The 72,089-nt window shown below is 36.7% G+C and overlaps 1 protein-coding gene and 1 pseudogene across 2 annotated transcripts; both read left to right on the forward strand.

Annotated features, from left to right (window-relative positions):
• The first annotated feature begins 5,014 nt into the window (after positions 1–5,014).
• Positions 5,015–8,048, forward strand: LOC144997171 (protein SUPPRESSOR OF GENE SILENCING 3-like). 2 transcript variants are annotated; one of them, XM_078957006.1, is made up of 6 exons: positions 5,015–5,233; positions 5,628–6,602; positions 6,679–7,009; positions 7,108–7,352; positions 7,435–7,580; positions 7,693–8,048. In XM_078957006.1, the coding sequence occupies exons 2-6, from the start codon at positions 5,628–5,630 to the stop codon at positions 7,880–7,882; spliced, it is 1,887 nt and encodes a 628-aa protein (XP_078813132.1). In that variant the 5' UTR covers positions 5,015–5,233; the 3' UTR covers positions 7,883–8,048. The 2 variants fall into 2 exon arrangements, with proteins under 2 accessions (XP_078813132.1, XP_078813133.1); XM_078957007.1 differs by having other exon boundaries at positions 5,017–5,233; positions 6,706–7,009.
• A 2,375-nt stretch (positions 8,049–10,423) lies between these two features.
• Positions 10,424–14,161, forward strand: LOC145045919 (protein SUPPRESSOR OF GENE SILENCING 3-like; annotated as a pseudogene).
• Positions 14,162–72,089: the final 57,928 nt, after the last annotated feature.

Below are 72,089 nucleotides of genomic sequence, written 5' to 3' on the forward strand. Positions count from 1 at the left end.
GATTATATTTGATAATTTAGGATAAAGAGTAGACCTAAATTAAATATGAGGAATATTGGGTAGTATATTCTTACGAGTACAAGTGAGTTAAACTCAGAGAATAGAAGTTAGTATATGTCACTTATCCGGGAGTATGGATTAGACATAGTCATTGTCTCTAGTCCGAGAATATGGATTAGGCATAATCATTCGTCGTTAATCCGAGAGTATAGATTAGCTATTGTCCATAGTCCGAGAGTATGGATTAGGCATAATCATTCATCTTTAATCCGAGAGTATGGATTAGTCATTCGTCCCTAGTCCGAGAGTATGGATTTGGTAAATTCGTTCATTTCTGATCCGAGAGTATGGAGTAGGTAAAACGACTAATCTTAGGTCCGAGAGTATGGATAGCCTCGTTGCGAGGATCGACGGGGTGGGATAAGAGTTGTTTATATATATGTATGGTGAAATTGTATATTTTGTGAATTTTAAACTATATATATGGTATAACATTGTGGGATTGAAATCCCTATGTGCTCACCAGGTTTCCCAACCTGACCCACTCAGTTTATTTATATCACATGTGTTGATATGAAGTGACATTACACTGAGAGATTTAAAGAGATGTAGACCACTAGTGTGAATAATTGTAAGTTCTGTTTATGCTTATGTTCCTGTATTAACGATGACATCCCAAACGTTTTAAAATGAAATAAATACGTTTCTTCGAAAATGTTTTAATAACGTATTTACCATGTTTTTCTGGGAACAAATTCCGCAACCTTTTTATAAAATGAAGTACTCTGATTTTTATAAAGCATAAACAAAATCGGTCTTTTCTGGCCGTGATTTTGGGGATGTCACAAAGATGAAATTGAAGAGCTCCATATCTCACTTATATAGGAATTAATGAAAGGTAAAAATGTGATTTGACCCTTTCCAACGGCTAGAAATCTAGCCGTTGAAATTCAAATTACCCATCTGTTACATATTTTTACTTCAATTTCTACTTAAAAATTATACCTTTAAATATTTAAAACACTAACGGTTATATTTCGTAGTTATAATTTGGGGGCAATTTGTTAGGGGTAGGATCCTTGAATTGTATTCAGGATCCTCAAATACTTCAGAAGCCTCAGGATCCTTAAACATATCCTAGGGTCCTGATTATTACCACTAATATTTTTAACACTTTTAATGACTATATTTTCTTTGTTTTTCTCACATGTGTAGAACGAGTCAACACAAGACCCATTCTCAATGGAGAGTCATCTCAACCAAGCACAAGACCCGGAATACCAAGTCAAATAACGTTCATATGCTGATTCTAGAGGATCCCGAAATTATCAGACTTCTTGTTATTAGCATTAGACTATAAATAACACACTAGATACACTGAGCTCATCCACGATACTTGTACTTACATTTATACATTCATCTCTATAAATCAACATTTGATATCAATAAAATCATCAAGGCAAGTGATCGTTACCACCTCCCAAAGTTTTATGCCTAAGATCCTTGTAACTCACTTGTGTCACTTTGATTAACATTCCTTACTTGATTAAACACGAACATCATAACCTCTCATACAATTTCGTTAGATTCTACTTATTTGATTTTTGACCAAAACACTAGGTAATGATAATTAAACACAAGATTAAACCAACTTCATAAAATCCATGAAAAGTAAGAAAGTAACACATACTATTAGGGTTCATCCACACTAAACGAAAGCCTAATGATTTAGCTACTCATGACAGAAAATAAACACTAACATTCATAAGAATTAAACACGATTGATTTAATGCAAACCGAATGTAATGTGTAATCTTCAAATTCTTAATCTCCAATCGGTCTCTTCTTCCAAATGATGATTTTCTCAGGTCCTTGACTTATGAAATCGACTATCACTTCCAGGATATCATTTCAATCTCTCCATGTCGAATATGTCAAGGAGTATTTATAGTTTCCATAAAACAAATCTCATGTCGTGAGAATTAGGGTCTCACGTTGTGAGATCAATATGAATTTGCGCCTAACAAAGAAACTTGCATTACGCGTAATTATCTTATGGAACTTCCCTCATCACGACATGCGATTATAGTGCTCATGTCGTGAGCTTCGTCATTATGCGTATGATTGAGATTCTTCTAAGAGTCACATCGTGATATTCTCTAGCCATATCGTGGGGAGTGTTTTTGCTTGATTTTTCTTCATTTTAAGTTCCATTAAACTCCCAACTCATCTCCAATCCTTCCAGGTTTTAACTTTTGTCAGTTTTGGTCATTTTCCTTCAAGAATATCATTTTTGGCTTTAAAATGTAATTTAACTCAAGCAAGTACCAAATATCTTTGCTTTTAACCAAATTATTGCTTAAAATATATTAAAATAATGCCTAAAAGTATGCATACATATGACAATATGAATAAGGATGTTATCGATATGAGATACTTCCCGCTTCGATCTACTCCACCTCTAATGCATCAACATCAACAGGTTGCTATTGAAACTGAACACATAAATAATAACCATCATTTTAGAGTGCTATTAAGAGAAGAATACCTTATGCCTCCTATTTTTATTTTACAATGGAATAATTAAAGAAGACAGTGTGTTGTGGCATGGATTACCTCATACATACATCACATAAATCTATATGCACAATATTTAACTTCTAAGCGTAATTTTTATAGGTCTAAAGATGTAATATATGTTTGATATATGTAATCAAATTGTCGTTCAATACTTGTTGTGCTCAATAATATTAGTATTACAATATCTAAATATATTAAATAATATTTATATAATATACATATTTATAATGAAAAATCATAATAATATTAATATGTATTAAATAATATTTTAAAATAAAAGAAAAAGTAATTAAGAAAAGTAGATTAAATTCAAATTAAAAAACGCATGTCATTATGTTTCTCTTATATTTTCATTGTTATAAAATCTATAAATATTTATATTTTATTAATACAAATATTAAAAGAAAAGGGAGAAATTTGCTAAGCTAGCCAAAATCGGTAATGACTTTGTAAAAATTAGCAAAAAGAAAAAAAAAAGAAAAACAAAAAACAAAATTACACAAAATAGGTAACTAAGGTCCATTTGTGATTTTATTAGTCCATATGATATTTATTTTTATTGCATCTGCTATTTGCTCCACAATATATATATATATATATATATATATATATATATATATATATATATATATATATATATATATATATATATATATATATATATATATATACTAGCAGTGTACCCGCGCAAAGCGGCGGGGCGTGTAAATTCTTTCGGTGATATGTTTCCTTTACAAAAATGTTATTTTACAAAAGAAAGTACATGTCGAAGACAAAAATGTTATATATATATATACTAGCAGTGTACCCGCGCAAGTCATTTTTTGTTTCTGGACGGTGGACTTTATAGCAGAGGAGGGAACAAAGAGGTATATGCGATTGGAGGGATATTTGAATCAACATGCTAAATTTAAGGATATCTAAAAGGGTTCAAAATTTGAATGAATCCGGGATTTGAGGGAACCATATCAAATTGTTGAGAAATATAAGGTGATTTGATGATAAATATTTGAATTCAAAATGTGGTTAAAATTTAATATTATTTTATTAATGGTTACTTGTACTATCAGCTTCATCATTTGGACGTCTTAAAAAAATAATATTATTATAATCAATCTATTTTTAGAAATAGTTAAATTTCTTTTATAAGATAGTAAAGATATATATATATATATATATATATATATATATATATATATATATATATATATATATATATATATATATATATACACACACACACACACACCAAATTGTAGATGGTTTTAGGGATGAACATTTGGATCGGGGAACTGTCCGGAACCGGATAAAACTGATCGGGCCGGGTCCGAGACGATATTCTTGTGGATTTTTGGAATCGGTTGGAACCAGAACTGGTAGAACCGGAACCGATGGAACCGACAAAAACTGGTAGAATAGGCAAAAACTGGAACCGTATGTTGCTATTTCTCGAGGACCGGTTCCAACATTGAATACACGACAAAAACCGGTAGGAACTGGTAGAACCGGCGATCCGGTTCGGTTCTAATTTCGGCTGACTTCGGTTCCGGGCCGGTTCCGTTTCGGGCCGAGTCAGTTCATTTACTCATCTCTAGATGGTGTGATCAATCTGCGAATGCTCTACGTTCCATCTATGATTTGCTGTTTTTTTCTTCTAAATAGTTAAGTTTAACTACGAATTTGTTAAGGAACTGTTAAATCTGATAGTGTTAACTATGAATTCATATAATTACTAGATTTTATCATGTTTTCGGGAAAATACATAACTTTGTCCATCTTTCTTGGTAAATGTTACATTCAAAGAGTTTTTTCAGATATAAACTTAGAGCATACGGTGTGGGTCGTGTTGCTTCTTGTTGTGGTGCTTCTTGTCTCCATGACAAAAAGAAATGTGATCACCTATTGGCTGCCAAATTATCTCTTTCTATCTCTTTCCTCTTAACATGGTGTTATAATACCATGAACACCACCCCCTAATCTTGTTGCTTCTTGTTATAACACCATTTCAAGTTGTCCATACCATATGCTCTTATAAAGTAGAAAAATGAGTGTTTCTTTTTCTTTTTTAATAGACTTTTATACTTCAAATATGAAAATTATAGACGGGCTTCTCTGAAATGGCAATAAGATTTCCTTCTCAAATGTACAAGCTGTTGATGTATATCCGTGCATTGAAGGGTTGTACTTTCGCAAATGAACTAAAGACATCGCAGATGATCCTAAATCACTAGCAATTTCAATGGTTAATTGGTTAGTTTGTGTAATTTGTTAATTTTTGGCTATTTTTTACAAATAAATTCGGCTGTTTTAATAAATTTCTAAGAAAAAAAAAATTGGCATAAACGATCAAAACATAGAGACATAAAGAGTTAAGAAAGAAAAGTATAGGAAAAGTTTCATTTTTGACTTGATTCACGGTGACCACTCCGTCGTACCCTACCGTCAAAAAACTGAGATGTCAATATACTAAATATGACACCGCTCCTTGTTGCCTTACCCTTACACGGCAGAATTCGCTTTTGGTAATTTCTTGCAGGACTGTTTCTTACCCTCTTATTACGGTGGTGCGTCTCCGTTAAACGCCATTCTTACTCCTCCGATTTTACTTCGTTCCACCGCCATTTCCTACCGTGATACACTGTATCTCCACCAGGTAGTTTTTATCTGCTCAGATCGTCGTTTGTTACTTGTTTTTCAAATAATTTGCTGATACCGCAAGCATATCACTGTTTTTTTTGGGTTGTCATCTTTTCGAAGCTTCTACTTCATGAAAACTCATCTTCGTTTGATCTTTACGTTTTTTACGTCAAATTTATCTCTAACAGAAATATTGATCTTGGTGTTTGAGAATTGCTCGCATTCAAAACCCCTGATTAGGGTTTTTAAGTGTTTGAGAAGTACATCAACAGAAGTTAGAGGTCCTATAACATACTAACATTGTCATTTCTCATCCGATCATTGATTCTTTCGAAAATCATTCATCAACTGATGGTCAGTAAATAAACGCACAGATGCGATGCTATTTCTAACTGTCTTTTGAGTTGCAGATGAGTTCCAAAAGAGGAGGTGGTCAGCCTAACAGAGGCGATGGCAACAAGCCTTCATCCAAGGGTAAAAACATAGCCGGTGGTTCTAGCTATGATGTCGATCAGTTGAATCAGGCAGTTCTAGATGTGAATCTGGATCCAAACCAAGGTGGCAGTTGGGAGGTCATCTCCAAAAAGAATAAGAACAAAACCGGAAATGGTGGTCCTTCCAAACAGCAGGCTGCCCGGATTCCCAACCCACCAGATACCCAAAGAACCAGTGGCCGGGGCAATGGTCAGGTCAGGGCTTCAAACAACACATGGGCAGCAGCTCAAACAGGCGGAAGAGGTGGAGGTGGTAGCAACTACAACTACAATGTTGCTTCAAATACAATTCCTCCACCTCTTCAGAGTGGATGGAATTGGAATGCTAGGCCAGCCAATGCATGGCGATTAGGAAATGATGCTGGGAGGAGGGAGAATGCTCCAGAAGTTGTTATCCAGGAAGATGTTGAAGATCAACATGACATTGGTGAGATCAATGAATCTGATGATGATGATGATGATGAAATTTTGAGTGATGGGTATGATTTAGATGAAACCCCAAAACCCCATGAGTCCCGAAAGAAGAACCAATGGTATTCCGACTTTTTCGAAACTTTGGACAGTCTAACTGTGGAGCAAATCAACGAGCCAACCAGACAATGGCATTGCCCTGCATGTCAAAATGGTCCAGGTGCCATTGACTGGTATCGCAGCCTCCCTTCTCTCGTGACACATGCAAAAACAAAAGGGTCAAAAAGAGTCAAAATTCATCGCGAACTTGCTGAAGTTTTGGAGGAAGAGTTGCGTAGAAGGGGAGCTACAGTGGTAGCAGCTGGTGAGTCATATGGTCAATGGAAAGGTCTCAATGAAGTTGTGAAAGATAAGGAAATCGTGTGGCCACCAATGGTTGTCATCATGAATACACAGCTCGAACAAGATGAGAATGAAAAGGTATGTTATATGTTACAATATGAATATCTTCACTTTCTTTAAAGTTTAATCAGTTTATGTAAAACACTGACACTAGAATTATGAAACAACTATTGTGGATCAGTGGCTAGGAATGGGGAATCAAGAGCTTTTGGACTACTTTAAGGATTATGAAAAGGCTGTGAAGGCGCGCCATTCTTATGGTCCAAAAGGACATAGAGGAATGAGTGTTCTGATATTTGAATCCTCCGCGGTGGGGTACACGGAAGCTGAGCGACTCAGCAAGCATTTTGAAAATGAAGGTACGGACCGAGATGCGTGGGATCAATCCCACCGCCGCATTCTGTTTTACCCTGGTGGTCAGCGACAGCTGTACGGGTACATGGCAACAAAACGAGATTTGGATTTCTTCAATCAACATTGTCAAGGTCCTTTTGTTACTTTTCCAATTCCATTCGTTTGTCAATTCCATTCCATGGTTCTTACTTCTGAACATGAACATGCATGCGGTTTGTGATTTGTGTAGGGAAATCGAAGCTGAAATTTGAGTTGGTTTCTTACCAAGAGAGGGTTGTGAATGAGTTGAAGCAAATGAGTGAGGACAACCAACAGCTGATTTGGTACAAGAACAGGATTGCTAAAGAACAAATGCATTCGAAAGCACTTGAAGAGTCGTTTACTTTGGTGTCTCAGAGGCTGAGGAAAACCGAAGAAGAGAACCGAATTGTGAGGGAGAGAACACAACGTTACCATGAAGAAAACAAGGAAGCGGTAACTAGTTAGATACTAATAAGTTAGATAAAATGATATTACATGTTTGAAGAAACCAATTTTTTCATCTCTTCTGTTTCAGATGGATTCTCAAGAACAGTTCTTTAAAGACCAGCTGAAGATAATCCAAGATGCTCGGAATGCAAAAGAAGGCAATTTTGATAAGCTGCAGAGGGAAGAGCGCATCAGGGTTGAGCAATCTTATTCAGTGGTAGATCCTCAGAAGAGGTATTGAGTATTGACATTGTTTGTTGGGTGATATATCTTTGTTCTGAAATTACAATGTTGTATCGAATCTGATGTAATTAATGTTATAATATGAATGAACACAAACACACAGGGATGAGAAGCTTGAGGCAATGAAGGAATTTGAGGAAGAGAGGGAGAAGCTGATGAAAAGGCTTGAGGAGAAGAGGACTGAAATGAAGAGAAGGCACTGGAAGGAGGAGATCGACTTGGAGGAAGGTTTTAATGCTGAGTTGACTCGGTTGATGGAGAAGTACACTCCTAAAGATAAAATGGAAGGCTGAGAGGTAAGAATTAAGATCAAGAGTTGAGATGAATATCTGAGCATTTTACTGAAAGACTTTTAATTGAACGTTGAGGCATTTTATATTATAAGTGTAATTGAAGTTTACACATTAATTAAAGTTGTTGAATTGTTGTCTTGAAAATAAAATATAATATTACTTATTACTTGGTTGGGTGGTGATTGGTGAATGTTGTTTTGGTGGTCTTTGTTTTATTATGCAAGTAAAAACCACAAATTGAGGGTTCTTTTCCTTAGCGTAACAGCATAAAGTAAAATTTCAGAAAGGGACTTTGCTAACAATAAAAACGGTATAAAGTTTATTTATTCATAATTTTTCTGATCATATTAAAAAAAAAATTATTTTTTAGTTTGGTTTTATGGGTTTTGAATTTGGTATTGATTGTGCAACTTCGGCTGGAAAAAGAATATTGATGATAGATCTGTAGCGAATAATTATTTTAAGAGATGATATACATATTACATGGATCCTGGAACCATCAAATGTTTGTAAATCAGTTTTTACATCATGAAGAAAAGAAAATAAACAAACATAGTAAATACGTTAGGTTTAAGAATAACAAATGTTGCAGCGAATCACTTAATAACAGAAAGGTAAAAAAGTATTGGTCCAAAAATCAAAATAAAGCAAGTTATTGATAGGAATATTAGTTACAACCACATAGAATGAAATTAACATAGATAAAAGAATCGGTAACCACATAGAATGAAATTAACATAGATAAAAGAATCGGTAACCACATAGAATGAAATTAACATAGATAAAAGAATCGGTACACAACGTTATAAGATATGGACTGTGGAAAGAGTAGATATTATAAAAGTATAAGCTTTACAAAGATATGTTTCCATAAGGAATAATAAAGAAGTTATCAAATAAAACATCATTGTTATTGTTATAAAATAAACTAGGCTCTCTATTAATGTAGGAAAGTGTAATAGAATAACCAGATGAACACTACGAGATAAAGTGGAAAACCCTAAAACCGAGAAAAACCACTATGAAATGACACTCTTAATAAAATGTTTCATTGTTGCTAAATCTCTAAGGAATAAAGGATAGAAAAAAATGTTGGAATGAATAAATAAGATATCTAATGACTTTATATAATAGCCTTACAAAGAGTGGTATACAAACCCTAAAACCCTTATAAATAAGAAACATTCCTAAATGAATATAAGATGTTATAATCCAAGAATAACTCCTACATATAATATAAAACAAATAATAAAAGGGTTTCAGAATATATTTAACAATTATGATCTACATCTATCATAATTTCGCATTTCTTTGACCTTGTCTGAATTTCCTAACTTGTAGCAAGGCACAGATGAAAATAAAGTGGACTTTTCCTTCATCCTTTCGATGCTAAACAATACAAAGACCTCTTGTTTGTTTTTTGTTATAGTATCATCTTATGTGATAGAAAACCGCAATTTGTTAATTTAAAATGAAGGATATCAACCTCAAGAAACTAGAAATGAGATCAAGAGAAGAAAGAGGGAAATGACAGGTCGGGGTCGGGGGAGAGAAACCCAACCACATGTTAATGGTTGCATATTAGTGGCAGGTGGCGACACGATGAATCAAGTAGTGGCCAAATTGGTCTCTTCTTGGTTTGGACATGATTTGGATTGAATTTGATGAACTTTCAAGCTTTGTCATGTCAACAAAACTCTTGATAGGTACGGTATGTATTCCCCAATTTTGTGGGAATTTTGCTATGGATATCTATCGTTTCACTGAAAGAAAGTCAAATGTTTATTGAAAGAGAAATCATGTCACAAGCAGAAAGGAACATAACATAATGATTGATATAAGGATATGAGCAACATAACAAGTTATCTGTTTTCAGAACCGGAACGGCCACCGGTTCCGGAATAGGATTCGCTGCAAGCGGGTTTTGATTCATGTTCCTAAATATTGGAACCAATCAAAACTGGTTCGGTTTCGGTTCTTACCTTTTTGGAACTTGTGTATTCGGTTCTGGAACCGGAATAACCAAAAACCGAAAGAGATAAATCCTAGTTACGAAGATCAGATTAAGGAAATTGGTTCCGGTTCGGTTTTGGGGCATGTTATATAGGTTTTGGAACATGTTACGACTGAAATTACTTGGCTCATCGTGATGGAAATGGAAATAACCGAAAAATTGGGATTTAAAAAAAAGAAGCAACCGATCAAAATGACTTAAAATGACAATCAATAATAGAAAATTTGTTCTTTATGTCACTAAGTTTTTAATTGGATCCAATAACGAAACAAACTTTTTATTTTGGTTTTAAAATACCAACAATTACGATTTTTATTGATTGAATGACAACGAACATCGTTATTGCCCTTACCACATCTAACTGAAAGGCTCTTGTAATATTTTTTTTCAAACTACAATCGATAATCATTAACAAAGCCATATTATTTTGTGACATTGTCATTTTAATCGGTAAAAATCTATGTAGTTGAAGTTATAGTTTGAGAAAATGGACTATAATAAGCTATTATTTAGACATGACAAAAGCAATGACGATGTTTGTTGTCAGTTTAATCGATAAAAATCGTAATTGTTAGACATTTTAAAACCATAATAAAAAGTTGTTTTGTTTATTGGATACAATTAAAAGTTTAGTGACCTAAAGAGCAAATTTCAGGTTATTGATTGTCATTTTAAATCATTTCCCCAATATAAAAAAAGCGCTAGCAAAGAACTAGAACAAAAAACCAACTACAAAGAGTTTAGATGAAATTCTAACCAATTAACCCAACTTAAAATTTTTTCACTATTTTTATTAGAATATCAAATAAACGAGAACTCACTAATAAAATAAAAAATGCAACTTTTCTTCATCCAACCTGTTCCAAACAACAAATCATTTTTAAATCTCCAAATGTACCCTATCAAAGTACACACAATAGCATCAATAGTATTCGTCTTCTTCGAATTCATGGCCAATTTATCAATAAAATAAAACAACCCTTGCACCCAATCAACCTCTATTGGTGAATATCTATCCACTTGAACACTCTATCCAAACTTTACATTTAACAAAAAGGTGACCTAATTGTTCCCCTTATAAACAAATAAGACACAAAATATATCAATTCCTCTATAATCAATCTTGTGTCCAGTAGGTATTTGTTTTTTCTAAAAGAACACACCATATCATAATATTAACTTTTTTTAGGAACAAAAGATTTCCACCTCGTTAACCTTCCCAATCTTGGAAGAATAACATCATCAATCCATCTTCTATCACCAACCGTGAAGCACTATTCTCAATAATCTCCCACCATCATCTATCCTAGGATAAGATAAAGACACATCTCCATGACTATTCATCAAAATCGTGAACTACGTAAGTTATTCCCCGCCACGAATATAATGATGTCATCTCTAATTCCATCTACCATCCACCATTCCATCAACAACATAAAAATCTTTATTTAACTCTAGATCATATAGTCTAGGTAAAGTATTCAATAGTTTTTGCTTACCAAACCAAATATCCTTCCAAAACTTAGTATCCATACCATTTCCAGTTTTCTTCCGTTAGACCGACTCCATCAACACCCGTTGATTGCAAATTTGAGAGGTATAAGCCACAATCTGAGACCACGACCTGCTCCCAAATTCTGATTCCCACCTTGTTGTAACCTACCTTCGACCCTATGTAAATCCTTGAACATCTTGACACAAAGCATGTCATCATTGTTCAAAAATCCACCTCCATTTTTGAAGTAAAGCAACATTAAGAGACACCAAACTACCAATGTCTAAACTTCCATGACTTTTAGAAGCAATAACCGACTCCCACTTAGTCCATGTCATTTTTTAGTTTTCCTCATCACCACCCCAAAAAAATGAAACACAAAGATTCTAATTTCTTTTCCATTGTAATCGACATAAAAAAGAAAGACATGAAATATATCCCTACAGAACCCAACACTTATTTTAAAAACGTAGTGTAATACCCAGTTTTAGGTAAGTACTTCGGTTGAGTTATCAGTTAAAATTTAAGGATATAACCTTGTTCATGACGTGAGCATTTGTGTGTTGCGATGTGACCGTGCCCAATTAACATGCATCTCATTTGGGTTGTCATGACGTGACCACATGTGGGCCACGACGTGATAGCCTAGCGATCCAAAACCCTAATTTTTGGGGTTATCCCCCTATTTAAGGGAAGTGAGGGCTAGTGTTTTCTCACCCTTAGCCTCCATCACCTCTATTCACCTTCCAAGAACCCTAATCTCCGTTTTGATCCTTAAGATCCATTTTTGGGTGATGTCTAGCCAACAAGAAGAATGATACTGTTATCAACTACAACTACAATCCGACCATAAATGCAATTCATCCACCTCTTCAGAGGGGATGGAATTGGAATGTTAGGCCAACCAATGCATGACGATTAGGAAATGATGTTAGGAGGAGGGAGAATGCTCCAGAAGTTGTGCATAAAGATGTTGTTGAAGATCAACATGACATTGGTGAGATCAGTGAATCTGTTGATGAAGAAGATGATGATGATGAAATTTTGAGTGATGGGTATGATTCAGATGAAACCCCAAAACCCCATGAGGCCAGAAAGAAGAACAAATGGTATTCTGACTTTTTTGAAACTTTAGACAGTTTGACTGTGGAGCAAATCAACGAGCCAACCAGACAAGGACATTGTCCCACATGTCAAAATGGTCCAGGTTCCATTGCCTGGTATCGCAGCCTACCTTCTCTTGTGGCACATGTAAAAACAAAAGGGTCCAAAAGAGTCAAAATTCATGGCGGTCTTGCTGAAGTTTTGGAGGAAGAGTTGCGTAGAAAAGGAGCTACAGTGGTAGCAGTTGGCGAGTCATATGGACAGTGGAAATGATTGAATGAAGTTGTGAAAGACAAGGAAATCGTGTGGCCACTAATGGTTGTCATTATGAATACACAACTCTAACAAGATGAGAATGAAAAGGTATATATATGTTTTCACTTTCTTTAAAGTTTAATAAGTTTATGTAAAACGTTGACACTAGAATTATGCATCAACTATTGTCGATCAGTGGCTAGGAATGGGGAATCAAGAGCTTTTGGACTACTTTAAGGATTATGAAAAGGTTGTGAAGGTGTGCCATTCTTATGGGCCAAAAGGACATAAAAGAATGAGTGTTTTGATATTTGAATCCTCCGCGGTGGGGTACACGGAAGCAGAGAGACTCAACAAGCATTTTTAAAATGAGGGTTCGAACCAAGATGCGACGGATCAATCCCACCGCCGCATTCAGTTTTACCCTGGTGGTCAGCGAAAACTGTACGGGTACATGGCAACAAAACGAGATTTGGATTTCTTCAATCAAAATTGTCAAGGTCCCGTTGTTACTTTTCCAATTCCATTCGTTGTTAATTGCATTTCATGGTTCTGAACATGAACATGCATGCGGTTTTTGATTTGTTTTGGGAAATCGAAGCTGAAATTTGAGTTGGTTTCTTACCTAGAGAGGGTTGTGAACGAGTTGAAGCAAATGAATGAGGACAACCAACAACTGATTTGGTATAAGAACAGGATTGCTAAAGAACAAATGCATTCGAAAGCACTTTAAGAGTCGTTTACTTTTGTGTCTCAGAGACTGAGGAAAGAATAAGAGAATTGGATTATGAGAGAGAGAGTCACAATGCTAACATGAAGAACACATGGAAGCGGTAACTATTTATATTCTAATAAGTTATCTGTTATCGTCTGTCCGGATAAAATGACACTACATGTTTGAAGAATCCATTTTTTCATCTCTTCGTTTCAGATGGATTCTCAAGAACAGTTCTTCAAGGGCCAGGTGAAGATAATCCAAGATGCTCGAAATGCAAAAGAAGGCAATTTTGATAAGCTGCAGAGGGAAGAGCGCATCAGGGTTGAGAAATCTTATTCCATGGTAGATCCTCAGAAGAGGTATTGACATTGTTTGTTGGGTAATCTTTGTTCTGAAATTACAATGTTGTAATGAACAGAATGATTAAGTCATCTATTTAATTGAGAAAAAGAAAGTGTATCAAATCTGATGTAATTAATGTTATAATATGCATGCACACACAAGGATGAGAAGCTTGAAGAGATGAACGAATTTGAGGAAGAGAGGGAGAAGCTGATGAAAAGGCTTGAGGAGAATCGAACTGAAATAAAGAGAAGGAACTGGAAGGAGGAGATCGACTTGGAGGAAGGTTTTAATGCTGAGTTGACTCATTTAATGGAGAAGTACACTCCTAAAGATAAAATGGAAGGCTGAGAGGTAAAAGATTAAGGTGCTTTTTGTTTTTTCGAAACGAAAATGTATGAATTCTGCGGACCACCTCTGCAACCCTCTGTAGCAGAATATGGACAAAACTAATGCAACATGTAATAAAAGTTTTTTTTATATATATATATATATATATATATATATATATATATATATATATATATATATATATATATATATATATATATATATATATATATATATTTATTATTTTTTTAGCGTCTACAGACTGCTGCAATAAGTTAAATGTAAGGTGTGGAAATATTTGAAGCAGATGGTCTAGTACGACGCCATGCAACACACGCACAACAGTTTTTAAGTTAGAAGTCTTCAGAAAAACAAACATGTGCAAATGGCCAAGTGTTGCGTTTGTGCTGTGCAGCTCAACAATAAATGGTCAAAAGTGGTTTTTTAGAAAAAAACAAACAACAACTAAGAGTTGAGATTAATATGTGATCATTACTGAAAGACTTTTAATAGAACGTATGAGGCATTTTATATTATAAGTGTAATTGAACTTTAGACATTAATTAAAGTAGTTGAATGGTTGTCTTGCCAGTAAAATATAATATTACTTATTACCTGGTTGGGTGGTGATTGGTGAATGTTGTTTTGTTGGTCTTTATTTTATTATGCAAGTAAAAATCGCAAATTGACGTTTCTTTTCCTTTGTGTAATAGCACATGTAAATTTTCAGAAAGAGACTTTGCTAACAAACAGTATAAAGTTTATTTATTCATATTTTTTTTGATCATATTAAAAAAATTATTTTTTATTTTGGTTTAATGTTTTGAATTTGGTATTGATTGTGCAACTTTGGCTGGAAATAGAATACTGATGATAAGTCTGTAGCGAATGATTATTTTAAGAGACGATATACATATTACTTAAGTCCTTGAACCGTCAAATATTTGTAAATCAGTTTTTACATCATGAAGAAAAGAAAATAAACAAACATAATAAATACGTCAGGTTTGAGAATAACAAATGCTACAACAAATCACTTAATGAGAGAAAGGTAAAAAAGTATTGGTCCAAAAATCAAAATAAAGCAAGTTATTGATATGATTAATAATCACAACCACATAGAATGAAATTAACATAGATAAAAGAATCGATACACAACGTTACAAGATATGGACTACGGAAAGAGTAGATAATATAAAAGCTTTACAAAGATATGTTTCCATAAGGAATAATAAAGAAGTTATCAAATAAAACCTCATGGTTATTGTTATAAAATAAAGGATTTTCTAACAACACCACATATAAGAAACATTAATTATGAGAAATATTGTCATTATTAAATATATAATCAATATTAATTATAAATAATATCATTATAATGTATTTTACATTTAATTATATGATAATATTACATATAAATAATGTTTAACACATTTAATTATAGTAATATTTCTTAATGTAAGAAAATGTAATAGAACAACCAGACGAACGCCACGATATAAATTGAAAAACCCTAAAACCGAAAAAACCACTATGAAATGATACTCTTAATAAAAGGTTTCATTGTTGCTAAATCTCTAAGGAATAAAGGAAAGAAAGAAAATGTTGGAATGAATAAATAAGATATCTCATGACTTTATATAAAGTCTTACAAAGAGTGGAATACAAGCTCTAAAACCCAAACATTCCTAAATAGATATAAGATGTTATAATCCAATAATAACTCCTACATATAATATAAACCAAATAATAAAAGGGTTTTGGAATATATTTAACGGTTATGATCTACATCTACCATAATTTCACATTTTTTTTGACCTTGACTCAATTTACTAACTTTTAGCATGACACAAATGAAAATAAAATGGACGTTTCCTTCATCTTTTCGATGCTAAACAATACATTAGAAGTCTTGTTTGTTTTTTGTTATAATATCATCTTATGTGATAGCAAACCACAATTTGTTAATTCAAAATGAAGGACACCAACCTCAAAAATTAGAAATGAGATCAAGAGAAGAAAGAGGGAAATGATAGGTCGGGACCGAGGGAGAGAAACCCAACCACATGTTAATGGTTGAATATTAGTGGCAGGTGGCGACACAATAAATCACGTAGTAGCCAACTTGGTCTCTTCTTGGTTTGGACTGAATTTGATGAACTTTCAAGCTTTGTCATGTCAACAAAACTCTTGATAGGTACGGTATATATTCCTCAAATTTGTGGGAATTTTGATATGGATATCTATCGTCTCATTGAAAGAAAGTCAAATATTTATTGATAGAGAAAGCATGTCACAAGCAGAAAGGAACAAAACATAATGATTGATATAAGGATATGAGCAATAGAACAAGGTATCTGTTTTCAGAACTGGAACCGGCCCCTGGTTCCGGAATAGGAATTGCTACAAGCAGATTCTGATTCCTGTTCCTAAATATTGGAACCAATCAAAATTGGTTTGGTTTGGGTTCTTACTTTTTTGGAACTTGTGTATCCGGTTCTGGAACTAGAATAACCAATAACCAATAACATACCGGAAATAACCGAAAAATTGTGATTTAAAAAAAAGAAACAACTAGCCAAAATGACTTAAAATGACAATCGATAACAGAAAATTTGTTCTTTATGTCACTAAGTTTTTAATTGGATCCAATAACGAAACAAACTTTTTATTTTGGTTTTAAAATACCAGCAATTACGATTTTTATTGATTGAAATGACAACGAACATCTTTACTGCCCTTACCACATCTCACTAAAAGGCTCTTGTAATATATTTTTTTTTCAAACTACAATCGATAATCATTAACAAAGCCATATTATTTTGTGATATTGTCATTTTAATCGGTAAAAATCTATGTAGTTGAAGTTATAGTTTGAGAAAAATGACTATCATAAGCTATTATTTCGACAGGACAAAAGCTGTTACATCCCAAAATTCTAAACCAAAAATTTCATTTTTGATATAACAATTCATAAAACAATTTATAGAAAATATCATCTAGTTATTTGATTTCATAAAAACCATAGATGATTTGTCTCAAAGTATGTCATAAAATAGTGTCACACCCCCAAACCAAGGATGGCGGAAACGTCCGGGGGTGGAGGACTTCATGTATAGTATCATAACCACAATTTCAATAGTAATTTAAGCAACACAACCAACATATATATAATTGAAAAAGTTACATCACTTGTATGAATTACATGTTTCAAAATCAATTACAATATGTTGACAAAATATGAAAAGTTTGACGCCTTAACGTCCCATCCTCAAAAGCACTTGATAATCTGATTAGTGTTTTCCTGAGAATACAAGTTGTTTGAAAAGTGTCAACACAAAGGTTGGTGAGTTCATAAGCTTTTATTAATAAACTTAGTAGAAGTCTTTCACATGTAAATGTCGCGTTTGTTTCAGCAAAATCCGATATTTTCCTTGAAATCCGAAAAAAATGTAGCCTCATAACCAAAGACTAAAATGTATGAGAAATCATCATTTCTTAGTAGAAATGTCGTGAGTTTAAAATGATATGGAAAGTAAATTTCTTTTATCAACCTAAAAACCTACTTCGGTTTATGAGACCCCGTAAACTTTATGAATTGTTATCTCCCTATGTGAGTCGCTATAATCATACTGTGACTATGTGAACCTGCCACAACGTTTCTCAGGCGTCGCGAATATGAAATGACATTTGTCACCCGTAGACCTGCAGGTCCCACTGTAGCTAGCAGCAAGGTGTGGGGTGTCAAACCTAATATAGATCTATATACAAGTATCACGTTCTCCCTCAAGGAGATTTTGATTATAACTACCAGGAATTATATCCCGCACTCGGACGTACGGGGAGAGAGAGAGTCTCACAACATAGGTTAACAAGTTTACGTGAAATGTGTGTGTGAATATAAATCTTTCTTGTATGAATGTACCCTTTTTGTACGAGTGCGTTGAGTGATGTATCATAAACTATACCTATTATAGTTTATCTAAAATGTATGTAATGTGTATGAATTCTTTTATGGAAATGTATTAGTGTTGTGAATTTATCAAACTATACTTTTTATAGTTAAATAATACGTGTTCTAAATGAATGAATAATATTTAATATGAATGACTTAGTTTCAGTTCATAATGGTAAACTAACAAGGAAACACATTCAAATATTAGAACTTATGATTATACACTTTGCTCAACATAATACAAAGTGTTATGATATTTACATGCTGTTGGCTAACTTTAGCCATTCTGCCCTGTTTTTGGAAAAATCATACGAAGTCGAAAACTAGATCCGTAAATTCTGAGAGTTCGCAAAATGTGTCTAGTTTACTCATAATTTTTATCACGATTTTTAATGACTTCCAACTTGAGTGAATAAGTCCAAAATTACAGACTGGTCCGGATTGTTGTTTGAAATGATAGGCAGTTTTGTAAAAATTACCATAAATTGTAGAAAAATCGTATGGAGATGTTCAAGTAGCCATTTTAAAGCTAAGAACTTGAACTATTTGCACCTTGTACAGTTTTGAAAACAAAAATGTTTAAGATGCCCAAAACAATCCGTGAATGGAGTTGAACTTTTCTGATGAAGGCTGTTAGAGAAATTTAGTTATGTTCTTAGTGTTTTAACTTGTATTCCCCCCTTAAAAACTTGAGAAAACATGAAAATGTAGGGGTATGAACTCACCTTAAGTGATTTCAGTAGATGATTGTTGAAGAATGGAAGTGTTTAATTCAAGAACACTTGGAGATGCCTTGAAGGTTTTCGAGAATCTAACATTATAGTTAGGGAGTTTGTGTAAGCAATCAAAGACTTGAGTAGAATGAAGTGAAATAATAATAGGGAGGATAAATTTTTACTTACTAAGTGTGGAAGAACACTTGAAATCAGCCTTGGATCTCGAAAATTTGTGTAGAAGAGTTTGAGAGAAAAGTGGTGTTTGTTACTTAGTGGAATGAGAGAAATGAGAGAAAATGAGGAGTGTGGTTGTTTGTTCCAGCTCAAAAACGTGGGAGTGAGTGAAATTTGAGTGTAAGGGAACATTGAAGTGACATAGGTAAGGTGGGGAGGTATGGCTGGTCATAGAGTGGGTGTGGGGTGGTTGCTTGTGTCATAAGTTAAGGCAAAGTCAACACTCCACCTTAAATAAATCCCCCATTAGATTTTTATTATTTAGATAATGATTTTCATAAAAATATGTTTAAATTATGAATATTTAGGGTTTATTATGTTAAAATAAAATTTCTGGAGAAAATCCCGCTTTAAAATCACGAAAAACGGGCTTAAAATGTTAAAAATATCAAAAATGGGCTAAAAGTGACAAATCTGCGAATTCTGGCCGAGGCTCGGCCTTCTTATGCTGAACCGAGAGAGAGAGGGAGGCAGAACCGAGAGGAGAGAAGAGAAAGGAAGGAACCGAGAGCACGAAGAGACAGAGAGGAGAGAAAGGAACAGAGGGCGACAGAGACCGAGCGAGAGATAAGGAACAGAGGGCAACAGAGCGGCGGAGTAGCGAACAGAGACCGAGAGGAGCAGAGCGTGAAGCGACAGAGGCAGAGGCTCGGTCTCTGGTCTCTTAGCCACCAGAGGCTCGGTCTCTGGTCTCTTAGCCACCAGAGGCTCGGTCTCTGGTCCTAAGAGGCCTCTCACTCCGGTTTTGGTTCCTAAAGCCTATTTTTCTCGTTTTCGCCCCGTTTTAAGCCGTTTTTGACCCGGTTAAGGGCCGGAATGACCCGAGTGATTCTAAAAAGTTACGGGAACTATTTGAGGGAGATTTGGGAGAGATTTCTCATACTTGGAGAGATTTGGGAGAGATTTGACATTCTTGGAGAGATTTCTCATACAGAGAGATATTTGAGAGAGATTTCACATACTTGGAGAGATTTGGGAGAGATTTGACCTTCTTGGAGAGATTTCTCATACAAAGAGATATTTGAGAGAGATTTCATGCGGGACAGTTGTGATTGTCCGGCATCGCTACGCATGGTTCGTAAACCCTGTTAAGCCTTGTTTAAGGATCTTACACACTCCTGATGAGTATGCATCATTGTTTTTATCAGTTTAGTTCATTGATTAGCATTAGGGCTTAGGAAATTTTCAACACAATACTTTTCTCAAGTGATGTTTTCCCATTAATATAGCAAGTTATACAGTATGAACATAACACAAACCCTAATACACAAGGTTTAATAGAGTTGACCGGCTTGACTTGATGACTTGGCTTGACTCAAGATTGACGATTGTCACAAATAGTAACAATGTCAGAGTAAAAATCCCAAGAATCTTATGTGCAGAAAATCGTGTGTTTGATGCGCTGGTATAGTGCCGACTCCTTTCCCTTCGAGGAAGAAATACCTGAAACCAAAACTGAAAACTGTAAGCACAAAACTTAGTGAGTTCCCCTATCATACTACATACCATCCATAACACATACTGTCTAACATATCCGGGTACTAGCTACCCCTTCGGTCTCTTTCAACCGGTAAGTTGCCTAGCATATTAGGGTGCTGGCCTACCCCTTCGGTATTGTCGACCGGTACCTTGCATAGCATATCAAGGTGCTGCCCTACCCCTTTGGTCCTTTCGACGGTACTGGGTAGTAGTTCACCTCCTACTTCTACCACATAACATCCTAGTGCATAAACATATAAATCATATACTGCCTAGCTTATTTGGGTGCTGGCATACCCCTTCGGCCTTATCGATTGGTACTGGGGTCTATCCTACCCCTACCACTATCACATAACATCATAGCATACTAGCATATAAGCATAACAGATAGTGACATACCATATAATTATCACAAAGACAATCATCTCTACTATAACTCTTACTAGTGGGCTTGCATTGGTGCCTTTGACCCACTTCTTATGGAAGGTAACTCACCTCAATGTCGCATAGTAACTGAACTATCCTCGGCTCTGGGATTAACTCCTCTTAATCTCCGACACATAACAATCTTCTTTAATTAATCTTTCATACTAATAACCCCTTTAAGGGTCAACTTTGGTCAATGGTCAAAGTTAAAGTCAACATCCTGGTTGACTCAACTCATCGAGTTGGTCTATCAACTCGTCGAGTTCCATAATCCATAAAACCCTGAAATCTCGATCCTACTCGTCGAGTTCTTCCATGAACTCGTCGACTTCCATGATTCATAAAACTCTGGAAACCTCGATCCTACTTGTTGAGTTCTTTCATGAACTCGTCGACTTCCATGATTCATAAAACTCTGGAAACCTTGATCCTACTTGTCGAGTTCTTTCATGAACTCGTTGACTTCTTCCTTATAACATAGTCAGGACCTTTTACTCACAACTCGTCAAGTTACTCCTTGAACTCATTGACTTCTCCTTCATATAGAAGCGAGACATTTTGCTCAAAACTCGCCGAGTTTCTCCTTGAACTCGTCGAGTTCTTCAATCTTCAAGCCCAAAACATGTCCAACTCGCTGAGTCATCTCCTAGACTCAACGAGTTTACTCAGTAACAGAAAAGGTTGGGGGACCACTACCCAACTTGCCAAGTTGTATGACCAACTTATCGAGTCCCCCATAGTCGAAATCCCACTTAGTCCACATCATTTTTTAGTTTTCCTTAGCACCACCCTAAAAAAATTGGAACACAAAACTTCTAATTTTTTTGCCACTATAATCAACATAGAAAAGACAAACATGAAATATATCCCTAAAGAACCCAACACTTATTTTAAAAACGTAGTGTAACACCCAGTTTTAGGTAAGCACTTCTGTTGAGTTATCAGTTAAATTTTAAGGATTTAGACTTGGTCATAACGTGATCACTTGTGTGTTGTGACGTGAACATGCATCTCATTTGGATCGTCATGATGTGACCACATGTGGGCCACGACGCAATAGCATAACGAGCCAAAACCCTAATTTTGGAGGTTATCCCCCTATTTAAAGGAAGCGAGGGCTAGGGTTTGCTCACCCTTAGCCTCCATCACCTCCCTTCACCTTCCAAGGACCCTAATCTCCATTGAGCTCCATTTTTGGGTGATTTCTAGCCAACAAGAAAAAGAAATAGCGTCTTGGTGCATCATCCTTGCTTGAAAGTCTCACAATCATTTTCTCACACACACACTCTGGACATTTGTGAGTATTCAAGCTCCATTATTTATGATCCCATGTGCGTAGATCTAGGTTCTTATGTGCTTTTCTTCATGTTTAGGCTATTTGTAGTGTTTGGGTTCCATAAAGTTTTCAACTTTATGGATCCCTAGAGTCCTTTTGTAGATATAAGTGTTGGATCTAAAGTTTGATAGAGTTTTGAACTCTTGCATGTGATATTGACCCCATTTTTACATTATTTTTTCCTAGCTTGTGTTAGGGACGTTCATTGGACATTCATGTCCAAAAAGCTATGATTTGTATGGTATACTATGATAAATAAGGCCTTCTGGAAGGTTTGGTTACGTGGCTTAAATGATTAAGAGCTTAAGGCTTTTGTCTATCTAGAGCGCTTATTACGAAGTGACACTTTAGATTGTCACCACGTGATGAGGGGCTGATCCACAGTTATTTTGTCTCCATGATGCCACGAAGTGACCAATGGGTGGTCACGACGTGGCAACTGGCTGAATGACTTTTTGAATGTTGACTTTGATTGGATCGTTGACTATTTAACTAAGTTTGATTTTAGGTCAAACTTAGGGTGTTGGATTGTAGTTTGAGGATTAGTCCTTATTTGCTGTATAGGTGACCTATAGAGCTGGTTATCAGATCTATGGTTATTACTATTATCTTATGGATTGCAAGGTGAGTTTTCTCACAATACTTTGTATTGCATTATGTATCCTTGTGTGTAGGATGTTGGTATATTGTAGTGACTTGTTGGATTGGTTGATCTATATAATTACCTGTATTGTTGGTCATTGTTTATCTGGTTGCATATGTCAACATAGTATGGTGGGGTGTGGTGGTACTGCTTTGTGTTGTAAGCCAACAAACCCAGGAGCAATCCAGCCATAATCTGAGGGGCAGGACGGACAATCTAGTCTTATGATATGGGCTTGGGAGCAAGCCAATCATGAGCTCTAGGCTGGGAGTGGGCAATCTAGTCTCATGTTATGGGCTCAGGGTCAATCTAGTATGATATTGTGGCCCCGGTGTGCATGCATTGTATATGTATTGTTGTGTGAGGTATTTTTGGGGAAGTCACAAAACTATGACTTACAATTGTTGATTTCAGAAGGCAAAGGCTTGATCGTACACATCCTCCTATTATTTTATGTTTTGATAGATTATGTTGATATTTTGATTTTCATCGATATGATTTGGAAGCAATGATTGTTTATTTATTGTTTTCTTAATGGTAATGTTTTATAAAAATGGAATTTTTATCATGGTTTTTGGGATGTTACACGTTGACCTTCCCCCAATCGAGAGAGAGGTCACCTACCATTTAAGAAGTTTCTTTTGGATCCTTTCCAAAACCAAATTCCATCCCACCACCCTAGTCATATTTTGGATCATAAGTAGACCAAGATAAGAGAAAGGAAATTTATACGACTTACAACCCACTACCTTAGCAAACTCGTTAACCCCTAGCACCATAAATATTTGACTTATGGAGATTAATTTTCAGACCCAACACAAGATAAAAGCAATTCAAAATACACACAATATTAAGGATATTTCTTCTAGACCAATCTCCAAGAGTAATCACATCATCAACATAAAATAAATGTGATTATTAAAGGTTAGACGTTCCGATCTTCACACTAGAAAAAACGATTTGTAGCAAGGGCATCTTCAATATCAATATGTAACCTTCCATGACCCAAATAAATAAAAATGGAGATAAAGGATCTCATTGTATTAAACCTCATTGTAATTAAAACTCAAGCGAAAGACTACCATTAATAAGGAAAAAAGCTCTAGCAGAAACTAAACAAACATGAATCCAAGAATTCCATTTAGACCTAAAATGCATAAACTTACATCATACGATCAAGAAACTCCTAACTAACTAATGGCGTGTTTGACATGAAGCTTTTGGAAGCGTTTGAGAGCTTCTAGCTTTTAGCTTTTGACAAAACCTTATAATTTAAACAAAAAGCTTCGTTTGGCAGTACGAACGTTTAACTTTTAGTTTAAACAAAACGCTCCAAATCTAAAAGATACTTCATGTAGCGTTTAACAAAACGCTACTAAGCTTTTGAAATCAATTTCCATAATTACCCTTACAATTATATTTATATATTTATTTATTTTTAACCAATTGTTCTTTTATATAATTTTATATATTTCAAAAGCTTCTAGTTATTTTTTTTCCAAACACTCATATAACAAATAAAAACTACAGGTTCCCGCTACCAGCTACCCGCTAACCGCTTCAGTTAAAAACTACTTTTGCGAAACACAACCTAAATCATACATCTCTTCAAAATCAATATTCAATACCATCATTTATTTTGTCTCTTCATATACCATTCTACCACTTCATTCAGGACCATCTTTAATAAAAGCTATTTGTTCACAACTAACTACAAAATTAATCACATTTGCAATACGAAGAGCTAAGACGTTGGAAAAATATTATATTGGACCCCAATAAAGCTAATAAGGGGAAAATCATTAACCACCACTAGATTTCTATGCTTTCGGATTAATGTAATGATGGAAGAATTACACTTAGAAGGAATTCTAGCTTTGTTTAAAAAGCCATTAACAAAATCGATAATATCAAGCTTTAAGATCTCCCATAATTTCTTGATGAAAGAGAAAGTAAATCCATCAGGATCTGGAGTTTTTTCGCTGCCACAAGACCACACTGCAACCTTAATCTCCTCCGAAGTACCCATCTGCACCAAATCGATGCCCTGAACATCCAAAAACACTCTATGCCGAGATCTCCTAACCTCCACATAAGCAACATAATTTTTTTTTGAGTTTATCTCTGAAAAAGTGCATTTTTAACATGATCGTGACCTAATCACCCTCCACATTAACAACACTGATCCCCATGTGTCTTCTTTCATTTTAAAATAATACCATGGTAATACTTGGAGTTTTCGTTATTCATCAAATCAACTTTACGTTCCAATATATTTTTTTTCTTTGTGCAGTTCTACAAAATCTTGAGGTCTTAACTTTATTTTTGAAGAGAATGCTGGAAGATGTGTAAAGGGAGCTTTCATGTCTTGCGCAGAGGAATTATCTATCATAATTTAGGTACCTGTAAATCAGTCGATATATAACCAAATAATGTGTTTCAAGAGTCCAAATTAAGCCAAAAAATGACTACATTCAGAAAAAAAAATATGAGGTCAACTGGAGTTATAAAGTAGTTATGACAATTTAAAATAGACAAAAGTTATGCATAATGTAGAAACAACAACAAATCAGTTTTGATACCCCTATTTAGGGCCATGTAAATTAGTAAATATTTAACCAAATAAAGAGTTTTTAGAGTCTAATATTAAGCCAAAGTATCGAACTACATTATGGGAAGAAAACTAGGTTAACCGGTATAAAGAAGCAATTATGGCAGTTTAAAGTTGAACAAAAAAACCTCCGGCTTCGGTTCCAAGAACCGGATTACTCCGTACACGATGGACCCATAAAGGGTATAATCGAAAATCGAAAATGCATGAATTAGGGAACCGATAAACAGACCGAGTACACCTGTTCGGTTCCAACCGGTTCTGGTTTGGTTTTTCGGTTAAAAAGCTCACCCCTTGTCTTTTCTTTGCTTTTGAACACTCAATCAGCAACCAACCGACACTTTATTCACAACCCATACTCCATGGAATTCGAACTCTATTTCTCGTATCCTAGGCATCACCGATGACACCATCACTGTTCACCTTATTACGTCACTTTCATCGCTGGCACCTTGCGCTGCTCACCTCTTCTGTTCAGACCTTCACCATTGCCAATTTTCCATCACTACTTTCCGACCGATGTTCAATCCCTCTACTTACCTTCCACCAACGGCTTTGTAAGGTAAGCTCATTTTTTTTTTTTTTTCCAGTTTCTGTCTTCTGTTTTAAGTGAAATGTATGTTTAAAATTAACTTTTTGAAGCTTGATTAAGTAAATGTAAGTTTAAGATTAATTGTTTTATCGCTTCTGCTATTTGTTTTATGGTTAAATCTTGATTAAATGAATGAATGGATGATAGAGAGCTCCAAAGTCGATTTTTGAATCCTGTAGACTTACTAATCGACTTGAAGATGTTGATGTAGACTTGCTGATTAATTTTCCATTTCTATATTCTTCCTTTTGCTTTAAAATTAATTAGATGTCAGATTTGATTAAATGAATGTGTTCTTAAGATTCTTTTTAACTTAGACCAAATTGCAAGAATGGTCTCTGTGGTATGTCAAAACTTGCATCCAAAAAAGTTTGGATTAACACCACTGATCCAAAAGTTTCATTTTCTTGTTAGTTTGATTCAATTTGGTTTGAATTTTTTTTGTAAAGATGACTTTACCCTATATTATTTAATTTTTTATTTTTATTTTATCATCATCAATTAAAAAACAATTAAAAAATATTCTCTCTCTCTCTCTCTCTCTCTCTCTCTCTCTCTCTATCTCTCTCTTGTGTTTATCCTATCTTTAAATCAAAAGTCCAAACTTCATTCGGGTTTGCCACCACCACACTTCATCTAAAGTCCAAACAGACAAAAAAAAAAAAAAAATCATATTCCGGTAAACCCCTTCATCTCCGACATATATCAGCGCATCATCCATCAGGTCTCGCCATCTTCCCGGCCTCACGATTTATGGGGCTACCACCATCGTCATCATCGCCTAAAAAACTAGTGGATGGCATGGAAATCGAGCCCTATAAGTGATGCTTATTTTACATTTAGACCCAAATCTCCTACTTACCTCATCAAAGTATGGATCACCACTTTAGCAATGAAAGAATTAGCCTTTCCAAATCAAGGTTCTTGATCTGCGCATAAAGATCGATCCATATAGAAGGGTAATGAAAACATTAGGAATTTCTAGAAAGATTTAAATAACTAATCTAGTAACTGGAAACCAAAAATATTGAAATGGGAAACAATGGGAGGAAAATTATTTGTTTGGGTTGAAGGGTTATGCTGATTTTGGTAAAGTTCAAAAGGTGAATCGGTGTTGTCCATGGACGAAACCCTATCAATTTCACCAAATTTATTGAAGGGAAACTAGATGGTTGCTTCGGTGTTTGAAGTTCTTGACCGAAGAACACAAGTCGTTGACTGATGAAGGAAAAGAAAGGGAAGATTTGAGGATTCAGGCACATAAATCACTCAAGTATGATATCTTTCACACCTAAGTCTCATATATAGGCTTCTTATTACTTTGGATTTGAATCTGTAACACTAGCTTTCCAAGATTGATTGATCTAGGGTGTTAAGGAGTCAACAATTTGATTTTTGTAGAAGATCGAGTGTCACCACGTGAAGATTGCTGTCCAATCATGAATGGATGAAATCGATCGCAACAAGTTGCAACTGTGTGAAGTTCGCTATGAAAATTGGCCCTAGATGCGAATGGGAGTGATTGCGTACGAGTGGGAGCGATTGGATGCCAATGGGAGTGATTGGATGCAAATAGGAGCAATTAAACACGAATGAGAGTTATTGGATGTGAATGGGAGTGATTGGATATGAATGGGAGTTATTGGATATGAAAGAGAGTATCACGATGCGATTGGGAGTGTTTGGATGCAAAATAGGGTGTCCAGATGCGATGTGAGTGGTTGGATGCAAAAGAGGGTATTTTGATGAGAACGGGAGTGTTCAGATGCGATGGGAGTATCCGGATTCGAATGAGGGTTCACATATGAACAAGGGTACTCGTTGTGATGGGTGTTTCAATGTGAATACATGGTGGCTATTCTGAAAATATAGACTACATCGGGAGTAAGATATTCCTACGCTTGGAATAGCATGAGATTAGAACGCGGGTATTTAGTGATCTACGTTGGGCGTACCTGGAGTACACAACACGTAGAGACGTAGTGTTCAAACCCCTAATTTTTATGGTTTAGACCTATTTAAAGGGCCTTAAGTCCTTAAGGCCTTCCTATTCTTCAGCCTCTACACCCCAAAGCAGTCATTTCGAAACCCTAGTCTAATTTGTGAGGGTTTAAGGACTTAGTGTAAAACCCGGTTCTTGGTATGTATTTAAAATTATAATTTATGCACTTTTATAGAGGAACTTGACGAGCCCCAAACTCGTCGAGTAGGAATTATTTGGGACGCGGTTTAAGAAACCTACTTGACGAGTTGAGAACCTCAACTCGACGAGTAGGCTGGCAGAAATGAAACCCTAATTTTCAGGGTTTTTCACCCTATTTAAAGGACTTAATGCTTCATTATGGCCTCCATCATCGCCCCAGTCCAGAGCAAACCCTAATTGTGCCTCTTTCCCCATTTTGAGTGTGAGTGAGCCTTAAGAGTGTTCTTTGGTGCTTTTCTTGAAGGAGTGTGAAGTTGTGGTGCAAGGTCGAAAGTAGGATCTTAGATCCGAGATCCTCAATGTTTTGGCAACCATTTGGAGGTATAAAGTCGATACCTTGACTATTTATTTGTTAGATCTCTTCATTGTCACTTTTGTGGGGTTTTTGGTCGAAGTAGCATGGTCCTTGGGAAATGGACGTCCCAAGTGAGTATACTGTTGGATTAGTGTCTAAGTCCATAACTATTTTGGTATGTACTTGACCCGATGGTGCATGGTCCTTTTGGGTTTCCTTCACCAAAGCAACTTGATAGGATGAATTATAGAGAGAAATGATTAAATATGATTTATTAATATATTATGGGAATAATATATTAAAGGAGAAATCATATTGTTTAATTAATATTAGTCAATAATTAATTGGTAATTAGTTTTGTGACTAAAAGAGATTAATTAAACTTAAGGGACTGGAATTGTAATTATAAGATAATTATAATTTGGGCCATGGATTGCCTTGTATCAAGGGTTGGACGAATTCTATGGGGAAGCCCATAAGGAAATCGTCCAAGGGCTTGATTAAAAGGAGTCTATGGGTTGCTTAGGGCTTAAGCATCCAAATTAGGGTTTCCTTGTTAGATAACCCTAATAGCCCAACTATATAAAGACCCCTTAAGGCTTAAAAACGTGGCTAAGCTTTGTGTTAGGGTTACACACGGTTTTTGGCAGCCTCCAACCTCTCTCCTCTTCATCCTCTTGCTTATGGTGTTTGTGAACCATTAGAGGAGTGACACTTGTGACTCTAAGCCTTCCAAAGTCAATTCAAGGTGGGATTGGGATTGTTATTGCTACATAACAATCTAGGTAACATCTTAAACCTAATTATATGTTAATATCGATTTCCATATGCTAGAATTAGGGTTTATAGTCTTGGATTCAAAGCATGTACAATAGAGAAACCTAGATCCAAGCATTAGGGTTTGTATGAGCACATAGGATGTCTTATGACCAAAACCCATCAGTGGTATCAGAGCCTTGATTGGTTTCTATTGTATTGATGCATATTTGATCGAAATAAGCACTGAAAATCGATTTTTTGAGCTTCTGAGTGTTTAACTCGCCGAGTCACTTGGTGAACTCGCCGAGTCAGCTGTACTCGACGAGTCCAGGTCCAGACTTGATGACTCAAAGGGTCTGACAACTCAGATTCACGATTTTCTTCCTGTTTTGGCTTTGGATAATTACCATAAACATGTTTTTGTGATAAAATCCGAATTTTTCCAATATTAGGTGATTATCCTTACCTAAATAGAAGATAATTGTTAAAATTTAGATAATCACTTGTTTTATTAGATAAAGTTTGATTATTTGTAATTTAGATTTGAATTATCTTGTGAAAAAGTTTTAATTTTTCCCCTTTAGGTTTTATAGTTTAAATTTGAACCCAAAAGTTTTGTTGTTTTGAAATTTAAATAGTTAAAACCCTAATGTTTTGAAAAAGGTTTCAAAACTTGCCCTCAAGTTTTGGAATTTAAATTTTGATTAAAAAGTTTAATTTTGATGTATATTTAAATTCTAGCCCTAATGTTTTGAAATGTTTTAAAACTTGCCCTCAAGTTTTGGAATTTAAAAGTTGATTAAGAGTTTAATTAGGAATGTTAAATTCTAAAACCCTAGTAATGTTTTGAAAAGTTCAATTTACACCTTATGGTTTTATTAATTAATTAAGGTGTATAATTAAAGGAGGTTTAATAAATCCATAAAAGTTTAGGTTTACAATTTAATTGAATTAAAAGTATAATTGTTGAATTAGACCACCTAGTATTTTAAAAGTGTAAAATACACCCTATACTATATATATAACATTAAAGGTCTAACATTATATATATATGTATGAGTAAAAGTCAGTCTTACGTTAGTAGGCCTCATTCACGAAGATGGTCTATAAGGGGTGTTTAAGGAAATTACCTATAATATGGCGATTGAATGGGTATCCACTCTTACCCACCGCACTCTTGACTAATGGAGGGTCGTTAGCCGAACGGGTAGGATAGGACGAAACCTTCCATTATAAGTATAATGAAATACAAAGTAACTAAATGTTTTTCAAATTCCCAATCTTAGTTACTTAGGCAAAAGTGAATTGATGCAATTCCATGAAATTACACTTTGTGCCCTTGCGAAGACGTTAGTGGAGCATGTGTGGTTTACCGGCACACTAAATGGTTCTAAGCAAAGGTTGCAAAGGGTGACTCAATGTTTGTCATTGTTCGGTGGAGCGTGTGTGGTTTACCGGCACATCGAATAGGTGACTGTAACATGTGAGGGCACCATGTAACTTTTCATGGTTATTCACACCCGCTTTGTGATCCTCGGCATCCCAGTCACAAACAAGAGGGGCATATCGAGATTTAAACATGCCATTGAAATGTTCAATGAATCTCAAAGGTTCTAGGAGTTTTCATAGATTTAAAACTTAAATTTATTTTTCCGTTTTTCATGGTGGAAATTAGTGAATTGTCATTCACTTACCTTCAAATATTCTGCAACTAGATTACGGCATCCCTTTTCTAGGTTGTAGCGTATTGTGTTGGGTCCTAGTCTTAGTATCTCATTTGGGTGATTTACTAAGGACTCAATCAATCAATCAACTCACTTGAATTTGTTTCTCCTGTTTTGTAGATGTCAAAGTTTGACAACTATGGTCTTCCCAAATCCCGTGGAACAAGCATTCCACATGAAGATGATATTCCACGATTCGATCGAGGAACAAGAAATAATGCTTCACTTCCTCCTCCTCCTCCAATTATTCTCCCTAAACCACAAGATCGTAAAATTGAAAGGTTCAATATCACTCAATCCCTTTTGGCAAGTAAACATAAAGAAGGAAAGTCGGTGTGTGCACACGTCTTAGGGATGAAGTCACACATTGATAAGTTAAGAATGATGGGATCCGTTGTCGGTGAAGAGAAGGCTGTTGATTGGGTTCTTCAGTCACTTCCTAACTCGTATAGTGAGTTCGTAAGAGAGTACTATATGATGAACCACGACGTGACCCTTATTGATCTCACATATATGCTTATTGCTGCTGAATCAGCAATGGTTTGGCGCAATAGAAAAGCAAAGTTGATTGGTGAATCTGCCTTCAAGACCTCTATGGATATAGACAATATCAATGAAAGACATGCAATGATCGAAAAGTTTGATCATAAGAGAAAGGCGATGTCTGAAGTAGTTCCATGTGTTGTTCCAAAAGAGTCAATTTGCTTTTATTTCCAAGAGAAAGGGGCATTGGAGACGAAGTTGCCCTATTTACCTAAGAGTTCTAAGAGATGGGAGAGTCAAAAGTATGACTACGCTTCAGGTAAAATCCACTATCTAACTTTGTTAAGTTCCTATTCATTGATTCAAAATACATGATGTGATAAGATTGCATTTGAATGTTTTTGTAGGATCGATGAAAAGAAAGGAAGCTTGATAAGAGAGCAAGATGAATCTAATCACAAGAGATGGATCTCGATCGCATGGACTTGAAGATTGGATTTTGAGCTTAGATAGTTATGATAGAAATTTTCCTTTTACATAGTTTTCAATAGATTTTACATTGTAAGGACAAATGTTTTTCCGCTGCTTTTATAAATAAAATAAATTTTGACTTATTTATTTATTTGTTTACTTCCTTGTAATGAAATCGTTATGAAAATTGATGTTTGCATATTTTTACAACGAATGGATATGATTCTTAGTTATGTTATTTATGGAAATGTCAAGAATTTACCAAATAGGGAGAGTTTCTCATCGCCCAAAGTTTCAATTGGACTGAAATTTGGAATCACGCAACTTGGTTGCATGATGAATGAGAAATTTCACATTTGGAAATCAGACAAATTCATTGACAAAGTGTCACGCGAAGGACTAGGAGATCGAGTACACAAAGTTGTGTGCTGATCAAGTTCACCATAAGAGTAACAAAGATATTCGTCATGATTTACTAAAGGCTTAGTAAATACGATTACACTTACAAGATTAAGTGTAATTCTGAATTGATTAAAGGGTTTAGATCAATAGTAGAACGAATAAGAAGAATCAAGTAGGTAGAAAAAAATAATAATAGTTTCTCCATTCTAAGAAGAAGGGAGAGTAGCTTTTATGCTTTATGATAGGTCTTAATGATTAAGAACCATATCTCAATTGATCCTCTAAGTGAGTCTTAGTACAATTGTATGTTTAAGAAGAGGAATCAAGGATTGAAGAAATGGTTAAATCAAGAAGTCTATCATACTTCGTTCCAATAACAAGTCTTAAAGTTAAGATTGTGACAATGAGTGAAAAGTATTACAGGTTTATAACATTCATCAAATGTGGAAATTTGTGATGTCTTGAATAAGACAAAGACTGACTAGGACCAATTTATGTAGTGTTCTGATATAAGCTACACTAACTCTTGAATAATTGTTTGTCAAGAAATGGTTATTGACAAGAGAATCTTATATGTCAAGGAGTCAGTGGGAGTCTTAATGGTCTTGAAAGGTTTCAAGAACAAATCAAATAAACCTTATTGATCATCACTAGCACACGAGTTGAGGTTTTGCAACCTATCGTGTTGACATTATTTTGTTTCTGTGTTATTCCAATTAAGTTAATTATGCATGTGAGTTCTTTGAGTTCTCATTTTGAATGCATAAAAGGCAAGTCACCTTGATCAATGAAAGGTAGATTGATAGGAAAAAGGTGAGATGATTAACTACTTGGAAGTCGTGGTGGGCAGCTGTGCTACCATAAGGCAAGAAATCAAGATTAAGAAAGTTTGGTCCATATGAATTTGAATTTGTCGTAAACTTTGGTTTTAGCAAATTCACATGGATATAAACATATACACTGTTTAAAATCTAAGTGTCATAAGATTTCCTCCTTCATGAAAATGATTGTGAGGAAATGCTTTCACTAAGAAAGGTTTTAATAAGATAGTGATTGTAAAATTGCATTCTCGAATTCGATTATGGTCACGGTATCCCTTTCCATGATTTTGAATTGTGAGGTTAGGAAATTAGTCTTAATTGTTTAAGACACACATATGAACTATCTAAGGCAAAGGTGTATAAGTTCAAGAAGCCTTGATAAAATATTATCAAAGCATTAAGTATTAGAAACATGGAAATTCAATAGGTATTGTTTTTCTGAAAGTTAAGATGTTTATGAATACATGTCGAAGCTAGTGGGAGCATAAGTGTTATGTTTTATGGTAATCATCATGATAGTGGGAGCATAAAAGTTATGATTGTGTGATTATTATGGAAAGTATTGCAAGTTGGCAATATTAATTATAGAAAAACAAGAGTTATACCTTGCAAAGTCGTAAGGGTTGTAAAGTTGTTTTGCTATAATTAAGGGAGAGAATATTATGCTTCATTTCAAATCTAAAGGCTTAGGTTGAGAAATGTTAATAAATTTAGTCAAAGGTACATAGTGTGTTCTTAAAATTTCGATTATGATTACGAAATTCCTTTTCACAATTCGAATTTTGAGAACATAGCAAATAAAAGATTGTGCATCGTGTCCCATACGCTTCGGGTATAGGATCGATTGAAAATGCTTTAAGGTTTGACCATTCTAAGATTTTCAAAATGTCTAGCGCATTTAGAGGGAAAAAGGACTAGAATAGGTTTTGACTAAAATAATTAAACAACTATCAAAGGATAATCCAAAGTTTGACGAGGATTGGTTGCTTGTGAGTAGTTGGAAGCATGGTATTGAATGGACCATATCGACATTATTATGAATAGATAAAATTCTATTAAGAATAAGTTGTCATATGGAAAATATGGAAGCGTGTCCATATTGGGAATTGAATATTGAAAATCTTGTTGGATAAGGTGTCTAAGTCCATAACTATTTCTGGTATGTACTTGACCCGACCGGACATGGTCCATTTGGGTTGCATGGCACCATGCAATTGGATAGACTAAATGAGAGAAATAACACTTGGAGATTATTAATATATTATAAGTTCTAATATATTAATAATAATATTATTTGATTAGTTTGATCAAGAATTAATTTAGAATTAATTATGTGATCAAAAGATAACTAATTAAATATATGGGTTGATTATGTAAATCATCCATATCTTGTATAGTGGGCTAAAAGGCTCCATGGACTATCAAGTTGGGTTCCACCCATAGGATGCTCCATGGGAGTTACAAACCCATGGGTCATGGAAATGAAGAGTCATGACACATTAGGGTTTAACCCTAGATGTGTCAACACTATATAAGTAACATGTTCTCCACCTAAAATCGGCTACACACTAAGAAACAAGAGGGCTTGGCCGATTTTGAGAAGTGTGTGTTCTCTCATAAGTTCTTCCAAGAGCATTTGGTGTTGTGTGAAGCATTTGAGGCATCACACTTGGGGTGCTAGGCTCACAAGGTTTCAAGGAACACAAACAACAACAAGGTAAGTTATTCTATCTATACTTTAAGTTAAAATTGTTCCCCATGTATGCTAGATAGGAATATAACCTTGGAATTCAACTTTGCATGATAATTAGACAAACATAGATCCAAGGTTATTAGGGTTGCATGTACACTTAGGAAGTGTTAGAATGATCAAAACCCATCAGTGGTATCAGAGCCTAGGCTTGTTTGATCTTATTTGTGCTTAAAAGTTGAAAAACAGAATCGGAAATCTTGCTGTCTGCGAATGGACTCGTCGAGTCTATAGGGGGGACTCGTCGAGTTCATGAGTATCTTCAACCAACTCGGCGAGTCAGTTCATGCACTCGGCGATTAGGGTCGACTGAGTGCAGAATTCCGATTTAGTTGCTGGAAATGAATTAGAAACATTACCCTAAACTGTTTTGGTAATTGAAAACTTGTTTTTGGTGGTGTAATGTCTTTGCTAATTCATTTACAAACAACTAGTTATCAAAATTACAAAGTTTTAAATGTAATTTTTGATTGTGTTCATATTCATGTTCTTGTTCTTATGATGTTTTAGATGATCATAGGAATTATTTGTAACCTATGTGGTAGATTAATTCTTGATCATAATGTGTTTTAATGGAGTCCATAACTTATCCTTAAGTTATGGAAAACCAAGAGTCACACTTGAATTAAAACCATTAAAAACACAAGAGTTAGAAAAATGAAGAGTCTTCATTTTATTACTCTATTAAACTCATAAGTTACAAGAAATGAAAAGTTTTGAAAGTTACAAAACTTACCCTCAAGTTTTGGAACAAGTAAAGTTAAGTTAAAACTTTAAGTTCCAACCCCTAGAATTTTAAAAGTTAAAATTCAACCCTTTTATGATGATTTAATAATTATATATATATGTATAAGAATAAAGTCGTCTTACCGCTAGTACGCCTCATTCACGAAGCCGGTCTATAAGGTGGGTATAAGGTTGTTGCCTATAAAATGGTGACTTAATGGGTGTATATTCTCACCCACCGCTTGCTTGACTGGTGGAGGGTCGTTAGCCGAACGGGTAAGACAAGGACTTATAAATTCTCATTCAAAGTATGATGAATATAATAAAGTAACTAAATGTTTTATTAAATTCCCAATCTTAGTTACTTTAGGAAAATGTGAATAAGGTGCTAATCCATGAAATTACACTTTACACTTTGTCTAAGTCGTTGGTGGAGCGTGTGTGGTTAACCGGCACACTAACTTGGACTTAACAAGGTAGGTAAAGGGTGACTTAAGGTTTATTATAGTATCGGTGGAGCGTGTGTGGTTTACCAGCACATCGATTGAGTGATAAACTTTAAGGGTACCAAGTGATTTGCATGGTTACTTCACACCTCGTTTTGTGATCCTCGGTATCCCAGTCACAAAACTTGGAGGGCACTCTCGAGATTGAAACATGCCTTTGAAAAGTTCATTGGATCTCAAAGAATCTAGGAATTTCTAAAACCAATAAAAAACTAAATATCTAATATTTCGGTTTTCATGGTGGAAATTGGTGAATCGTCATTCACCTACCTTTCAAATATGGTATAGCTTAGATTACGGCATACCTCTTCTAAGTTATATTATATTGTGATTGGATCCTAGCCTTAATATTACATTTGGGTGTTTTATTAAGGACTCTCTTAAATCTAAACTAAACTTGTTCTTCTCTTTCAGATGTCTTCAAATAATGCTTCTGGCTCGAATCCTAATGGCTCCTTTACTCTTATGAGTTTGTGTGGGAAAGTCACCTTTGATGGATCCAACTTCAATAAATGGATTAGAAACATCAGGATGATTACCCGCTACGAGGACAAAGAATATGTCCTTGACAAGGAGCTTAAGGAAATTGATGAGTCCACTGCAACTCCACAGGAGATCGCTGACTTTCATACTCACGAAAGAGATGCAACCAAGGTGGCTTGCATCATGTTGGCCACCATGACAGCTGAACTCCAAAAGTCTTATGAAGATTTCTACCCTTATGAAATGCACCAAGATTTGATGGAAAGATACCATCAAAGTGCACGACAAGAGAGGTACGAAGTCATCTGCTCCATGATAACAACCATGATGAAGGACGGAGATTCTGTCACGAGCCACATGCAGAAAATGCAAAGGTATGTGGATCGTTTGCTGAAGCTTAATGTGAACTTCCCTGAGGAGCTTGCAATAGATATCATTTTGCACTCCTTACCATCGTGCTATGATCAATTCCGCATGACATATCACATGAACAAGGAAGAGGTCACCCTCAGCAAACTTCAGGGACTTCTCAAGACCGCAGAAACAGGTCTTAAGGGGAAGTCGGTTGCTATCACTCCTACTCCAGACTCAACTCCGGTCTTGGCAATCGGGCAAAGTCGAGGGAGGAAGAGAAAGAGATCTTCGAAGGGTACCAAGGCTCGGACCCTTGATGGCTCTTCTTCAAGTGGAACCAAGAAAGGTTTCATTACTCCTTCTTCTGACCCAAAAGAGGCTGAATGCTTCTATTGCCATGAAAAAGCTCATTGGAAGCGGAACTGCCCAAAGTACCAGCAGGATGTGAAGGATGGGAAAGTCAAACCCAACCATGCAGGTATTTACACTATCATTTCTAATAACTCACCCCATTCGAAATCTTGGGTCCTTGATACCGGTTGCGGTATTCATATTTGTTGTGACTTGCAGGGACTAGGAAGAAGTGAGAATGTGGAGCAAGGAAGAATATACTTAATCATGGGGAATAGGAAAGTTACACCTGTCACCAAGATTGGAGTTTATACTTTATCGCTAAGTAGTGGGTTAAATTTAGATTTGAATAAATGTTGTTATTCGCTAGAAATGGCAAGAAATATTATTTCCTTTCATGCATTGTACAAACAAGGTTTCACCTTTTCGTTTGATAATGAAGTTGGTTCGATCAATGCTTTCTTTAATAATGTACTTTATTTTAAAGCATTACCTTGTGATGGTGTGTATGAAGCTGTATCTGTTGTAGATAACTTAGGAAATAATGTTTTGTGTATTGATTCTACTAATAATAATAACTTGGATAAAGCATCATTATGGCATTGTCGTCTTGGACATATAAGCAAGAAACGCATAGGCCAACTCCAAAAGGATGGAGTCTTGGAGTCATTTGACCTAAAGTCAAATGATAGTTGCGAATCATGCTTACTTGGAAAAATGACAAAGTCACCCTTCATAGGCTCGTGTGAAAGGGGTGAAGGTTTGTTGGACCTTATACACACGGATGTGTGTGGACCATTCAAACATGCCACAAGGGATGCTAATCGTTATTATTTGACTTTTACTGATGATTACAGTAGATATGGATATGTCTACTTAATCAAGCATAAGTCAGAGAGTTTCGAGAAGTTTAAGGAATTTAAACAGGAAGTCGAGAATCAATTGGTCAGGAACATTAAGATGCTTCGATCCGATCGGGGTGGTGAGTATCTTAGTTCAGAGTTCCTCGACTATCTAAAGGAATGTGGGATTGTCTCACAATTGACACCTCCCAGAACACCGCAGTTGAATGGTGTGGCTGAGAGGCGTAATCGAACCTTGTTGGACATGGTTCGTTCCATGATGAGTCGAGCTTCGCTACCTATCTCATTCTGGGGGTATGCCTTAGAGACTGCCGCCCATATCCTTAATCTAGTCCCTACAAAGAAAGTTGCCAAAACTCCTCACGAGATGTGGACTGGTAAAATATCTAAACTAGACCACATCAAGATTTGGGGTTGCGAGGATTTCGTGAGACGCGAGACTCATGATAAGCTCGAACCCCGAAGCGAGAGGTGTATTTTCATCGGCTACCCACAGCAATTCTTTGGTTACCTCTTCTACAGACCTAGTGACAATGTGGTCTTTGTAGCAAGAAGAGGAGTCTTTCGAGAAAGAGAGTTTATAAGCCAAGAAGACAGTGGGAGGAAAGTTGATCTTGAAGAAATTCAAGAGTCAAGTGGTGAAGTAACTTCAAACTCTAGCCCTCAACTTGAGGAGGAAACTCCTGTTGAGCCAATTGACGAATCTGTACCTCTGAGGCGTTCCACGAGAGTTAGGAGTGCACCTGAGCATTACTATGGATTCCATATTACTGCAGAAGGTGAGACACTTATTAGTGATGAGACACTAGTAAGTCAAGATGACCCTAACAGCTACGAGGAAGCCATGGCAGGCCCCGAGTCTGCTAAATGGAAAGAGGCTATGGATAGCGAGATACAATCCATGTATGACAATCAAGTTTGGAACTTGGTTGAAAATGTACCAGGTCGAAAGACTGTAGGGTGCAAATGGGTCTTCAAGAAGAAGACCGACATGGATGGTAAAGTACACACTTATAAGGCTAGACTGGTTGCAAAGGGCTTCTCTCAAATTCCTGGAGTGGATTATGATGAGACCTTTTCTCCGGTAGCCAAGATTAAGTCTATTCGGGTTCTGTTAGCCATAGCCGCATTTCATGACTATGAAATTTGGCAAATGGATGTCAAAACCGCTTTCCTTAATGGAAAGTTGGCTGAAGATGTTTACATGAGTCAGCCAGAGGGTTTTGTCAGCAACGAGTACCCTAATAGAGTGTGTAAGCTTGAGAAATCCATTTATGGATTAAAGCAAGCACCTCGCAGATGGAATCTTTGCTTTGATGAAAAGGTCAAGGAATTTGGCTTTTCTAGGAGTGAAGATGAATCTTGTGTATATGTCAAGGCTAGTGGGAGTATAGTTAGCTTTCTGGTATTGTATGTGGATGACATACTACTCATAGGAAACGACATTCCAACCCTGCAGGAAGTAAAGTCCTGGCTTGGAAAGTGTTTTGCTATGAAGGACCTTGGTGAAGCTGCCTATATTTTGGGGATAAGGATCTTGAGAGATCGGAGTAAAAGAATAATTGGACTTAGTCAAAGTACCTACTTGGAGAAGGTTCTGAAGAGATTCAGAATGCAAGACTCCAAGAAAGGAGAGTTACCCATCCAGAGTAACGCCAAACTGAGTAAGACACAAAGCCCTAACACTGAGGCTGAGATAGCACAAATGAGTCGAGTACCTTATGCTTCGGCTGTAGGATCGATCATGTATGCTATGACGTGTACTCGACCTGATGTAGCTTTTGCCCTAAGCATGGTTAGCAGGTTTCAGGGGAACCCTGGCAAGGCACACTGGACTGCGGTAAAGAATATTCTCAAGTACCTACGAAGGACTAAGGACTGGGTCCTTACCCTCGGTGGGAGTGATGACTTAAGAGTTGTAGGGTATAGTGATGCTAGCTTCCAGACTGATAGGGATAACTTCCGCTCTCAGTCGGGCTGGGTCTTTACCCTAAATGGAGGAGCAATTTCTTGGAAGAGTTCCAAGCAAGAGACAGTGGCAGATTCTACTTGTGAATCAGAGTATATTGCAGCTAGCGAGGCGGCAAAGGAGGCGTTATGGCTGAGGAACTTCATTGGAGACATTGGAGTTGTACCAGCTATTAAAGAGCCAATGGAAATTTTCTGTGATAGTGAAAGTGCTGTTGCCTTAGCCAAGGAACCAAAGGATCACGGGAGATCCAGACACATCGACAGAAAATACCATTTCATCAGACATCGGATCGAAGAAGGACTCCTCGTGGCAAAGAGGGTATCATCAGATGAGAATCCGGCAGATCCCCTCATGAAGGGACTGACTCGGGTTAAGCATCTCCAGCATGCTCGGAGCATAGGGCTGAAGGATGATATTAGATTTAGTAGTTAGATAACCTCGAAATTTGTAAAGTGTAATTGACATTTGATGATGAATAAAAGTGTTTTATTTATGAGTAAAGTGTTACTATCTCTTGTCGATCGTTTACTATATTTCTTTTGCATATTTTGACTTCCAGAATAATTTTGTTTGGTATAACATATTATTCAAACCTCCACAGTCGGTCATATGTCGGAAGTAGATATGAATCAAGACTATCATGTTTGGGTGTAGAGGTCTTGGACAAGGCTACAACAATCATGAGTGCTCATAAGTTCTGAGCATTGGACTCAACCCACGCTCACTGGAATCACTTCATGGAATTCTATCTCGAGTGATCGTGAGACGGTAATATCATATAAGTCTTTAAACCTAGAGATATGATTTGTTACTTATAAGTTGGTTATGCATTGATTGTACGAAAAACGCATTGGTAACTCGATGTTATAAATCGCGCTCTTGTGTATAATTCAATGAGTGGTAGAACAAACATATGAGTCAAAGTTTATCTGTTCCTTCTTGGATTAGAAGCTGATATCTGGGCCCCTCGATGATTTTGTTTTGACCTATGTACCGGGCCCGGTCAGAACTAAATTGATGTGTTCAATGAAGTTCTTTGTCAAACAAATCGGAAATCGGGAAACAAATTGTTGGACAATAAGTAAGACATTGTTCCATGTATTTGTCCGACTGATATCTAGAACAGAGGATTATATGATCACTTATCTTAAATGGCGTACTATCATCTTCTCAGTTTCGAGAAATCTTGTAAAGAGCTACGATTGCCGATCGGTTCCTGAAGTCATACTTGCAGTAATAGTTATTAGACTTATCCAATTGGGAGACTGTTGGATAAGGTGTCTAAGTCCATAACTATTTCTGGTATGTACTTGACCCGACCCGGCATGGTCCATTTGGGTTGCATGGCACCATGCAATTGGATAGACTAAATGAGAGAAATAACACTTGGAGATTATTAATATATTATAAGTTCTAATATATTAATAATAATATTATTTGATTAGTTTGATCAAGAATTAATTTAGAATTAATTATGTGATCAAAAGATAACTAATTAAATATATGGGTTGATTATGTAAATCATCCATATCTTGTATAGTGGGCTAAAAGGCTCCATGGAGTATCAAGTTGGGTTCCACCCATAGGATGCTCCATGGGAGTTACAAACCCATGGGTCATGGAAATGAAGAGTCATGACACATTAGGGTTTAACCCTAGATGTGTCAACACTATATAAGTAACATGTTCTCCACCTAAAATCGGCTACACACTAAGAAACAAGAGGGCTTGGCCGATTTTGAGAAGTATGTGTTCTCTCATAAGTTCTTCCAAGAGCATTTGGTGTTGTGTGAAGCATTTGAGGCATCACACTTGGGGTGCTAGGCTCACAAGGTTTCAAGGAACACAAAAAACAACAAGGTAAGTTATTCTATCTATACTTTAAGTTAAAATTGTTCCCCATGTATGCTAGATAGGAATATAACCTTGGAATTCAACTTTGCATGATAATTAGACAAACATAGATCCAAGGTTATTAGGGTTGCATGTACACTTTGGAAGTATTAGAATGCTCAAAACCCATCAAATCTATGTCTAGATTAGAAACTTTTATGCAAAAGGATGTTCAAAGGAATGTACTTTGAGTGAGAGACATCATATCTAAGGAATTGTCTTGTAACAATCTCCGATAGAAGATTTTGTAACATCATTAGCAATAGTCTTTGTGACTTTGGTGCAGTGACATTACGAAAGAATCATTGCATAGAATGTTAGAATCTAGCATATTCTATAAGTAGCAAGAATTTTGATATTCTTTCACTTATGAAAAAGGATTCGGAGTTGTGAAATGAGAATGATTGGAAATGTGTTCAATGTGATCTATTTCACAAAGTAAGAACCATAGGTGAACATTGTGTGCATTCTAGGAGCATGGGATAAGTGTTATAATTCAAGTAAGAAGTTGATTACTCGAAACGACAAATAATGAGTAATTGATATGGTGATAAATAAAAGGAGTTTTATTTATACTCAAAGGGTTGAGGCCATATGGGATTAGTATTATTCTTGTGTTTCACTTTGCATGTTTTGACTTCCAGAATAATTGAGTTTATTAAGAATAATCGAATTATTCAAACGGGCCACAGTCGTTCATATGTTAGAAGTATATATGAATGAAGACTGTCGTGAATTGGTGTGTGGATTGTCTAGAAGAGTATTAGACATAAGCAAACGTTTGCTGCAACATTCATGAGTGCTTATTAATATGAATTTGAGCATTGGATTAAATCCACGCTCACTTGGATCACTCCATGGATTGTATCATGAGTGATTGGTGAGACGATAACATCTTATATTCTTGAAACCAAGATGTGTGAGTTGTATCTTGCTAATCGGTTGCACATTGATAATATGAAAACGCACTACTAACTTGGTGTTATAAAACATATTGTTGTGTGTGATTCGGTGAGTGAGTGCAAGCAAGCATTGTATCAAATTTTATCCGTTCCTTTTATCCTAGGTAGGCTAAAAGTGATATCTTTTGGGCCCCTCGATGGTTTAGTGATGACAAACGTAAATGCTCGGCCGGGCTAGGGCTAATTTGATTTGTTCAATTAGTCAGTCGTCATAAATCGGAAATCGAGATATAGTACAAAGAGAATGATTAGAAATCATATCTCATATGATATCTAGAATGGAGGAATATATGATCCCTTATCTAAGGACATGCGTATTTGATAGGATCAGAGTTGACAGCGGCTTTGGAAAGCTACGATTGCAGATCAGGATCTGAAGTCATATGCATAATATTTATTAGACTTATCCAAGTGGGAGACTGTTGGATTAGTGTCTAAGTCCATAACTATTTTGGTATGTACTTGACCCGATGGTGCATGGTCCTTTTGGATTGCCTTCACCAAAGCAACTTGATAGGATGAATTATGGAGAGAAAGGATTAAATATGATTTATTAATATATTATGGGAATAATATATTAAAGGAGAAATCATATTGTTTAATTAATATTAGTCAATAATTAATTGGTAATTAGTTTTGTGACTAAAAGAGATTAATTAAACTTAAGGGACTGGAATTGTAATTATAAGATAATTATAATTTGGGCCATGGATTGCCTTGTATCAAGGGTTGGACGAATTCTATGGGGAAGCCCATAAGGAAATCGTCCAAGGGCTTGATTAAAAGGAGTCTATGGGTTGCTTAGGGCTTAAGCATCCAAATTAGGGTTTCCTTGTTAGATAACCCTAATAGCCCAACTATATAAAGACCCCTTAAGGCTTAAAAACGTGGCTAAGCTTTGTGTTAGGGTTACACACGGTTTTTGGCAGCCTCCAACCTCTCTCCTCTTCATCCTCTTGCTTATGGTGTTTGTGAACCATTAGAGGAGTGACACTTGTGACTCTAAGCCTTCCAAAGTCAATTCAAGGTGGGATTAGGATTGTTATTGCTACATAACAATCTAGGTAACATCTTAAACCTAATTATATGTTAATATCGATTTCCATATGCTAGAATTACGGTTTATAGTCTTGGATTCAAAGCATGTACAATAGAGAAACCTAGATCCAAACATTAGGGTTTGTATGAGCACATAGGATGTCTTATGACCAAAACCCATCATATACTTCTAGATCTAGGACCTTGGAGGGTTGTCATGGCATAAAGGTGCAAACTTTATGGCCTTTGGAGCCCCATGCAAGCTTTAGGATGTCATTTTGGCCTTTTAAGCCCCAAAAGGCCATGCATGGAGAGAAAGGCAGAGACTTTACGTGTTTAATTGGTGTCTAGGGTCTAGATCTCAGTTTCTATGCCTTAGCTTGAAGTATTAATGGCTTTTGGATAAAGATCTAGGTCGTAAAGAGTTAGGGTTTGAGCTAAATCCATCAAGGAAGAGTATTGATGGGTAAACGTGTAAACTTTACCCTTAAAAGGACATTTTCTGTATGCATATAGTATATGGACCTTAGATCTGAAGGATAGAAGATTAATATATTAAGATAACTTAACAGACTGAAGAACTCGACGAGTTCATATATGAACTCAACAAGTTGGGTCGAAGGGCCCTGATTCTGTAAAAGGAAGACTCGACGAGTTCATAGACGAACTCGACGAGTTGAGTGAGAAAGTCCCGATTCTATGGATAGGAGGAACTCGACGAGTTGTAAAAGAACTCGACGACTTAGATTGTGGTTTCAGAGTTTTATGATTTATGGAACTCTATGAGTTGATGGGTCAACTCGACGAGTTGAGTTAACTCGGAATGTTGAATTTAACCAGAGGTTGTCTTTAACCACGATGTTGACCTTGACTTTGACTTTGACCAAAGTTGACCATTAAGGGTTATGAGCATGAAAAGGGTAATTTAAGGAAATCTTTTATTTAGGAGTTTGAGTAGGGTTGATTTTAGAGCCGAGGACAATTCAGCCACTTCACATCATTTGAGGTGAGTTACCTTCCAGTAGAAGTGGGTCAAAGGCACTAATGCAGGCCCACTAGTAGTTGATTATAGTTGAGATGATTGTCCTTGTGATAATTGTCTGGTATGCCACTATCTGTTATGCATTATGTGCTAGTATGCTATGATATTATGTGATAGTGGTAACAGGGGTGATATAGACCCCGTTATCGGTCCTAAGGACCGATAGGGTAGGTCGGGCACCAAGATATGTCTGTTAGTATGTTTATGCTATGTATTATGTGGTAGTGGTAGGGTTGAAATAGTCTTTGTTTCCAGTTGAGATAAACAGAGGGTAGGTCGGGCACCCAGATATGCCTGGCAGGGTAGGTCGAGTACCTAAATATGCTTGGCAGGGTAGGACGAGCACCTAGATATGCTTGACAGGGTAGGTCGGGCACCCATATATGCTTGGCAGGGTAGGCCGGGCACCCATAAATACCTGGCTATGTGATTATGTGGTATGATGGGGGAACTCGCTAAGCTTTCTGCTTACGGTTCTCATTTTTGGTTTCAGGTACTTCCTCTTCGAAGGGGAAGGAGTTGGCATGATCACAACGCATCACACTACATTTTCCGCACCGGAGATCTTTGGGATTATTACCTTGATGTTGTTTTATCATGACATGTTTTAACTATTGATACTTTGGATTTGATATAAATTGATACTATGGTTGTTTTCAAACAAATGGTTTTATAATTGTCTATTTAAAAAAGAAAATTGTGGTCGTAGTTTTTGGGATGTTATACTTAGTGTGGTTCTTATGTGTTCTTGAGGAGAATGAGTCCATTGGAGAGCATTTGAGGAGCTTCAAGTTATATGGATCTGGAACTTTCATTTATCTAGCAACATCCAAAAGGTATAAAGGTATGAAATTGATGAATACTTCATTAGATGTTGCTAGTTCTTGAGATTTTGTGCCTTTTGGTCCCACAATCTTGGCATATATGTGTTTGGGTTACTCTAGACCAAATAAGTTGTCCATTTAGATGTTTTGGATTGTTTTTGGTCTTAAAAATGTGATCTTGGTCCCTTTCTCCCATCCACGCAGGAGTTATGAAGCTTGGGTTTTGGGTAGAAGTTAGGGTTTTGGTTTTAAGCACCTTCTAGTCATGCAAAGTCTTAAAGTTGGAAACTTTATGATTTGGGAGGTTATTTGGGACTAGATATGAGTTTTGGATATGAGGTATTAATGGAATAAGAATTTATTGAGGAGATTGAGAGTTGGTCGAGTATGTAGAGGGTATCCATTAGTACGTAACGTATACTGGGTGAAGGCCCCATAATCAAGAGAGGGATTCACTATTCCATGCATAGTGATTAAGTACACAAGAGTTACTCAACCTATGTTGACTCTTTGACTTTTGACTTTGATCTAACCTTGGGTTTGACTGAGTTTGACTTAAGGGCATTTTGGGTAATTTGAATAGTAGAGGCAACAGTTGGAACATTGATCTGTTCAACTTCTTCAGACTGTGAGGTGAGTTTTCCTCACTGTACTTATGGGCCGAAGGCATCAATGCCGACCCACTAGACTATGTATCCTATTATAGGATGTTGCTATGCTATAGTGATCTATTAGATCTGCATGATTATTTGTTTGCTGTTATGTGTTTTATCTGTTGCATATGTCGACGTAGTGTGGTTGGGTTGGGGCAAAACTGCTTTGTGTGGAAGCCAAAAAATTTAGGAGCAAGCTAGACATAAGCTGTGGGATGGAAAAGGAAAGACATACTTAGGATATAGGCTCAGGATCATTCCAGACATGGGCTGTGGGCCAGGTGGGCAAACCATGCTTATGTTGTGGGCTCAGGAGCAATCTAGACATGAGGTATAGGCTTGGTGGGCAAACCAGACTCGTGATGTGGGTTCAGGGGTAATCCAGTCTGATGGCTATGGAACCAATATGTATGCTGTTATATGTTGTGTGGTGGTGTTTTGGGGGAACACACTAATCTTTGGCTTACAGTTTGATTTTTATGGTTTTAGGTACTTCATAGGATAAGGGACATGCGAAGGCTTGATCGTGCATATATTTGGATTAGGTGTCTAAGCCCATAAATAAAATTATTATATACCTGAATTGATAGTAGCATAGTCCTTATGGGTTACCCTCAAACCAAGCAATTGGACAGAATGAGATTTAGAGAGAGAGATAGAGAGAGAGAAAGAGAGAGAGATTAATTTATTATTTGATTAATAAATTGAAATAAGAACTTTATTAATATATTATGAAAATAATATATTAATTAGAAAAAGTTTTATTTAATTAATAATTAATCACAAACTAATTGGAATTAATTTTGGGATTAATTAGATTAATTAAAAGTATAGGGGATAGTTGGTTATTTATTGAAATTTGAAGAAGGAAGGGTCTAGAACCTCATGGGATGAGGTGGATGAAAATCCTCTAGGGCAAGCGTAGAAGATTTCATCTAAGGCTACTTGGATAAGGAGATTGGGCTGCTTGGTCACCAAGTAATTCAGTTTAGGGCTTATCCCTAAAACCCTAGCTTTGGCCCTAAGATTCCTCAACCATATAAAGGACCCTAGCCCTTAGAATTTCGGCCACTCATCATTCCAATGGAATATCTAAAATTCATACCTCCCCTCTCCTCCTTCAAGTCATCTTGCTAGCTTGGATGTGATTCCAATAGAGGCACGACAATTGTGGTGATGACTTTCAAGAGATCTACATGTTAAGGTATGTAATTCTAAACCTTTTGGTATTTTCAAAATAGCCTATACCATCTAGGGTTTCTTATTTTGATGTTCATATTTATAGGTCCACTAGTGAACACATAGATCCTTAGGTTGCATGTGAACTTAAGAGTTTTTTTGTTTTGCATAAAACCTATCAGTGGTATCAAAGTATTTGGTTTGTTTTCAATTGAATTGCTATAATTGTTTAATTAGATCAATTAGGGTTTATGGACATTAAACCCTAAAAGGCATGAAGTTCAACTAGGGTTAGGGTTTTTCGAAACCTTAGCCCTTTCCCCTTGGATTTCCAAATTTAGGGCTAGGGTTTTGAAACCCTAGCCTTCCTCCCCAAGTTTTCGAAAAGGGAAAGGATATTTGGGTTTCCAAATTTTGGTAATTAATATTTTACTTTCCTAAAAGGAAATAATTAAAATTGGAATAAATCCTATACCCTAATTTTCGAAAATTAGAGTGTAAGGATTAGGATTAAATTATTTGATTAATTTAATCACTTAATCCTTATTTGAAAGATAAATATTAAATCATTTGTTTTATTTTAAATATAAATTAATTGTTGATTTACTTTAGAAATTCAAAATATAAATCTAGTATTTTGAAAAGTTTTAAAAATACACCTGTTAGGTCACATTTTGATGGTTTGGGCTAGGCATCTATCTGTATAGGTCTGATAGGGTTTTGGTCATGTAATATGTGTTTGCGGTTATGTTTACAGACGAGTAGTGCTCACGATCGTGAACGAGTTTACAGTTGGTTGGTTCCTATATATAGTGTCAGATGTGTCAGAAGTACAGTAGTCGTGTGTGTGTGAGTTCTAAGTGTACCAGACATTTACGACTTGAATATGACGTGTGCATTGTTGGAGCTTCTTTGCTACTACTCCTTATTCTTACCGTTTTGCATCTTGATTGTGTTTGAGCACTGGTTGGTTCGTGTTTGTGGGACTTTCAATTGGTATCAGAGCCATACCGGTGTCAAAACGTATTCAAGTTGTGTTTTCGGTTGAAGGATTATTCGTTTTCATCATTATTCAAACTTGTTTCTGCATTTGATCATGATTTCAAGGCTATAGGGATTGTAATCTGCTCAAAATCATCGGTTATCTTCAAAAACGGGGTGTTTACGGTCTCAATTGTTGAAGCATTTTCGGACGTGAACATAGTGTATGGCCGTGAACCACTCATCTCAACTGACCGTGAGCTATTTTTTGACCGTGAATCATTCATTGGCAGTGAACCATTCATTGACCGTTAACTTTTGGACCGTGAATCACTCGTTGACCGTGAACTGACCATGAGCCATGAATTGATTGGACCGTGAAGGCGTGTACGACCGTGAACTGATTATGGCCGTGAACTCATCTTGACCGTGAAACCTTTCTTTTTGTTACAAAATTATCTTTTCTAGATTATTTTCATTTAATCAAGAAAAATTAAGAAACAACAACAACAACAACAATAACAACAACAACAATGGATTCACAAAACTTAACAATTCATTAGGAATTGGACTCTATCATGGGAACCACTACTCGAATTCCTTGCTTACTGTCAGCTGAAGGTTTCCCAGAATGGAAATATCAAATGGAAAAGTACATCAAGATGAAGGACTTCAAAATACGGTGAAGTATTCTAAAGGGTCCTGTTAGAATCACGACTACACTCGAAAATGGAACAATTGTTGAAAAGGACTTCGCAAACTACACCGATGAAGACTTTGAGAAAATTGAAGAACAAGAGAAGGCCCTTGCAACTCCAACAATGGCTTTATCTCTAGAGATTGCACAGGGATTCCGTGAGTATGATTCATTAAAGGCTCTATGGGAAGCACTGATCGAAGTATATGAAGGGAGCAAAGATATGAAGCAAAGTCGTCAGGACATACTAAGACAAAAGTTCAATATGTTCAATCATGTTCTGGGTGAAACATTGGAAGCTTAACTGAAATGATTCATTAGTCTCACAACTGAGATGAGCTCAGCAGGAATCTCAGTGCCAAGATCTGAAATCAACAAGAAGTTGCTGAACTCTCTCCCAAAGGCATGGGATATGAATGTTGCTATTATCAAGAAAACAAAGGATCTTAACCAAGTTAGTCTTTCTGAAACCATGATAATCATCAAAGCATGTGATCTTGATGACAAGCAAAGGGAAATTAATCATGTGAACTCTTATTCGACTATAAATCTGGGGATCTTTACAAATAATGCCTTTTCATCCTTTACCACTCCAGAAAGTCAAGTGTTTGCTGCTCCACAACCATCATCTTATGTTACTCCACCATCAATGCATTATCCACAAGCTGCTTCTTCTTCAAAACCTCCTTCTCCAGTATCTGCTCCAAAAAAGCTGAAGAATATATGATCCTTGCATTTGGATTGGTGAACTACTATAACGCTTTTGTTACTGGAGAGTTGCCTCCTCAGACTTCATTTGCTGATCTTGACCAGATACAGCCTGAAGATGTTGAAGAGATGGACATCACTTGGCAGATTGCGATGGCGGTGTTCAAGGCAAAACAATTTGCGAAGACGATAGGGAAAAATAACTGGGGAATGAATGCGGAAAAGAAGGTGGGTTTCAACAAGGGAAAGCTTATATGTTTTAACTGTCACGAGCCTGATCATTTTGCTTGTGACTGTCCAAAGCCCGACAGGAGAGTGAATCATGAATGAACGATGGTACCAGTTGGAAACAAAAGGGGAGCTGCTGCTGCTAACAATGAAACTGCTAATCTGGCGGTGGTAGCTCAGTCATTTGACTGGGAGGACCAAATTCAAGCCCTGAACATTTTAGGACCTGAAAATGCTCACTTGGCCCAGATCAATGACATCTCTAATGAAAAAGGTGAGGTGGACCTAGAGGAAGAAATAATGGAGCAGCAATTTGCATTCATGGTATCCATAACTCCAGAACCGAAGAAAAAGGAGGTCAATCAAAATTCTTGCTCTCAAACTTGTATTGATACTGTTAAATTTTTACATGAGCAAATAGAACTACTACGTAGAGAGAACGAGGGCCTAAAAAATGGTGGATAACAACTTAGGAAGGTCCAAAAACCAGAGAGAAATGAAAGGAAACGGGTGGAAATGAGAAAAAATGAAAGAAATTGGTGTTTCCGAGTTTCATTAAAGGAAGGAAGTGGAGAGAAATGGAAGTATCAATTTCCCTCCTATCTTTCCTTCCGATTTGGGAGGATTTTAAAGGAAAGAAGAAAATGATTAATTTTCCTTCCACTTCTCTCCAACTTGGCAACACAAAAGAAAATTTTGTTTCCCTTTCATTTATCTTCTTTTTTCTCATGACTTTCTTTTCTCTTCTTTTCTTTTCTTTTGATAAACTCGGGAATGGGGTGTAAAAGAATAATTAGAGGCCAAGAATAGGGATTTTAGGCAATTTTAGGAAGATTATAGAAATAAATGTGAGAATTACAACTTTATCAAGAAACAACTTGCATCCGTGACTAACGAACGTGACACATTGAAAATTCGTTTTGAAAATGCTGATGTTAACGTTAAAAAATTTGATGTGTCAAGTGAAAAATTCGCAACTATGATAGAAAAACAAATGAAATGGGAAGATCAAAAGCAAGTAGGTCTAGGTTATAGTAGCTTCCCTCCTCTTTTCAATCATAATTACTTTGCTATCCCTATGACCCAAGAAGAAATAGACAGAGAAGAACATATTGTGTATGGAAAACCTGTTGTACCTGTAACGGAAATTAGTTCTGGGGAAAAGGATACTAACGTTTCTACTTCCCATGCAGATTCACTAAGTCGTGGGAAGCAAGATTCTAGAGAGAGTAGTGCCAAGAATAATTTTGTTTCAAAAATTGATGTGTCAATTTCAGACAATATTGTTTTTGTTTCTAAAACTGATGATTTGATTGGTGATGATTTTGTGTCAAAATCTAATGTTTTTGATAAATGCAGTGATGCTTTTGATAAAACTGATGTATCTGACACAAGCACATCCACTACATGTACACCTGTCACACAATCTGATTCTTGCACATGCTCGTGTGGGAAAAATAGAGGAGTCAATAAGAGCACAAAATCAGAAAAAGGTGGTACCAGTTTTTTCACTAAAAAGAAAATATGATTTAACAGTGGAACTTCCGGTCATATTGCTCGAAATTGTCCTAATCGGTCATTTGTTCATTTTTCTACACCAAGAAGAGAAAATGAATCACGAGGAAGGACTCTCACGAGAAAGTTCTCAAGATTTCGTCTTTGTAATAGTGATTGGAATGTTCATAAGGATAGAAAAAGGGTTGAACTTAAAAAGGATAATCAGGTTTTCAATAAAACAACCATAGGTGCTTTGACGAAATCGAATGCAAGCCAGGATCAATATCGTCAAAGGTAGTGTCTGGATCCTCGACTAATCCTAGCTAGAAATCCAAATGCTCAAAACAAAAGCAAAACATTTCAAAATCACTTGTGAATATTTCAAAACCTAAATACCAATGGGTGCTCAAATCTTTAATTGTCCAATCACCTTCGTGCAGGAACAACTACGGAGGAATGTCGCCAGACCTGGGTATGTCGACAATGTTTATTCTAGGCACATGATAGGAGACATCTCCCAGCTGCATGACATTCAAACTTTTAATTGGGGTTATGTTTCCTTCGTGGGAGGGGAAGGCAGAAAGATCACATAGAAAGGAACAGTTACAAATGGAGTGTTGAGATTTGAGAACGTCAAGTATGCACCTGAGTTGAAGCATAGCTTATTGAGTGTCTCTCAGATATGCGGAAAAGGCTATTCAACACATATCACAGACAAAGACTGCCTGATATTGAAGCCTGGTATTATAATCCCTGAAGATTGGATCTTGATGAAGTCAAAGAGGGATGAAAATGCTTACATAATAGATATGAATCATTATATCTTGGAGCAAGTCACATGTCTCTTTTCTAAGGTCTTTGAGCATAATGCCATGCTTTGGCACCGTCGACTTGGTCATGTAAACGCCAAGAACCTGAATCGTCTTGCAAAGAACAAGATCGTGCATGGCCTTCGAGCTAAAGACTTTATCACATTTGAAAAATGCATGGTGTGTGCACATGGAAAACATCACCGCAAGCCCCATTTGCGAAAGGCAGTCAACTCAATCAACAAGGTTCTCCAATTATTGCACATGCATTTGTTTGGTCCCGTCAATGTCCTCAGAATAAACAAAAACTCTTACTGCTTGGTGATGATAGATGACTACTCACGTTTCACATGGGTCTTCTTCTTATCTAACAAGAGTGGGATCTCAGACTTGATCAAGAAGTTCGTGGTGATGATTGAGAACCATACTAATGAGAAGGTGAAAGCGCTCATAACGGATAATGACACATAATTCAAGAACGTTTTTTTGGATCAATTTCACGTAGAAAAAGGGATTGTGCATCAATATAGTGTCGTTCAGACACCTCAACAAAATAGTGTTGTGGAATGGCGGAACCGAACATTGATGGATGCCGCAACGACAATTCTATGTGATTCTATACTACCGGTCTTCTTTTGTGACAACCCGGAAATTCTTTTTCTTGGTCAACCATTAAAAATCAATCAAGTCAGACTCGTTTCTGCTATCGTTTAGCATTGTTTGGGGTCTGTTTAGGTATTCTAAGCTCAGTAAAATGAAGGGTCGGGTCCAAGAACGAGTTTTTCTAAGTCATAACATAACATCCGGGCCAAACACCCCTTCGAGAGGAGTGTACGGCCGCAAACATGAGTTTACGACCGTACACCCCACCCACCCCTTGGCTGAAAACTCCACCCTATATATAGGGTACTTGGCCTTCATTCACCACTTTACACACTTCAAGTCTAAAACTTCCTCTCTCTCTCTCTCTCTCTCTCTCTCTCTCTCTCTCTCTCTTTCTCTTTCTCTCTCTATCTCCACTGAATTTCTTCAAAATCTTCAAAAATGTAAGTGTTGAATCCATGTTTCATCTCATGAGTTTGCTACTACATCCATTATTCTAGTGATGAATCCATGTTTCATCTAATGAATTTCATCATTTGCTAGATCTTTATCCTTCACCATGAACACCAAGAACACACACTAGTTCTTGGTGGTCAAAAACCTTCTTCAAGCTTCCTAAGTGTAAGTAATTGCTTCCTATGCTTATTATCTACTAGAAATGCTTGTTTTTCGCCTTGAAATCGACCCAATAAGCTTGAATATGGAGGTTTTACGGTCGTAAACCCATGTGTACACCCGTACACCCATCATTGGTCGCAAACCCTAGTTTTTGGTTGATTATTGGCCTTAAACTCTTCCTTAAGCTATGCATGGGACTTAGAACACTTCCAAGGGGCTTGATAAGACCTTAAAACACCTCAATTTGCACCTTTCTCTAAGAGTGTACGACCACAAACTCCTTGGCCGTACACCCATGGGCCGTAAACCCATGGGCTATGAACTCATTGGACAGCAAACCCATGGCCATACACCCCCTTGTGTGGTTGCAAACTTCCCTCTTTCAATCACAAACACTTAGTTTAAAGTGTTTCCTAATCCCTCAGGTGGTTACCTTCCATTAATAGTGGTGTTATACCCCAATTTAATACATATACGTGCTATTATATGTTAAATAGGATCCGTTTGTATTTAAGACTACAATCGACACTCATCATCCATATCAAACTTACATTTGAATCCCACGTCAAACGGTGTGTTCATACCCCTATATTTTTCTGAGTTTTTAATGATTTCGGGGGAGGGGGGGTGTCTAAAAACATGATTTGGTTTATTATATTTTCCTATCATTAACAAACATTGAACATAGAACTTACTAAACATGGTAAACATCATTACAACTACACTTGAAATCAACTTACAAAACATGTTAGAATACAAACATTGAAAACAAGTTTTCGAAACAAAGGAACAAACTTACGAATTATAAAATAAAAGATATTATTTTATAGAGATTCATGTCAATAACAAAAGGGGGTTTTCAAAGTATTATTCGTGGATTCGTTGAGAGAACTACCATGTGAGACGCCTTGTAACTGGAGTCTCCTGGAGGGAGAGCGTGAGTTTGTGTATAGATCTATACAGGAGTGACAATCCCGTATCCTGACTACTAGCTACAGTCAACCAAGGGTGACAAACAACATTTTTAGCGACATCCGAATACGTCGTAATGTTAATCGTCAATAGTATGGTTATAAGAATCCACAGGTGAAACAACGACTCGTTCACGTAATAATATACCTAACAAACAGTCCAAATGGTTAGTAACTATGTGATGACTTAGTATGTGCACTAGGGTAATATGAAATTAACATCCGACTTGTAGTGGAATGTGTGATCTCCACCTCATTTCCTGTTCCGTGTTTGGTTTTGGTGTTAGGGAAAGATCACCCAATCGACTATTTGTTCGATCTTGATTTCAATAACTCGTACGCACTAAGTGATCACAGGAGGGTACTAACCACGTTTTCAGGAAATCAGAACAATGCTTAAACAACATAAGTATGGTAGATACTTGTACACCACGGTTTGAAATAAATAATTCAATAACGTACACTTAGGGAAAATATAGGATTTTTCAGGGTAAACATTGGTATTTTTCAAACAGTTGGTCACTATCCAACTAACAAATGTTCATCATTTATTTCCATGACTCCTTAGTTTATGCATCCACGTTACGCATGAGGAATATCTGATAGACTGTAGAATTTGTGGTTTACGCCTCATTCCCTGTTCCTTGTTTGGTTGTGGGTTTATGGCAGATCCACACAATTAACTGTTTAACCGATATTGGTTCATACATAACTAGTATGAACTAAGAAGTCATAGAAGGAAGGGGTTAATAATACTTTACATAAGAAAATATTGGATTTTCTTGAAGAACACGTTCAATAGATATCAAATGATCAATACAGTTAAACTTGTAATTACCTAGTGAATACTCCAGGATTATGTACATGAGGAATCCGACAACCAGTGGAAAGTGTGGTCTCCGCCTTTTTTTCCTGTTCCTTGTATGGTTGTGGACTTGAGGCAGAACCACACAATCAATTGTTTGTTCGATCTGGATTGTATATGATCTGTATACACTAAGTACTCGCAGGAATAATTAGCAAGAATCATTTTTTTAACATTCATTACATTAGAAAATATGAAGTTTTCTGGAGAAACATTACGTACTTTTCGAAAGAACAGAGAATAGTTTTTGCAAAACAAAATGCTTATGAACTCACCAGCTTTTTGCTGATACTCTTTCAAAACCTACTTGTGTTTTAAGGACATTAGTAGACAGGTACACACACCGGGCCTAAGAAGATGGAGCCTAGTAGCTTCGAGTCTCTACTTGTTATTTACTTTTGGTGTCAATCATGTATAATTCAAATGCAATGTAAACATATTACTATTAATTCAATGGTTGTTTTTGCTTTGATTACTATTACTCGACTATTGTGATACTTCCCATGACATCCTCCGCCCTCAAACGTTTTCGCCGTTTAGGTTTGGGGGTGTGACAGATTGGTATCAGAGCATTGTTTATAGGTAACTTAGTATATCAACCAGTAAAAGACATACAACTATAAATACAATGGGGCCGGAGTGCTCTAACTAAAAGTATACTTTTAAAAATACAAGTATATTACAAGAAGTATACTAATAAGCATACATACTAAGAACAAGTATCACAATAAGATCAAAGAGGAACAATATAAACAAAAGTATATAGATGTTGGACACTACAGTCAAGCCTGAGTAGTTATGTAATCATATCTGGAATAAATATAACCTGATCAACTATATTTATTTGAGATATGACCAACATGTGTTTTGGAGTGACGGTGGTGTTGCAACAAGTCTAAAACTTACCTAACTCCATACAAGAGATTCCTAGAACAAAACATAAAGATAAAATACCATAGGAGTATTTTAGGCACTATAACAAACTTACATAAGAACTAAAAGACGTATGCTGACAGGTGTATAGTTGCGAAGTGCATGCTTCCAGGGTTATATGTAATTGAGATCTTATAGACTTAGAATTGGTGATCTACGCCCTAGTACCTGGGCCTTGTTTGGTTGTGGTTTCGGAGTAGGATCACCTATTCGAAGGTTTATTTGATCTTGGTTATATATATCTTGCATGCACTGCTTGACTATAGGAGGACCCAGTCTGGATCATTAATAACTACGGAAGAATGTTCTACTTAATCCAATAGGATTCTTTAGACATTCCCATTCTCGCGCGAACAAACTAGAGATAAGTATCCACTTCACTACAACCACCAACAAAGGTGTCAAGAAGGAACCAGAGAGGATTCATAAAGAGGATTCCTAGAAGGAATCATCCGAGGAGTCAAATCTTCCATCAGAGAGTGGTGAAGATTAGTGATAGAACTCGAAGTATGATCTACAGTGAATAGGAAACCATAAGAGAGTCCAGAGACAACAAACCCTCACAGCTAAATTCAGTACCATCATAACTAGGACATGAAAACCCTCCCGAGGCGAGAAAGGCGGTAAAGTATCATGTACTCCATAATAATACATAACTAAATAATATGATCTAGTGAGTCAGTGATTACATTGCTCACACTATGTGTTAGGCTTATCGCCTTTATCATATTAGCTAGTAATAGTAAACCAGGTCTCATTACTTCTTTAAGAGGGTAGTCACTATCAAATTCATAAGTCTATGTTGCGTAGACCTCTGTTATGAATTACTTCAAACGTCAGAACATGAAACACTCAGAACTAAGATAACTTCGATTCTGGATACACTTGATTTGTAATCACTAAGGACTTACCCTCGTTTCGTCTTTTAAATCTTATGGCATAAGGATGCCACCGAAGAAGTCGAACAAAAACAAGAACAATCCACCACCACCACCACCACCTCCTCAGTATGACCCGGTTGTCTTTCAGGTGGCAGTAACAGCCGCACTGATAGTGGTCATGACTCAAATCAATGCAAGTAGTACTAGTGGATCGAGTAGTGGTACCAACAACACTAACCACGAATGCACAAGGGAGTGCTCATACAAAGACTTCATGATCTGTGGACCCAAATCCTTCGATGGAAGTGGGGGAGTCATCGCCCTGATATGATGGTTCTAGAATACAGAGTCGATTTTTGAGTTATGCACGTGCCTAGAAGAGAGCAAAGTGAAGTTTTCTGTCTTCACCTTCTCTGAAAGATCCCTTACATGGTGGAATAGCCATGTCAAGTCATTAACTCTTCCAATAGAAAACACAATAGACTGGGAAAATCTAAAGGAGATGATGCTGGAAGAGTACTGCCCAAGGGGCGAAATACATAAACTATAACATGAACTGTGGAATCTTACCATGGCAGGCTCAGACATAGAACCTTACACCGACAGATTCAGTGACTTAGCTGCGCTATGCTCTGGGATGGTTACCCCAGAGAGCAAGAAGTTAGAGAGATACATTTGGGGACTACCTTCTCCAATCCAAGTAAACGTATTGGCAACATAACCTCTTACATTTGACAGTGCCAAATGCTCTGCTCGAAAATTGGTGGACTATGGGATCTGCCAAGGCATAATGGACCCTGTTCCCGAGTCAACCAAAGGAGGTGATGATAAACAAAGGTCCAAAAGTAGGAAGAAGAAACGATCGACATAAGAACCCTCAGAGGGACAGAAGTCAGGCACAACCTATGCTGCCACGACCCCAGCCACAACAGCACCTGGCAGTCGCAACGTCGTAACCCTTCCTAAATGCAATAAGTGCAACTTCCATCATACCGGAAGGTGTCGGAAGTTGTATTGAAAGAACTGACTCAGAAGGGGACACACCATCCGCTTCTGTAGGGTACCGGCACGACCAATCTCTCAGGTTCCATTTGAGGAAGTGAGTCAGACCTGCCATAGATGTGGTGAAATAGGACACTACACTAGAGATTGTCTAGTGGCTAGGAACCCTGAAGACGAAGGAAGAGTGTTAATGATCATTGAAGGAGAGTCTACCCCGGAACCAGCTGAGAACAGTGGTATGTTTCCTAATTTAATTCTAACTATAATATTTCTTCCTCGTCTAAACAACGCACATAAGTTATGTAGAACAAAATACTTTTTTCGGGTAAGCTATAATGACTTGGTGTAAGCAGTAGGGCCATATATAATTAAGGACCAATAGACACATAGTGAGTGATTCCGCCTTATTTCCTGTTCCTTGTCTGGTTGTGGATATAGGGTAGAGTCACTCAGTCGACTGTCTTATCCATCTTAATTATATATGACTTGTAGACACCCATCGATTATAGAGGGACTGGATAGAGACCATAATATCAAGTATCATTCACTAGAACAATTTCATGGTTAGTACACTTAATTCAGTACAAAACATTCACAGTAGTGATAACAAGGTCAACACAGAAGGCACTAGAAATGTTCACACACAAATGCACTGACGCCATAACGAAACACTCCTTCCGAACTAACTCAACACGCGATCTTACGACGTCATCCCTTGTATTCTAGATGAGTCTACATTATACCTAATCCACGTGTAACCAAGAAAACCCTTTGCCTTAAAACCAACCGGATAACAAAACTCTCGTCAGTTATAATGACAAACTAGATGCTAACCTCAAAATTCCATCTCGCTTCAAACTCTAAAGATTCTCATGCGAGAAGAATGGTATTTACCTGTAACTTTCCTTAAGCACTCTCAGCAGACCATTTTGGAAGCACCACTCGTGTAACAAGTCGAGTTCAAGCACAGAGGCTAGGAACAGATACGATTAGTCTATCAATGTTGAATGCAAACGTGAGGGTGGTATATAATTAAGATTCTACGGACTTAGGATGAGTGTTTTCACCCTATCTCCTGTTCCTTGTCTGGTTGTGGACCTGGGGCAGAGTCACCCATCCGACCGTCTTATCAGTCTTAATTATATACGACTTGTGTACACGAGATAATGATAGGTGGAAAAGATAGGAGTCTTATCATGAACTTCAGGATGAAGGCTACTCAGAGCTAGTCGAAAGCTTACATTCTGTGTGGGGAACCAGTCGAAATCATGAATTGGGAAGTCAAGAGAACAAAACGAAGTCACTTACCGATAGTGAAGGTCCGCTGAAATGCCAAGCGTGGACCTGAAGGCACACGGGAGCACGACGATTAGTTAAAGCAGAACCATCCTCATCTTTTTCCGAGCCCACAATTCGTATTCTATGCTTGAATTTTGGGATGAAATTCCCTCTAACGGGGGATGATGTGACAACCTGAAAATTCTTTTTCTTGGTCCATTCAAAATCAATCAAGTCAGACTTGTTTTTGCTATTGTTGAGCATTTTTTGGGGTCTATTTAGGTATTCTAAGCCTAGTACAATCAAGGGTCGCGTCCAAGAATGAGTTTTTCTAAGTCATCACTTAACATCCGGGCCAAACATCCCTTCGAGAGGAGTGTACGGCCGTAAACATGAGTTTACGACCGTACACCCCCACCCACCCCTTGGCCGAAAACTTCACCCTATATATAGGGTACTTGGCTTTCATTCACCACTTTACACACTTCAAGTCTAAAACTCTCTCTCTCTCTCTCTCTCTCTCTCTACCTCCTCCGAATTTCTTCAAGATCTTTAAAGATGTAATTGTTTCCCACCTTGATTTGCTGCTAGATCCATTATTCTAGTGATGAATCCATGTTTCATCTCATGAATTTCATCATTTGCTAGATCTTCATCGTTCACCAATTGGTGGTCAAAAACCTTCTTCAAGCTTCCTAAGTATAAGTAACTGCTTCCTATGCTTATTATCTACTAGAAATGCTTGTTTTTCGCCTTGAAATCGACCCAATAAGCTTGAATATGGAGGTTTTATGGCCGTAAACTCATGTGTACGCCCGTACACCCCTCATTAGTCGCAAACCCTAGTTTTTGGTCGATTATTGGCCTTAAACTCTTCCTTAAGCTATGCACGAGACTTAGAACACTTCCAAGGGGCTGGATAAGACCTTAAAACACCTCAATTTGCAACTTTCTCCAAGAGTGTACGATCGCAAACTCCTTGGCCATACACCCATGGGCCGTAAACCCATGGGATGTGAACTCTTTGGACCATAAACCCATGGCCGTACACCCCCTTGTGTGGCTGCAAACTTCCCTATTTCAATCACATGTGATTCTAACACTTAGTTTCAAGTGTTTCCTAATCCCTAAGGTGATTACCTTCCATTAATAGTGGTGTTATACCCTAATTTAATACATATATGTGCTATTATATGTTAAATAGGATCCGTTTGTGTTTGAGACTACAATTGACACTCATCATCCATATCAACCTTACATTCGAATCCCACGTCAAATGGTGAGTTCATACCCCTATATTTTTCTGAGTTTTTAATGATTTCAGAGGGGGGGGGGGGGGGAATACAAGTAAAGCACAAGTAATCATGTGTCTAAAAACATGATTTGGTTTATTATATTTTCATATCATTAACAAACATTGAACATATAACTTACTAAACATGGTAAACATCATTACAACTAGACTTGAAATCAACTTACAAAACATGTTAGAATACAAACATTGCAAAAACAAGTTTTCGAAACAAAGGAACAAACTTACAAATTATAAAATAAAAGATATTATTTTATAGAGATTCATGTCAATAACAAAAGGGGGTTTTCATAGTATTATTCGTGGATTCGTTGAGAGAACTACCGTGTGAGACGCCTTGTAACTAGAGTCTCCTGGAGGGAGAGCGTGAGTTTGTGTATAGATCTATACGGGAGTGACAATCCCGTATCCTGACTACTAGCTACAGTCAACCAAGGGTGACAAACATCATTTTTAGCGACATCCGAATACGTCGTAATGTTAATCGTCAATAGTATGGTTATAAGAATCCACAGGTGAAACAACGACTCGTTCACGTAATAATATACCTAACAAACAGTCCAAATGGTTAGTAACTATGTGATGACTTAGTATGTGCACTAGGGTAATATGAAATTAACATCCGACTTGCAGTGGGATGTGTGATCTCCGCCTCATTTCCTGTTCCTTGTTTGGTTGTGGGCTTAGGTAAAGATCACCCAATCGACTATTTGTTCGATCTTGATTTCAATAACTCGTACGTACTAAGTGATCATAAGAGGGTACTAACCATGTTTTCAGTAAATCAGAACAATGCTTAAAAAACATAAGTATGGTAGATACTTGTACACCACGGTTTGAAACAAACAATTCAATAACGTACACTTAGGGAAAATATAGGATTTTTTAGGGTAAACATTGGTATTTTTCAAACAGTTGGTCACTATCCAACTAACAAATGTTCATCATTTATTTCCATGACTCCTTAGTTTATGCATCCACATTACGCATGAGGAATATCTGATAGACTGTAGAATTTGTGGTTTCCGCCTCATTCCCTGTTCCTTGTTTGGTTGTGGGTTTAGGGTAGATCCACACAATTAACTGTTTAACTGATATTGGTTCATACATAACTATTATGAACTAAGCAGTCATAGAAGGAATGGGTTAATAATACTTTACATAAGAAAATATTGGATTTTATTGAAGAACACTTTCAATAGATATCAATGGATCAATATAGTTAAACTTGTAACTACCTAGTGAATACTCCAGGATTATGTACATGAGGAATCCGACAACCAGTGGAAATTTTGGTCTTCGCCTCTTTTCCTGTTCCTTGGATGGTTGTGGACTTGAGGCAGAACCACACAATCGATTGTTTGTTCGATATGGATTTTATATGATCTGTATACACTAAGTACACGTAGGAATAATTAGCAAGAATCATTTTTTTTAACATTCATTACATTAGAAAATATGAAGTTTTCTAGAGAAACATTACGTACTTTTCGAAAGAACAGAGAACAGTTTTTGCAAAACAAAATGCTTATGAACTCACCAGATTTATACTGATACTCTTTCAAATCCTACTTGTATTCTAAGGACACTAGTAGACAGGTACACACGCCGGGCCTAAGAAGATGGAGCCTAGTAGCTTCGAGTCTCTACTTGTTATTTGCTTTTGGTGTCAATCATGTATAATTCAAATGCAATGTGAACATATTACTATTAATTCAATGGTTTTTGTTGCTTTGATTACTATTACTCAATTGTTGTGATACTACACATTACGTCCTCTGCCCCCAAACGTTTCCGCCATTTCGGTTTGGGGGTGTGACATCTTTTGGGTAGAGGCGATCAATACTGCTTGCTACATTCAGAATCGTGTCCTGATCAACAACGCATAGATGAAGACCCCATATGAAATTATATATAATCACAAGCCATCAGTTGCTCACTTTCGTATTTTTGGATGTCCTTGCACCCTTCTTCTCCTCGAATCCAACCTAAAATTCAACTCTAAAGCCAGTGAATGTTACTTCATGGGATATGCAGTGCGTATAACTTATTGTGTCTACAACAAGAAGACAAAGCATATCGTGGAATCTTTTGATGTTCGCTGGCTGGAGGAGAATGATACAGATGCTAGAGTCGGACCTGACTGGTTATTTGACTATGCTTCTTTGTGTAAATCATTTAATGTGTTTTCAGATGATGTGTCAGGTTCTTGCTCAGTATCGAAGGTTATTATTGAAGATGAAGAGGAAGATGTTGTGTACAGACCACCTCTAGTGCCTCTTATGACTCCTAGGGTGGATGACTCCACTCCAAGTACTTCTTCAGATTCTCTTTCTCAAAGAACTAATCCTGATGTAAATCCACTCCTCTTACTCCTGCTGAAAGAGAGTTCATGACTAGAGATACATCCACTACAACTCAAACTTTCATGGGACTTCTCTTGCCCGAGCCGATTACAAATGACTACGTGGCAAGAACCTCTCATAATTCCAGATCATCTGAGGAGGATGATTCAGCAAATTATGGATTCGTCGATAACAACAACCTTCCTGTCTCGCTCAATGATATCAGCCACAAAATTCCTACCCAACTGCAATGCGATCATCCTATAGAGAACGTCATTGGTCAACTAGGCAATGGAGTTTGAACGAGAAGTCAGAGTGGTGATGTAAATACATGTCTCTACTCTTTCTTCATCTCTCAGATAGAGCCAAAGAATGTAGAAATGGCACTGAATGAGCCTAGTTGGGTTGATGCAATGCATGAAGTGCTAAATCAATTCGAGAAATTGGGGGATTGGAAGCTGGTTGAGCTGCCCAAAGGAAATAAGTCACTGGATACCCGCTGGGTGTTCCGCACAAGCAGGATGATTGTGGGGTCATTGTGCGAAACAAAGCGCGTTTGGTTTTTCGTGGGTTTCAGCAAATTGAAGGACTTAACTACACTGAGGTGTATGCTCATGTAGCGTGTCTTGAAGCTATTCGTATCTTCCTGGTGTATGCATCCTACATGGGGTTCACTGTTTATCAGATGGATGTTAAGACTGACTTTCTATATCGAGCCGTGAAATAAGAGATATATGTTGATCAACCTCCCGGTTTCATCAACTCAAGATTTTTGAATCATGTCTACAAATTAGACAAGGCTCTGTATGGGTTACATCAGGCTCCTTAGGCCTGGTATGCTACCCTAACATATCATTTGCTCTGGCATGGTTATACCAGAGACACGATTGATCAGATGCTCTTTACCAAGCATGTGGATGGAGACATAATTCTTGTTCATATCTATGTTGATGATATCATTTTCGGTTCAATGAGTCAAAAGCTGTGCACCGAGTTCGAGACCATTATGAAGAAAAGATTCGAGATGTTATCCTTGGGGGGAAATGACAATGTTTTTGGGTTTGCAGGTCCATCAAGATTTAACCGGAATCCTACTACATCAAGGAAAATATGTTGAAGACATGCTTGAGAGGTTTGGGTTCAAAGTTTCAAAAGTCGCCTTAACGCCAATGGCTGAATGATGATCTAATACAGATCCTGAAGGCGAACCCGTAGATCAGACAGAATACAGATCGATGATCGAATTTCAGATGTATCTGACTACGACCAGACCATACATCATGTTCGCAGTTTGTCAATTTGCACAATATCAGGCTAATCCTAAAATCTCTCACTTAATTTCTGTTAATTTAGGTATCTCAAAGGTAGCCTTAAATTGGGTCTTTGGTACCTGAAGAATCCTGATTTTGACTTATATGCATTTGCTGACAGCAGTTACGGAGGTTGTGAACTTTACAAGAAATCAACTTCTGGGGGATGTTAATATTTAGGTGATAGTCTGGTGTCGTGGTCGTGCAAGAAACAACAACCATCTCAACCTCAACGGTGGAGGCGAAATACGTTGTTGCTTCTGCCTGTTGCTCTCAAGTCATTTGGATTCAACATCAGCTATTGGATTATGGTTTGAATTATCTTGAAACTCCTATCTTCTGTGACAATGATGCTGCAATTCAAATCACCAAAAATCTTGTCCAATACTCTAAAACCAAGCACACCGACATCAAAATTCATTTTATCAGAGATTGTTATAAGCGTTCGCTCATTCAGTTGGAGCAGATCCACACTGTTAATATTGTTGCGGATCTGTTCACAAAACCATTTAGCAAAGCTCGGTTCGATGTGCTGGTGGGTTTTCTAAAAATGTTATGTTTTGAGGACTGATTTACGCATTTAGTTTCTAGTCTCCCCTATGCACAAATTTAGGGGGAGAAATAAACAAAAACAAAAAAATTAAAAAATCAAAAATCCAAAAGTAGTGTTATTTTTTTATTATTTTTTTATTATTATTATTTTTTTTTTCAGAAAATATGAAAAACCCAAAAATAGTGTCTAATGTTAGCCTGTCTACAGGTGATGTGTTGGGAAGTGATATCAACTCAGTGATAACAAGAAATTTTGGTTTGTGTAAGGTACCAACACTAAACTGTCTAGACTCTATGTTCGATGCGCTGGCAGGCGTTAATATTTTTTTTAAATGGACCAGACTAGGTATAGATTGATATTTAAGAAAGAACTTGACAAGTAAGTGATTAGATGGTTCTGTTTGGTCAGAAAATACGACGCTCGGGTAGATTGAGCAGTGAGATATACATGGGAATCTACGGGCTACACTAAAGTAATTTGTATCTAGAACTGTGGCATCACTTTTCCTCGATGTATGGACACATGTCCTTAATTCTGATACTGATAGTGCGACTGGGGAATTCCGATAAAGTGGATCTATAGAAGGTTATTTAGTTGCTTTTTTTTTTCTGTTAGTCATATGTTGCCTCCTTTGCGCGATTGGAACATATCCGACCTGGAATGCAACATATGCAACTCTATTTCTATGCATCTTCTTATCTATGCAATTCTTTCTATCCGTTAACCATATGTTGTCCCCTCTGCATGATCGGTATATCCGACCTGGGATACAATATATGCACCATTCTATTTCTCAATCCCCCTATCCCTCTATCCAATTAGTCATATGTTTATCCCTCTTCTTGATTGGAAGATCCGACCTGGGTGTACAACATATGCATTCTAAATCTGATTTCCCTCCTAATAATTGTCTTCTCATCTAAAGTAAGGAGTATTTTGGAAGTTCTTGATTACCGGAGTATGTCAGGAAGCGGGAAACACATTCTAGGTAATCTAAAATTGAACATTCAATACACTGTCTGTAGATCTCGCTGCTAAATTTAGGTGGACAACAATATCCGTGGTCGTCGTCAACTAAATGGTCTTCTAGGAATATCATTTAGGATCATAGGGTCAAATGTCTTGTCACTTGCATCATGTCCAAATTTGTCACAATTTTTCGTGTTTAAGTGGACCACAATACCAATGATTGACCAGATCTACTCATGAAGGTGGAAGTACTGAAAAATAGATTAAGGTTGTCCTAGAGCTTTGATCCCAAAATCACAAAAAGATTATTTGCGTTGGTGAAAAGAATTTTGTGATATTTTATTTTATTTTTTCCAAAAATTAAAAATGAAGTTGCAAAATTAGTTTAGTTTAAATTTTTAGATTTTATTTTATTTTAATTTTAATTTTTAAGTCCTCAAAATGACTTATTTTTGAAATTTTGAAGTATTGAGCTTAGATTTGAGGCCCTTTGGGTTTGCAGCCCATGATCTATGAGCAGTGAATAGATCCACGTATAAAAGCAAGGGTTGCCGGCCGTTAACCTATTTAGTCTCACTTTTAGTTTGCGGCCGTAAACCCTTCATCCGGACTCTCTCTCTCTCTCTCTCTCTCTCTCTCTCAATTCTCGATTAGTCAATTTTTAGTGTTTATCATCCGAAATTGCTTAATGATTTGTGTATGTACTTCCAAAACGATCACACTCTTGCTAAAATTAAACAAAATCGACTGCATTTCGACGGTCAATTGATGCAAAAAGCTTTCTCGGCACTGTTGAGGTGTTCACGGCCGATGAAGCATTCACGGTCGTGACCCGTTTTCGGCCGTGAACCCTCTTTTGACCATGAAATCATTTTTATTTAATTTCATTCAATATTAAAGCCTAATTACTTGATTTATGTGAAAAAATAAGTTTAATTGTTTGAATCATTTTTTTGTCATTTGGCTTGGTTTGTGCAGTTCAAAATGGCAAAATTGAAGTTTTCAAACAATCACAACGTTTCCGTCTTTCTGATGGATCCACCAGTTGTGCACAATGACTTCAAGTGCATGATTCATGGACTGAAGAAATGTTGTCTGGCATATGCTTTCACATCTAGTCCACTAATCTATCAAGATCTTGTGTAGCAACCAACTTCCCATTAAGGAAAGCGGTTTTGACATCCATTTGCCATATTTCATAATCATGAAATGCAGTAATGGCTAACATAACCTTATAGATTTAATCTTAGCCACTGGTGAAAAGGTCTCATCATAGTCAACTCCAGGAGTTTGAGTAAAGCCCTTCGCAACCGATTGCGCCTTATAAGTGTGAACTTTTCCATCCATGTCAGTCTTCTTCTTGAAGATCCATTTGCACTCGATTGTCTTATGGCTCAGTACATTGTCAACCAAGTTCCAAACTTGATTGACATACATGGACTAAATCTCATTGTCCATCACCTCTTTCCATTTTGTAGACTCAGAGCCTACCATGGCTTCTTTGTAGCTATTAGGTTCATCCAAATTTACCAGTGTACTATCACTGATAAATGTATCACCTTCAGTAGTAATATGGAAACCATAAAACTGAAGTTTATTCCTAACTCTACTGGAATGCCTCAGAGGTAAGGAATCGTCAATTGGTTCAACAGGAGTTTCCTCCTCGGGTTGAGTGCTAGTGTTTGAGGTTCCTTCATCACTTAACACTTGAAGCTCTTCAAGGTTAATTTTCCTCCCACTGTACTCTTGGCATATGAGTTCTCTCTCACGAAAGACTCCTCTCCTCGCAATGAAGACAACATTGTCACTTGGTCTATAGAAGAGATATCCAAAGGATTTCTGTGGGTAGCCGATGAAAATACATCGCCCATTACGAGGTTCGAGCTTGTCGTGAGTTTCTTTTCTCACAAAAGCCTCGCAATCCCAAACCTTGATGTGGTTTAACGACGAAACCTTCCCTGTCCACACTTCGTGAGGTGTTTTGGAAACCTTTTTAGTTGGTACTAGATTAAGGATATGGGCGGCAGTGTCTAAGGCATACCCTCAGAATGAGATAGGTAATGAAGTTCGACTCATCATGGAACGAACCATGTCCAATAAGGTTCTATTGCGCCTCTCAGCCACACCATTAATCTGTTGTGTCCTAGGTGGCGTCAATTGTGAAACAATTCCACATTCCTTAAGATAGTCGTGGAACTCCATACTAAGATACTCTCCTCCACGTTCGAATTGGAGCATCATTATCTTTCTACCCAATTGATTCTCCACTTCTTGCTTAAACTCTTTGAACTTTTCAAAGGTTTCCGAATTATTCTTGATTAAGTAGACATACCCATAAATACTATAATCAATAGTAAAAGTCACATAGAAGCGGTTAGCATCTATTGTGGCGGTTTCGAAGGGTCCACACACATCGGTATGTATGAGATCCAACAAACCCTCACCCCTTCCACACGAACCATTGAAGGGTGACTTGGTCATCTTTCCAAGCAAACAAGATTCACAGGTGTCATCCAACTTTAAGTCAAGTGACTCAAAGACTCCATCCTTTTGGAGTAGGGCTATGGGCTTCGTATTGACATGTCAAAGACGACAATGCCATAAGCATGCTTTATCCAAACCATTGGATGAATTGATGTGTAATACATTTTTCCTATGTTATCAACAACCATCACAATTTAATACATACCATTACAAGGTAATGCTTCAAAATAAAATGTACCATTATAATAAGCATTAATACTACCAATTTCGCCATTAAAAGAAATGATAAAACCTTGTTTATAAAAACTATGAAAAGAAATAATATTCCTCGCCATATCTGACGAGTAGCAAAAAATTATTCAAATTTAAATTTAAACCACTACTAAGAAATAAATAATAAACTCCAATTTTGGTGACATGAGACTTTTTCCTATTCCCCATGATTAAGTTTATCTTCCTATGCTCCGCATCCCTACTTTCTTTTATACATTTCAAATCAGAACAAATGTGAAAACCACATCCTGTATCAAGGACCCAAGAATTAGCATGTGGTGAGTTATTAGATATAATAGTATAAATACCTACAAAGGAGTGCTTGATCTTCCCATCCTTTATGTCCAGCAAGTATTTGGGGTAGCTTCGCTTCTAGTTCTGTTTTTCATGACAATGGAGGCACTTTGCTTCCTTTGAATTTGGAGAGGAGGTGATAGAACCAACTTTGGTTCCACTAGAAGAGGATCGAACATGGAACTTTCCCTTGTGGCTCTTTTAGGGCGCCTTCCTCTTCTTTCCCTTCCCATTTTCAATTGCCAAGATAGGGGCAACAGTAGTAGGAATATGTACAACATATTTACCTTTCAAATTGCTTTCAGCAGTTCTCAAGAGACCTTGAAGCTTGCTTAGAGTGACCTCCTCCTTGTTCATATGATAGGTCATATGAAACTGATCATAACAAGGAGGCAAAGAGTGTAGAATAATGTCAATGGCCAATTCTTCATCGAAGTTGACATTCAACTTCAGCAAGCGGTCCACAAACCTTTGCATCTTTTGCAAGTGGGTCGTGATGGACTCTCCATCCTTCATTTTGGTCGTGATCATGGAGGCTATGATCTCATACTTTTGTTGCCTTGCACTTTGATGGTAACTTTCCATCAAATCTTGGTGCATTTCATAAGGCCAAAAGTCCTCATATGACTTTTGAAGTTCAGCAGTCATGGTAGCAATCATTATACATGACACTTTGGTCGCGTCCCTCTCATGAGTCTTATACACAAGAATCTGTTTGGGAGTGGCAGTACATTCATCAATCTCCTTAAGCTCTTTATCAAGGACATATTCTTTGTCCTCGTAACGAATAGACATACAGATGTTTCAAATCCAATCATTGAAGTCCGATCCATCAAATATGACCCTCCCACATAGGTTCATGAGGGAGAAAGAGCCAGGAGCAGTTGAGTTCGAAGCATTGATTGAAGTAGACATATGAAAAGAAGGATAACGTTTAGATTAGATAAGGATCCTTAATATAACACTCAACATGAAATATTAAGGCAATGACCCAACACAATATTTTACAAATCGGAAGAGGGATGTCGTAATCCAATTGCAAAATATTTGAAGGTGGGTAAATGACGATTTACCAATTTCCACCATGAATTAACCCGTAAGCATAGCCCATCACAAATCAATCATGGATCATTAGCCCAATCCATATATATTACTTGATTTAGATAATTAGTCCCTATTAATTCAATTAGTCTCTTTTGACCACTAAATTAATTCCAGATTAATTGTTGATCAATACTAATTAAATAATATGATTTCTCAGTTAATATATTATACTTATAATATATTAATAAATCACTAATAACCTCTTATTTAAATATCCATCTATCAAATTGTTCTGGTGAAGGCAACCCGAAATGGACCATGCTACTATCGTGTCAAATACATACTAGTTATAGTTATGGGCTTAGACACCTAATCCAACAGGAAGAATGAACCTGATCATGGGGAATAGGTGATCTCTTGTTACCAATATTGGAGATTATAGTCTAGTGCTTGGTAGTGGTGTTTGTTTAGATTTAATAAAATGTTGCTACTCGTTAGTGATGACACGTAACATTATTTCTTTTCATGCTTTATTCAGACAAGGTTTTAGATATTCATTTAATGATTTTAATGGTACTTTTTCTACTTATAAAAATGGTGTTTTGTATTTGAATCTTTGCCTTGTGATGGTGTGTAAGAACTATGAAATTATGATATGTGTTGTAACTTAGGCAATAATGTTTTTCATATTGATTCGTCTAATGGTGTAGAAAAAGCATGCTTTTGACATTTTCGTCCTGGATACATTAACAAGAAATGTATTTCCAAACTACAAAACGATGGAATGTTGGAATCATTACCTAAGGTCAGATGATACATGCGAATCTTGTCTTTTGGGAAAGATGACAAAATCACCTTTCGCTAGATCTTGTGAAAGAGGTGAAGGTTTGTTGGATCTCATACATATAGATGTGTGTGGATCCTTCCGATTATCCACAAGGGATGTTCATCGATTCTATGTGACTTTTACAACTGATTATAGCAGATATGGTTATATCTACTTAATCAAGAATAAGTCATAAACCTTTGAAAAGTGTAAAGAGTTTATGCAAGAAGTCGAGAATCAATTGGCTAGGAAGATAAAGATGCTTAGATCCGATAGAGGCGGAGAGTATCGATCTTAGTATCGAGTTCAATGACTATCTAAAGGAATGTGGAATAGTTTCATAACTGATTCCTCCTAGGACACACCAATCGAATGGTGTGGCTGGGAGGTGTAATAAGACCTTGTTAGACATGGTTCCTTCAATGATGAGTTCTGCTTCTCTTCCAATTCACTTCTGGGGGTATACCTTAGAGGCAGCCAGCGACATCCTCAATCTTGTCCCTACAAAGAAGGATGTAACGTCCAAAAATAAGACCCAAAAATTTCATTTTTAATTAAATAAACCAATATTCAAAGAACATCATCATAAACATCTCGATAAACACAAATGTATCAAACCACGTAGCACATCAAAGTAATCTAGAATATGCGGAAGGAGGTGGTGTGTGCTCTACAGTCATCCTAAGCTCTTCCCTTTGGAAATGAAAGTACCCGAAGCATAA

Source organism: Lactuca saligna, chromosome 5 (assembly GCF_052625555.1).
Source record: "Lactuca saligna cultivar CGN05327 chromosome 5, ASM5262555v1, whole genome shotgun sequence".
NCBI lineage: Eukaryota > Viridiplantae > Streptophyta > Magnoliopsida > Asterales > Asteraceae > Lactuca > Lactuca saligna.

Excerpts from the sequence above, each read along its gene's own strand:
- LOC144997171 (XM_078957006.1), top strand. The coding sequence starts at position 5,628 with ATGAGTTCCAAAAGAGGAGGTGGTCAGCCTAACAGAGGCGATGGCAAC. Across the intron at positions 6,603-6,678 it reads AACAAGATGAGAATGAAAAG|AATTATGAAACAACTATTGT; the intron begins GTATGTTATATG and ends CACTGACACTAG. Across the intron at positions 7,010-7,107 it reads CTTCAATCAACATTGTCAAG|GGAAATCGAAGCTGAAATTT; the intron begins GTCCTTTTGTTA and ends TGATTTGTGTAG.